Source organism: Phalangium opilio, unplaced genomic scaffold (assembly GCF_054372755.1).
Source record: "Phalangium opilio isolate 3A_F unplaced genomic scaffold, DU_Popi_V2 ptg000043l_1, whole genome shotgun sequence".
Lineage (NCBI taxonomy): Eukaryota > Metazoa > Arthropoda > Arachnida > Opiliones > Phalangiidae > Phalangium > Phalangium opilio.
Genome location: NW_028324167.1, coordinates 2,822,098 through 2,894,186, shown reverse-complemented (window position 1 = coordinate 2,894,186; position 72,089 = coordinate 2,822,098). Strand labels below are relative to the sequence as shown.

Genomic DNA, 72,089 nt, shown 5'->3' with positions numbered 1-72,089 from the left:
CAAATTAGTAAAAGTTTGATACGCTCTGAGAGCGGGGGTGATTAGTTGGTCTCATGAACGAAACATTGCAAAATATTATTAATGTTTGGAAAGATATTTAAGAGTTCTTGCAGTAAAGCAGTAGTCAGCTCATAACATTCTTGAGTAAAGAAAAAGGTGCATCGCCGCCTCAGCTCACAGAATGACCATCTTTAACTGATTTCTATGAAGCATCTGATTCCAAGATATACTTGTAACAGTGCTTTACACCATTTAGTACACAATTTGCAATTTGCACAGAATAAATGAGTTCAGAAATTGAACACAATGTCTGAACACCTTCATGCAACACTCCCCTATACATGTTCAAAAATGAGAACATGTTCAAGTTAAATATTTTTTTTTCAAATGTATTCAAATAGTTTTATGGTCCAGTTTTTAACGTTTTTATTTAAGTGTTTAGCCTCTGAACATGTTAATTATACAGAAAAAAATGTGTTCGAAAATTGAACACATTCACGAAACGTTCTCCTATACACGTTCAAAAATGAGCACATGTTCACTTTCTAATGTGTTCAAGACGTTTTACGGTCCGGTTTTGAAAGTGTTTTTAAGTGTTTAGCATATGAACATGTTGAATACCTCTATCATTCCACAGTTCAAGAGAGACATGTACGGGAAATTCTTGTTGCTATGATTTCACTTAGATGCAAGAGATATTGGTAATAAAAGAACTATTACGTAGAGAAATACGAAACTCGCCCACAAAAAGGATTTCACCTTTAATCCTATGAAGGGCCAAGACTTAAAAATTCTCCCCAAACTTCGTGGTTACGTGCCCCCCTTTCTTATTAGCAACAGCAAAGGTGGCAGACGAATTTGAGGGTTTATTATTAAAATGTCGCAAACACAAGTGAAACCTATTGCATAAATGCTTTGTCAGTCGTCAGTGCGAGGGTGGGAAATAAGAATTTTTTAAAACTGGACATTAGGCCAGCGACTCCCTTGGCCTGGAATAAATAAACTGGTCCATGACCATTGCACAGGGTGCGTCTTTTGCTAAACTGAAAGAGTGAATAATTAAAACAGTTGAGTTAATGTCTGGACTCTGGTAACACTTAAATTTTCTTAGTAGTCTCGTGGACCACTGACTGTCCCCCCTCTAATTTAATATTTAAACTGGACCAGGCAATTTTTAAACTGGTAATTTGCCCTGTGCCACCGTTTTATATCCCACGCATCTAATCCCGTTTACTAATTAGGATCTCCTCCGACGTAATGCTCTTTTCTTTATTCCAATTCACTTTTATAAAACGTTTCCACCATAAATAAAGTTCAAGTTACGGAAAATGCTAGAAAAACTCAAGAGGGAAACCATATACGATACATTTTTAAGAACGACATCTCGTTTCTTCACAAATTGGGACGAATTTTAAGCCTTTCAAGCCCGATATATCGTCGACTCGACAATTAAGTCGCATACTAGAAAATTACATCAAATATGGCACTAAAGTGGCAGTCTTCAGCAAAAAAGACTCACTCTACAACAGATTGCTTTAGAGTGATAACATTTTAAAACCTTGCCTATTAGACTTTAAAATTAATTACGGAAATTCTGATTGACTTGAAATTATTTGAATAACTATAGAAATTTTAATTATTACAAATTTTTTTAAATGCCCACCCCTTTACTTAATAGTGCCAAGCACTACCCGGTGTTAATCTTTGTAGGGCATTTGATTTGCACAATAAACACTACAATTATTATTCATATCTATATAAATCAAAGTCCTGACTGACTGATTGATTGACTGACTGATAATCAACGCCTAGCCCAAAACGCTCGCCATAGAACGCTGAAAATATAGCACACTTGATTCGATTTATAAACAATTATAGAACGAAGGATTTTCACGTAGAGACACGTATTTAAAATCTATTAAGTTAGGTTCAAAACCTTTAACTAACTTGTTAATGGCAATTAAAAACCATTCCCAAACCGTTTCAGCACCGCTGTCAGCCTCCATTTTCTGGTAACTTTGCTCGAGGTTTTTTTTCTCTATTCGGAATACGTCAATCGCGTGTATGACCTATCCCCACGGGATCCAATAGGAAAGCGCAGAGCAATGACGGACATGAAAGGTATGGGGCTTATTTGTCCACTAACACCGGCGTAAGAGTAGAAGCGTACAATCTAGTGACTAAGGCAATCTTATAGTAAATTAATTCTTGATATTACACACACGTGAATCATTCGTAAATTTAAGGATACTTTAGCAAAGAAAAATCATATTTATAATTTAAAACCGTTTTATCTTTATAAATGAAGTTACCAAAAAAATTTAAAACTAAACTGTAAAAAGATTTCTGAATATTTATTATAATACATTTCTTTTAATTCTAATATTTCGGGTATTTGTTTTCAACTACAACATTTACCATAACATAAAATCCGTGAGACTACGTAAAAGAATTATCAAATATCTTAAAAATATATTAATAGGATCTTGTAAATTTTTTTTTCATACGACATGTAGCCTAAAATTGGTTTTTTAAAGAATACGTAAAGTAGTTATTTTCGTTGATTAGTTTAATGTAAATAAGAAGGTTCTTTTATACAGGGTGTTTCTGGAAAGTCTGGCACAAATTAACAGGCATGTTCCTTGGGTCAAAAGGAGTCCGAAAGGTCCTATGACGTTTTGGGGTAAAGCGCTCCGTTGCGACGTTATGGGCTCTCAAAAGTAGGCCGAAAAACAAGGAGATTTTGCAGAATTATAGCACTAGTATTGTGGTTTTGACCCAATTGTTTTCGATTATTGAGCATAAGGCAATGATCGAAATAAGTTCAAACCTGTTGGAAGACCGTGAACGTGTTAAACGGCCAAAAGCGTTAATCCCTTTGTGTTTATTAATGATTGTAATTAAAGGTATGGAAAGTAGCTCAGATATCGGTTACTTGTTTGTTCAGATGTACTGGTAACTGGCCAGTCTTTTATTCTTTTTTCAATTAGACACATTACTTTTACAATAATTCGAATGAACTCCTTAAATTTTACAATAAATCGAATCGATTCCATTAATTTTACAATAATTTGAATCGAACCCATTACATTTACAATAATTCGAATCGAACCCAATTACATTGTTCTATAAAATTGTTCAAAATGGGCACCATCAACGTTTAAGCAAACTTGCGCGCGTCGTTTGAAAGATTCACGAACACGTTCGAAGATTCCTGGCGTGTTACGGATGTTATCACATCCATCAATTATCCTTTGTCGTAAGTCTTCGACATCGCGAACTTCACTTCGGTATACCAAGTCCTTGAGATGGCCCCAAAGAAAAAATCGCATGGGTTGAGATCGGGAGATCTTGCTGTCCACGCAACAGTTCCGCCTCGACCTATCCACCTCCGGGGAAACGCGACATCAAGATATGCTCTAACTTGAAGACTACCAATGCGCAATCTTGCATGAACCACATTATTTGTCGCAGTCGTAACGGTACGTCTTCTAAAAGCTCCGGTAAATTGTCACGCAGAAAGGTCAAGTACGCCTCCCCATTTAGCCTCGGTTGCAAAATGTTAGGCCCAATTAAATGATCTCCTACAATTCCGCACCAGACGTTCAAACTAAACTGAACTTGATGTTTCATGACAGAGGTCGCGTGCGGGTTTTGTTGCTTCCACTCGTGATAGTTATGCAAATTAAGTATCCCGTCACGCGAGAAATTCGCCTCGTTGGAAACTAGCAAAGTACGCGGAAAGTCTAAGTCATTTACCCGTGCCACAAACCATTGGCAGAAATCGACCCGTCTCGGATAATCAGCTTGCAAGTGGTATGGGTGGAACTGATGTCCTTGAAGGATTTTCCAGACGATTACATGGTTAACGCACAATTGTCGCCCTACGTTCCTGGTACTGGTTTTTGGTCATCTTCGAAAATTGTCAAAACGGTGTCCTCTACATCCTCGGGAACAATCGCCGCACGAGGTTCAGGTCCCGACGGTTGAAGTATCCCGGTTTCTCTCAAGCGTCTGTCGACTGCCGTAAATGTTTGTCGATTGGGAACTTGTCGTTGAGGAAAGTGCTCCTGGTACAAGCGACGAGCTTCCACCGCATTTCCCCGAGCCAGTCCAAGATGGATATCTGAGTACTTTGCATTCGTGAAGTAGACCATGATTAGTTCCAGATAAGCTTCCAAATATGCACGTGCGCCATGAAGCACGTTAAGGTAGACACATTTAAGCCGTCTGTAAAAAACCTACAACTTCTGACGTTGAAAACTACCCTAATGTTTAGACCAACACAGCATAATTGGTTTTTAATGGAGGTGGATAGGTCGAGGCGGAACTGTTGAGTGGCCAGCAAGATCTCCCGATCTCAACCCATGCGACTTTTTTCTTTGGGGCCATCTCAAGGACTTGGTATACCGAAGTGAAGTTCGCGATGACGAAGACTTACGACAAAGGATAATTGATGGATGTGATAGCATCCGTAACACGCCAGGAATCTTCGAACGTGTTCGTGAATCTTTCAAACGACGCGCGCAAGTTTGCTTAAACGTTGATGGTGCCCATTTTGAACAATTTTTGTAGAACAATGTAATTGGGTTTCATTCGAATTATTGTAAAAGTAATGGGGTTCGATTCGAATTATTGTAAATGTAACGGGTTCGATTCAAATTATTGTAAAATTAATGGAATCGATTCGATTTATTGTAAAATTAATGGAGTCAATTCGATTTATTGTAAAATTTAAGGGGTTCATTCGAATTATTGTAAAATTTAAGGGGTTCATTCGAATTATTGTAAAAGTAATGTGTCTAATTGAAAAAAAAAGAATAAAAGACTGGTCAGTTACCAGTACATCTGAACAAACAAGTAACCGATATCTGAGCTACATTCCTTACCTTTAATTACAATCATTAATAAAAACCAAGGGATTAACGCTTTTGGCCGTTTAACACGTTCACGGTCTTCCAACAGGTTTGAACTTATTTCGATCATTGCCTTACGCTCAATAATCGAAAACAATTGGGTCAAAACCACAATACTAGTGCTATAATTCTGCAAAATCTCCTTGTTTTTCGGCCTACTTTTGAGAGCCCATAACGTCGCAACGAAGCGCTTTACCCCAAAACGTCATAGGACCTTTCGGACTCCTTTTGACCCAAGGAACATGCCTGTTAATTTGTGCCAGACTTTCCAGAAACACCCTGTATACATTTATCGGGAGACCTTTTATGAATATTAAATTTCGTTTTTTTTGAAGTAACGATTTTACTGAAATGTAGAAAAAGGAATTTTTTGGTGAAAGATCTGAATATCTTTTAATTTAAAAAAAGCTTTTTTAAATTTAAAATGTGGGTCTTGATCACTTTGTTTTCAACTACAACAGAACTCCTAAAATAAGATTCTAAAAGAATTTTACTCCATCTAGTTACTGAAACTGAGATCTTGGTCATAAATAATGTTTCCTAGCATTGTCTAGTGAAATATTTGTAACCAAAAATACTATTCTTCTCTACGACCTACGTGTCCATAAATCTCAAGAATCTACGAGTTGAGGTAATTTTATGTTTCGCTCCATAATGCTAAACTGGGACAAATTCCTGCTCTTTTAGACCAAACGCCTGTAGATATGTTTAACACGCACGACATCAATGTATTGCAGATGAAGCAAAATCAAGGGGCGGCCCAAAGAACAAATATATAGCTCTATAGGCTGGCTAGTATAGTCTTTGTCCCCTCCCCCTCCCATGAATAGTAGATAATAAAACTTAGAGTTATAATACCAACACCGTTCTCAGAAGTGATATTAACACGTAGGCAATATAATTATTAAAATTTCTATCATGGACATACTAAATATTGTGTACACTATAACCATTGAATTTAATTATTTACAAGTTTAGGAATGAGGAAAATCCTTTTATTTCTATATTAAACAATTCTAGGAGAGCGGTAGCTCTCTTAGATAAGACTTCATACTGCTCTTAATGTATAAAGAGGGTTTTTTGTTTGGATGTAGTTTTTTTTGTATTGTATTAATTGTTTCGAAAAACTTCCACAGAACTACAATTTGGGTCCCCAATATGTGGTTAAAATTTCAAAAAGATCCACTCATTAGTTTATTGTATAAAAAATAAACTTGCTAAGGGTGGTTTCATTTGCATAAAATAATCAGCCCTTTTGGTGAAAAAGTTAAATTTTCCCGTAGAAATAACATGGAGTTTTTCTCCAATTTAGCCATTTTGTGGCCACCCTTTTGAAATGAAATATTCGTTTGTTACGTTTGAAAACGGCTTTATATTAAAATTTTAACCTTTTTCTAGAAACAAATTTATGGTTTTTGAGAAAAATTATGATTAAGTGCTAAATTTCATGTTTTTACCTCTCCGAGTGACGTATGTCACGGAGAGGTTCTAATTTCGACGTGTCTGTCTGTGTGTCTGTCTGTTGTTACACCCACGTGACCGCGTTCGCAGTTTGCAAATCGGAGCAAACGTGTTCTCAATTTCCGGAACGCATTTCCCGGAAATTGTACTCCACTCCATTGCCAGTCTAACACCACCAGCCTCTGGTCTTTGTCCATCACACATGGACACCAGTCTGTAAACACTGCCTTCTAATCACCACCATCTTCTGGTCTTTGTTTTTGTCCATCACACATGGACACCAGTCTGTACACCTGGCTTTTTACACCACCATCTTCTGGTCTTTGTTTTTGTCCATCCCACATGGACACCAGTCTGTACACCTGGCTTCAAACACCACCATCTCCTGGTCTTTGTTTTTGTCCATCCAACATGGACACCAGTCTGTACGCCTGGCTTCTATCACCACCATCTTCTGGTCTTTGATTTTGTCCATCCCACATGGACACCAGTCTGTACCGCCTGGCTTCTAACACCACCATCTTCTGGTCTTTGATGTTGTCCATCCCACATGGACACCAGTCTGTACGCCTGGCTTCTAACACCACCATCTTCTGGTCTTTGATTTTGTCCATCCCACATGGACACCAGTCTGTACACCTGGCTTCTAACCAGTGGTGGGAATTTGGCGATTTCTTCCCGCGACCAACCTTTCCCTTCTTTGACACAGAGGGCGAAACCGGCAAATCTCGCTTCACCTTCTCAGAAGCTGTTTGAAAAATTCTCTCCTCACCCTTCCCCGTCCAAGAGTAGGGGTGTTGAAGAGAAGAGGGGGTGAGTAACTCAGAGAGGCTGAAGGTTTAGGGTTCGAAGTGGTATTCTCCCTTCTCGACTGTAGGTTTCCCTCCTTAGAAGAAAATTTTATCTTCTTTGTAAAAGAAGGCGCTTGCCTCGGAAGGAGAGTTTACCTTCTTTAGAAGGAAACCTACTAAGGTTGGACGAAAGGTTCTTAGAGAGGGGACAGAGCCTTCTTTTTCGAGAAGATCTCCTCTCTCGGAACCCAATCTTCCTTCTTTTGAAGGGAAGGCCAATGTTAAAGAAGGTAGAGGAAAGAAGAATATTTGCGAATTCACATTTTAGATATAAAAGATTTATTAATCTCAGAAATTTAACATTAATTTTTAAGGCCAAATAAATTAATTGAACTAAAGTAAAAATTAAAAATATATAAATATATTACAATTATAAACAATATTAAATAACACATTTCACTCTAAAAAATTTGTTTCATGGGCTGCACGATGGTGGCACTGATAAGGCGACCATGAGATATAGGATAGAGTCATTCAATCAAGAAATATTTAAGTGTAAATGCTCCAACAGAGCTGTTGTACTACGAAATGTCTCTTGACGTCACACCCTCATATCTCTTACCTCAGTTTTTGACTTTTGTAAGAAAAAATACTATTTTCCACCGGATGGGGGATATCAATTAAGTAAGAGATAGAGGGTTATAACCATGGATAAAGAATGCGCGTGAGGAAATTGTTTTCACTCTACAGGATAGGCAAATCCCTAACTCGGACGACAGCTTATTCTGAATATACTCTGTTACAACATCGATTGTCAGCACGACCAAATCTCTATGTAACGTAGGTTTATACGTGCTGTCAAGACACCAAAAAATTCAGGATCTTCAGGATTTAAAATATCCGCGAGTTTTTTAGTTAGAGTGCACGGACCTCTATGCCTAATTTTCAAATACTTATGAAATTACTTACAGCCTACTACACGTATTTGAAACTAGAGGTCGGTGCACTTGAGCAAAAAAACGCGCGGATATTTTAAATCCTGAAGTTTTTGATCTCTTGATAGCACGCACAAAGCTAAATTGCATTAATTGCAGCGTGCTGACAACCGATGTTGTAACAGAGTATATTCAGAATAAGCTGTCGTCCGTAATAGGGAGTTGCCTATGTAGAGTGAAAACAATTTCCTCACGCGCATTCTTTATCCATAGTTATAACGTTGTCATATATGGGAAAGAAACCACTCTATTGGAAGTCGTCAGCTCAGGCCACAGCCGCCACACAATTTAGATTCTAGAATCTAGACTACCAATATTGACGTCAAGTCCCCATAACTAAGCCAATCCCCTCTCGGTACCATTGATTCATTACTACCATAAGTTCATAAAAGCGCTTTCATAAGTATGAAAATTCCTATCTTTAATTGATTTGCTTCTGCTTAAACTAAAATTACCTCAACTCGTAAGTGGTAACTGCCACAGAATAAAAATAAGGAACTCCGTACTTCTACTTTCTTATAGACTTATTACTAGCCTTTATAACTACTACTAGTAATTCTATTAGAAAATTTCTTTCTTGTCATGTTGAATGTTTTCATAATAACAAAGGAGATCGTAAGAAAATAGACACATAGTAAGCGAGAAAAACAAATTTCAAAAATTAAAAATTATTATTTGTATTTATGTTTAACAAATTTCCCTACTCTGATATTTTCCTGATTTTCTACACTGCCGTTTATAGAGTAGTGTCAGTATGGAAACGTCATAGCTCAGTGTAATCCCCCTACTGGGCGTGTACAGTATCCCCTCTTACAAGAGAGCGCCTAGAGGGAGAGATACACCGTCTACACCTCGTTTCTTTCGCTGCTTTGATTTGATCGTCACAGATTAATACGTTGATGCTTAATATTAAAATTTGTAATTTTATGCTTAATACTTAAATCCGCAATTTTATGCTTAATATTGAAATTGTTCGTAATTTTATGTTTAATATTTAAATTGTCCGAAATTTTATACTTAATATTGAAATTGTCCGAAATTTTATGCTTCATATTAAAATCCATAGTTTTGTGCTTAATGTTAAAATCTTTAACATAATTCACATATAGGCCTAGGTTAAATATTTCATTAGGGCAGAAAGTTAGTATTGAAATGAATAGAAACGGCATAATTGTAATTACTACATACTAGTGATTTAATAAATTGAGAATGTTCAGTGATCATCGTCGATTCAATCAAATTCATATCTTCAAATACATAAATTTTTCTTTGGTGGAATAAAATCATCTACCGATAGTTTCTCGTATTTGATTTCATAATAGAGCTGTACTACCTTACCTATCAGAACTTCTTTCCCATTGAAAGAAGCCTTAAAACCTTCCGCGGGCTGTTTACATCACGGAAGAAAAAAAATTCACTTCTTGGGCAATGCCTATTCCCTCCCTCCCCCAAAACTTCCCTTCTTTGCCACTGTCCCTTCCCAAAAAAAGAAGGTAAACATCCTTCACCAGCCAGTTGCCTTCTTTAATTCTGAAGAGATATTTCTTCCCAAAAAAGAAGGCTCACCTCCCTTCTCGAGGGAGTAGCTTCCGAATCTTAGAAGGGAGGCTCGCGATAGCTAAAGCTCCATTCCATGAATTTTTCGGTCTGGGGAAGGATGGTAGGGTAGTAGGAAGGAAGTTGTGCCTTCTTTTACCGAATCCTCTTTTCAAAGAAGGCGCCCCTCAGCTTCTATAGTGTTGCCCTCTCTTCTCCGAAAAAAAAGGGTTAGAAGGCGCGATAGCGCCCTTCTAAGGAAGATTCTTCTGAAAATTCCCACCACTGCCTACATAATGAAAAGCAAGTCAGTCATTGTTTGGCCTTGCTGAAATATGTAAAATTTATCTTATTTCTTAAACGTATCATGGCAACGCCTAAACATTGGTTGTAAACACTATTTTCTTTCACACACGGAACCATTTACTATGCTTCTCTAAGGCTAATCCTATCAGCGTTAAAACAGTCCGGCAGCTTAATGATTGAAATATATTACGTTTTTACGTTGCTGTCGAGAAGACAAATAATACCAAAAAAAACAAACGATCTATAGCGATAAATAGTTACTAACTACTTTTCGTAAAAGTGATTTTGCCGAAACAAAAAAAAAATATCAAGGTTGGGGTGCGGCGGTTTTACTTTTAAGTGAAAAGTCACACGGTATCAGCCCCGCATCTCTAAAGACAAAAAATTAGATTCAATGACAACATGACATTTCTTTTAGAACCTGTACGTAAAACCCATGACTCTAACATCTCCAATATCTACTCAAAATCAGAAATTTTAATACTCATAACATGTGCTTTCATGCACCTGTCAAACTAAGAAGCTTACAAAGGCAAATTTCGTTTCCTTATTTTAAATTTTATACATGCATTATGAAAAAGAGACAATTATTCTTACTTGGGCTTTCCATTTCATTTTCTTCGGTGTTATTATTCAAAACATATCCTACAATAATTCATAGAAATTAATTTATTAGTATAGGTCGTTTACCCACATGAAGGATTCTAACCATTTACACGTGAAGATGTAGTTTGCATTCCATTTTGGTCTTTGATTTTCGCTCATCCATGATTGCCTGCCTTTTCTCCAAACTCTCTGTAAAATTTTTAATGTTATTGGACTTCAAATTATTAAGCTAGAAAAATCACTGACACTGTGGGGTCACTAATCTTTATAATATTTTTATATACCTTACTCTTTGCATTTTTCTCTACTTAGTTTGAAACTACTTCGTTGTCTTCCTCTCCTTCTGGCTTATATATGGTATAATCTTCTAATCCAAGGAAGTGGAGCTCATTTAAAGAATCGGTAGACAGAGTTAGAACTAGACTTGTGGTAGGAATGGAAGACGCTCTAGGGGATCGCACAGTCGACCCGTGACTAATAGCTTCTATTTTAAGATAGAGACACCTCTCTGTGTGCTCCGGACTGCGAAGGGTGGAAACTAAGGTATTCCCGTGTTCTGTTGACAACGTCGGAGATATTCGCGCCAAGTCAATATGTCCACGCATTGAGCCCTAAGGTAGAGCCCTCGGCGAACAAGGCCCGCGTAATGAACTAAGTACTAGGCCTTATGATCCTAAGACAATGCCATCAGCACACCTGAGAGAAGTCGCCGAATCAAGACTACGGAGTCTACAATGAGATAAGTCGGAACTTATTAAGACTTAACACTACTCGAGTAACGACAGACCCAAGTGATCGCTGAGATCTTCGTGTGTGGTGTTGTTAATTTAAATTAGACATCAATAATTACTTTTTATAGGAAGTGTAATAAGTCTTATAAAAGCTATTTACAAGCTCTACTGTATATAGTTATGAAATAAGAATGTGCAGCATGAGGCACTTTGTAATTAAATAAACTTAAGTAATAAGCATGGGTGCACCATTTAGTAATTAAGCCATTTTCAATTAAGACCATTCGCTAATTAATTGATAAATTAAGTAATTGAGAATTATTATCACTGACATATAAGTTAAACCATTTCTTGATTATTTGATTATAAAATATGTTGAGATTCGAAATCCTTCGCATAAGTATAAGTAATTAGGTTAATCTTTTGCCAACGATAGGTACTGAGCTGAACGCACCCACTAAACGACACTAGGTACGTTGGAAATTTTTACCGCCACCAACTCCATTTGGAAAATATATATGTAATCGTCAACGCCAACCCAAAAGCCATCTGAATGCAATCAAAACACAGTCCTAGCTGACTTCCGAAGTAGATATAAAAATATTTCTACTCCCTCCTGACTCCGTTTAATTTCAGGGACAATATTCCCAAAGCCACTCCATCCGAAATAATTTTTTTCATCCAACCCCAACTCCTTACAAAAATGATGGGGGAGTCAATTGGAATTCTTGTAAGTTCCGAGAGAAGTGTGTTATTATTTATGAAATAGGGAATAAATTTTTTTGCCAACCATACTTGGATTTAAATTGAAAATAAAAAAGATGTTTTGACTTGAAAACAAAGAGGTCAACTTTTAATTTCATGGAAATCTAAAAAAATGCTACTGTATTTTTATTTCAACCACCTTTTCACTATTAAACAGTGGTGCTTTATTCTCTAGGGGTTTAATGCGCACTTAACAGTTACGGAGTCTTATCCCTTCTCTAATATCCCGGCTTCGGAACGGACGCTGACACGCTGTGAAAAACAGAGTTGGGCACTCCTCCTTAGATAGATTTTTTTTCCTATCAAACTATCATAGATGGCGAAACTATCAATTCTTCTGGCTATATTTTAGAGTGGAACTCCTTCTTAGATAGATTTTTTTCCTCTCAAACCATCATAGATGGCGGAACTATCAACTCTTCTGACTATATTTTAGACTGACATTGCTGGTTAGATAGATATTTTTCCTCTCAAACTATCATAGATAGCGAAACTATCAACTCTTCTGACTATATTTTAGACTGACACTGCTGGTTAGATAGATATTTTTCCTCTCAAACTATCATATTTGGCGAAACTATCAATTCTTCTAGCTATATTTTAGACCGGCATTATTTGTTAGATAGATTTTTTTCCTCTCAACAAAACATAGATGGTGAAACTATCAAATCTTCCTTCAATATGTTAGATTGGCTCTCATTGTTAGATAGATTTTTTGCCTATCAAATCAAATTGAAATCTTTAGGAACGACTAATTTAATCGATTATTTAATTTCCGGACTTTAAATTTGATTTTTTTCGATCAAACTCATTTGGGCTCTACCTAATTTTACTCTGTTTAATCGATTCCTGATATTTCCTGATTTTGTAGAATTTCTAACATTTTCATATATTCATATAATTTCCATAATCTCATTTCTCAAGTTTGACTTTTAACTGTCTATAGTTCAAAAGCTACTATCCAAACTTTTTCAAATTATTCGCCCTTGATTTAATCTAAACCATCTACTATAAACGGTTAACTAATAATAATTAAAGGCAAAAATTGCAATTAAAACTGTGGGTAATAAAAATCAGAAAATCTACACTTTAATTTATCTACTTCTACGTTTGGATGATTTCGTGGAATCGTTCTCCCTCCTCGAGTAGTCGTTCACATCAGTGACAGCACGGAGCTTCTATATACAAGAAGCTCCGTCTTCACCGTTTGAACTGTTGAACCATCGTTTATTTTATTTTTATTTATTTGTTTGAGAGGGTTATAACGACCACCAAGTACAGAATCTTCTTATAGAATAAACCTACACTTGCTAACGTTCAAATATATTAAAAACTTCGATATCATTCAAAAAACGACTTATCTTTCCAGAAATTTTCATAACTATCAAAATTGCCTATCAAAGATTAGCTCATAATTCTTTTAAAATGAAATCAGAAAACAGATGTCGCCAAATAAAATCACTCAAAAAATCAATATATTTCTCAAGGAATAATGCCTATCATTTTTTATGATTTATAAAAGATGGGGTTAGTAGCTAGATCACGTTGAGAATCGATATTTTTCTCTAGAAGATTTCAACGAATCAATGAATCATATCAACTTCGAGTGCACTTTCTAAGCTATCAAACTCAATCGATCATTATAATTCAAATTTTTCTCGAAAATAACTATCAAAATTGATACTTTGATAGGGGCAGATTTAGTTTTCTATCGTATCAAGTGGTAAAACTATCAAATGATATGATAGTGCCCATCTATGGTGAAAAATCACCTTTCTCGGCGTTACCCAAGGTTCGTAAAGAAAGCGCTATATAAGGTTGCCTCGAAACCGCCGTTTTCTTTCGTTTTTTCTCGTTATTTGATTGGTCTCTCCCTGACTCTCTCTGTGACGTAGTACGTGGAGATTCTGCAGACGACCATAGCTCAAATATACAGCGTAGAGCCGTAAAGGCTATAAGTTATGGACAAGGCTTAGATAAAATCAATTAATTTTGATTAGTTCCTATTTTTTAACTTGTTTTAATGACCTAAATAAAATATTTAACATGCCGTACGGTGGAGCAAAGTGTGCCATAACTGGATGTGATAATAAATTTTCCGTAACTTCTACAAATTTGGACAAGAATCATATCAGTTACTTTACATTACCAAAGGACTCAAAAATCCGAAGCATATGGATTTCTAAATGTTACAATCCTAAAATTAATACTACTTATGCATGAATTTGCTCGGAACATTTCAAATACGAAGATTTTGTAAGAGATTTTAAAGCTGAACTGATGGGAACGAAGCCTAAAAGACGGTTAAATTCAAGCGCAGTTCCTAATATGAAGTTACCATACCAACAGTCTGTGTGTGTGAAAAGTTCAGAAGCAAGAGAATCTAGAGCCAGATGTAGAGAAAGAAGAAAACTTATTGATGAGATAGTAAATTCAGAACTGTTAGAATCTACCAAGATTTCTTTTAAATCAAGTATATTATCTAATGAAACTTCCAACGTATTTACTATTGATACGTCCAATGTTGCTATTGATACGTCCAATGTTACTATTGATACGTCCAATGTTGCTATTGATACGTCCAATGTTACTATTTCCTCTGGCTCAAGTGTGTCATGTAACAACATTATCAACGTTAGTATTACTACCGAATCGTCAGGTACTAACAACACGACCAATAGCGTATTATTCAATGTTAATACTGAAATTATCAAAACCTGTGATAATTTACACGATTCTAGTCTACAAAATAATTGAAGTGAGAAAGTATTAAAACTTTACAATGAAGATATGAATGTTTGTAAAGAAAAATCAAGTTGCTTGAAAATGGTTCCTATTAATGAAGGTCAATGTTTAAAAAGTTCTCGGTGTTACTGCATTTGTGATGGCATAGAAGAATTAAGAAAAAGTAACATTTTCTGGAAAAACTTTGAACGTTCAGGGGCCGTATTCTGCAGAAAAGGTATGCTCCTCCCCCAGACTTAAGCTTGCGGATTGGTCGGTCAGGATCGAACTTTGGGCTGTTGGTTTGATATCATGCTGATGACGCCATTTTGACATAGGGCTGTTGATTCGTAAAAATAAATAGGGCAGGCTGCGCAGGCGCTCCTCAACATAGTCAAAATAAACACGAAATTCAAAATTATGAATTTGATGACCGTCGAAACGTTTAGGTTCTTGAATCGGTTACATTACCGACTTTAAAGTTACTTTGATGGTGCTGAACGCACTATGAAGCAGACGACAGCCAGCACGATTGTTCATTTCTAATTCTACAATGGCCGGTCGTGTTTATGTAGCTGCTGCTGCCCATTTTGATGAACAAGATAATGGTGATATATATCGAAGAAATAGAGGCGATCCCTATCTTTTGCCAGATGCGGAGTATTTAAGTCAATACAGACTCAGTAAAGACAAAGTTCGGAAATTATGTGACAAATTAAGACCCCATTTCGGAAATAAACCGAATCAGGAATATGTTTTGACGGTGGAGCACCAAGTACATGTGGCTCTTCTTTTTTATGGTTCTGGTAGTTTTCAGCATGCGCTCGCCAGTAACTACGAGCACGGCATGAGCCAGCCATCAGTGAGCCGAGCCATAAAAAATGTTACTGAGGCAATCATTGTTCACATGAAGGAGCTGGTTAACTTTCCTACTGGTGAGGCTGAAGTGGCTGCGGTAAAGGTTGGTATTATGTGATACGATAAACCTCCCTAGCACGGTTCTGGCGGGCAAGTGGAGTTTCAACTTCACTTTTGTAATAAAATCAGAAGTATAGCCGTTTAAAGTATTCTTCGATCATAGCTTCTCCCCCAGCATAAAGCTCTGAATATATCGGGTACATATCTCCTTCAGGGTGACCACTGAAAATTGTAAATTCCTTTAAAGGAAATATAGGAAATTTATCCTGGAAATATAGGAAAATATAGGAGGAAATTGGCGTAAAATATGGGAAAATATAGGAGGAAATTTGCGCAAAATATAGGAAGAAATTACTGAAAAATATAAGATAAATGGGGTGCATTTCTTTTACAAAAATGATATTTATATATTAAAAAGTAGGAACCATATTTTTATTGCAAACAGAACTATCACCTCACATATATGAGCGATAAATTTTCACATACTGTTACTATCACAACTATTTCTTTTTGGGTTTTTTAGGAGCTGGTTCAACACCTTTAGGGCTGGTTAAATTGAGGAGCATATGGTGTTTTTTGTTTTCAATTTTGAGTAGCTGCCTATTAATAGAGTCTAGTTTCGATTGAGCGCTAAAAGTTTCCTCATGACCACTTTTCAAAAGCATTTGAGCAACTGTTATAGCTCTCATATCTATTGCGAGAAAAGCGGGCCAAAATTCTAAGCAGGCGATTAAAAAATGCAAGCGTCAACTTCCTTAAGGTTTTACACGAGAAGAGTAGACAATGGCCGCGTTCAGTAACCGGCATCAAAAACATCGATGATGACATTGATGTCCTACACCACCATCGATTTCATCTTCCCAAACATCGATGCTTTTCCTGATGAGCGTTACTGAACGCAGCCATTATTTCCCTCAGAATTCAGAGGCAGTTTTGAAGCGTCGCATAGCGTCTGTGGACAGTGGCTCAAAAAAAAATTATTTATGAAGTTATTCTCTAGTTCCCCAGCAGTTACGGAAGGATCAGGCACTCCGCGATATTTCAAACACGGTAAAACGCCGATAGTCTCGTCGTATGCATTAGAATTTTCCAATTATAGGAGAATATAGGAATTATCATAAAATTATAGGAGAAAATAGGAAGGACTTAAAAATATAGGCAAAAATAGGAAATATAGGAAGAGTGGTCACCCTGCTCCTTTATTAGACATATGATTGAAAACTACGTTGATATTCATGTTAAACAACCGCGAAATGGTCAGAGGCAATCAAAATGTATTTTTCGGAAATGTGATTTGGTTTAGTTTTGGTGAGATTTGCTTACGCAGTTTCAGGCATTTTAAATGGGGTTTTGGTGTTACATTCATCATGCCAAGTTAAGTTTGCAAGAAAGTTTTTATGGAACAAAACTTTTAACTTCAATTCAGAGTTCCATTTTTCTTGAACATGGAGACAATATTGAAAATTAAGTATCTCCTATGGTTTTTACAGGCATCATTTAGAGCCAGGTGCTCTTTCCCAGATGTTTTAGGTGCAATTGATTGCACTCATGTGCTAATCAAAGCACCAGTTATTGAACCAAATGCCCACATGGATAGGAAAGGAAATTACTCCCTTAATGTCCAATTGGTAAATGGTGTCCTCCTTGAATGATAATGTGCATACTGACAGTCCTATTTCTGTACCAGATTTGCGATAATGAAATGCGTATCACTGATGTTGTGGCAAAACATGCTGGTGGGACGCATGACTCATTTATATGGCGTTTCAGCGACATATTTGGGCGTTTTAAGGCTGGAACAATGCCACAAGGGTAGCTTTTGGGCGATAGTGGTTACCCGTTACAGCCATTCCTAATGACACCCATTCTCCACCCTGAAACACCAAATGAACAACGCTATAATCAGCGTCGTATGTCAGGTAATTGCATTTTGAACTTTTGATTGATAAATAACATAGACCATTCTGACCAATTACGCAAGTGAAAGCTATTGACTGACATTAACTATTTAAGTGATAGTTGTCACTTGTGATATTTTCAAAAATATTTTAAACTATTGGTCACGTTGATACCTAACATAATCAAAGCTAGTGTTGCTGTATTAACTTAGTCAATTAATTGTTATTAACATTTAGGTCGGAATGTTATTGAACGCGTCAATGGCATTTTGAAGATGCGTTTCCGATGCCTAGACATGTCACGAGGTGCCCTTTGTTATAACCCTAGAAAGGTCACTGACATAATTTATGCTTGCTGCATTTTACACAACTTCTGTTTGGATGAGCCAATGCCTAGGGAGCAAGGTAAATTATAGTTATATATGTTGAATGTTAAATTTATTCATGTGCATGGATATATGTACATCATTATGATTAGGATGATGGGGGAAGTATGCGTAATCTGAGAGAAACCGGCACGGTTAATGTGTCACAGCTCAGGTTGGATGGGTCGCCAAAAATGGGGAAGAAAGAGTAGGATTCAATGGTAATTGCTTCATCTGTAGCCCTTAGTGTTGAGTCTGGCGATTCCTCCCCCTTTTTGGCGTCCTATCCGACCTGAGCTTTGATACATTAAGCGTGCCGTTTTTCTCTCAGATTACGCATCCTGTAATCTAACTGTTAACCCCATGGTCAGTAAAGGGTGTGTACTAATCTAAATTAGTTACAACAGCTTTCTTGACTCCATTTGATTAGAACCAGTTTTAATATAAGGTTTTTGTTTTTAGCTGCACCAGTTGCATTAAATCCGCAACCAACCAATGACACCGATGACGAACTTGAAGCAGAACACGCCCATGACCACAATGAGCTGCTTCAAGCTGGACGAACGATTCGGCAAACATTGATAGCGCTGTAAACGCTGACGTTGGGTGGAAGCACAGCGTTGCAGTTATCACTTTCGCCTCACACCAAGTGGGACATTTTGATCATGAACTGTGGAACCGGTCTACTGCTGCGTAGATTTTCCAAGTTCTCTCCCCATACACTTGTTAAAGGAGTTCTCCTTCGTGGTCTCACCCCGTTTCGCCTTTCCATCAAAACGTGCTGCGGTTAACAGTAATAGTTAGTATAGGACGCTGTCAGTTAGCTGTGTCGGTAGATAAAGCTTGTACTACGCAACGAAATGTGTCTACAATAAGTTCAATAACCCTTAAAAATTTGACCTTGACATTTGACGACGCTTTAAACCGAAATATTTTGTGTCGGTCACACATACCCATTCTTCGTGGAAGGTTGAATAGTGTGCTCAGTTGAAAGCTACACTAAACGTTTTGATCTCACAACTAATCATATACGGGGTCATTAGTTGAGAACTTTGGAGTCTCATTATTTCCGTATCGCGCGTCACTAATTAGATAATGAGACGTGGCTCACAGTGCAGTAGAACCATTCTTGGTTGAAGATAATGATTTAGAGAACATTCAAAGAACTCGTTTGCGTCAACTGTTCAACAGCCATAATAATGGTTCATTGTAGACGGACGTGCCGATCTGGCGAGACCACTTTTTATGCATCACAAACACATCTCGGCTAAATTTGTTAATGATCATGATGTACTACACTGGAAACCACACTTTGGCCTTTCCCAAATATTATCTATATCTATATAAATCAAAGTCCTGACTGACTGACTGATAATCAACGCGCAGCCCAAACCGCTTGCCCTAGAAGGCTGAAACTTTGCTGGAACGTTACTCGTAAGTAGTAGGCGCGTACTAAGAAAGATTTTTCCAATCCGCCGCCATCTTAAAAAATGGCACCCATAAATGTAAAAGCTCTTCTCTATGCAACAAAGTCCGCGCGTTTCAACCGATTTCACAAATATTTAGTACTATGGCAACCTATAGACGGGCTGAATGGTTTTTCGGGTTCGATTTGTTGCCATCTTTTTAAATGGCGGCCAAAAACTTAAAAACCCATCTTTATGGAATAATGTCCGCATGAAAAGTAATAAAAAATGTCCCGACGGGCTAACGGGCAATGCTTAGTGCCTTCGCTCCTAGGGTGCTACAAAAATATTAGTCGAATCAGTTAAATCTACCCATTCTTTGTATCATTTTGATGGAAGTTCTTATTACACGCGAGTGACGCCGTGGATAACAGCTAGTATATATATGTATATATAGAACGTTCAGCTTTGACAAGACAACTTACTAGAACTCTCTCTACACAATGACTGAGAAACCTACAACGCTTGCAACAAACTCAAGCAACCCTACCGTCTTAGTAGTGATGACAGTGGCAAGCCAATAAACCTCATCAACGGGAACTATTGTACAGTGATGGTCTGTCTATTCTCATTTGACACTTTACACTACGAGCCCTCAGTGTTCTATGTTGAATCACTAAATGAACCCAACACCACTTACCTCAGAGACGACTTAACTTCTAGCAATGTCCATATCACGTTCAAAGGTAGCCTCTACAGCATTGAAGCCATCGCCATACCAACTCTCACTGTACAGGTTTGCCAAAGAAATTGTCTGTTTCCCTACAGCGATTATGGCTAATCACAGCAGACGTTACAGCTAATTGTGGTAATACACTCAATTACTACCCTTCGTGAGGACATAGTTGAAGAACGCGTCAACACAATGCCTCTGTCTTCAATAACGTAAGCACATTATTAGTAGGTCTGTTTCAATTATGAAATTAAAGAAATAATGATGATCATATTTTTTAGAATATCACATTACAATGGATGATTCATCTCACAGAAATGGTAAACTTATCACTCGCAGCAGCTTAGTTTCCATCCCGGTTTGAGCCGAGTAAACAATACATCTTACCAAAAGTATATAGATCTATAAAAACAAAAAGTACAGTTCATGAGCAATTCCCTGCCTTTGGCTGTAGACGGCATGTAAACTGAGAAGCTAACGGTCCTCCTCTCAACCCCAACACGAACTAACCAATCGGAGAAGCGGTTTTTGACGTCATAGGTTTATCGATTTTTTTCTGAAAATAGTACATCACGCTGACGCCCCAAACGTTAATTCTTTGTACTAGTCTAGTAGCGTCTGCTATCTTTTCTGCTAGAATATAACAGTGAAAAATGGAAAACGACGTATCTGTCGACTTAATTTTAAAAGACTTTGAAAATAATGATTTTTTTACAACGGACCCGTCGGAAAAGAGGAAAAAACAGATTATGTTTATGAAGGATTCTGGCTCTTTAAAGGGAACTGTAGAAAATATGAATATACCAGTGATGGGCGCTCTCATCTCCTACTCATAATTTTGAGTCATTTCTGAGTAAAGGAGAGGGCTTTTTTGAGCTTGTGATATGAGCAGGAGAGAGAGGTACTAAAATTTGAAATTGGAGGTGAGCAGGAGAGGAGAGGTACTAAAATTTGAAATTGGAGGTGAGTTTGAGATGAGAGGTGGTTTTTCAACCTCCACGAGTAACTTTTGTGGTGAGATATTTTATTTTCAAAACTCGGAGAGATAATATAGTGTTGAGAGCAATTGTTTTGGATCATGAGCAGAGTAGTTGGATGTGAGATATGATTTTTCGGTAGTCCATGAGTGGAGTGATAGGTGAGAATCTGTTTTTGGGCATTGTTTTTCTTGAAGTGAGTGTATGATATAAGTTTTTGGTTTTCCATGGAATGAGTGGTTGATATGAAATAGGTTTTTTAATGTGCTATGAAATGAGTGGTTGATGAGAATTTCTTATACTCGATGAAAGGAGTGGTTGACGAGATGTCGTTATACTTGATGATAGAAGTGATTGGTGAGATACTGGATGAAAGTAGTGGTTGATGGGAGACATATTTTGAGCAGTAGGTAAAAAATACTACAACTGAAAAAAAGAAAAGAGAAACTTTGCACCGCCTGAAATTTAATTGAGTTACTTTCAAAGGCGAAACCCTACTATCTCAACCATAATAAAGGTTTATTTAATTATGTTGTGGCTGTCAGTTTTTTTTTCAGCTAAACGGAAATTACGGGATAACGTATTTTGAGTTTGTACTTTTGATAAATTTTGAGATTATCTTTGAAGCGACTTATGTTATTTATAGGTGTTCAAAGAATTTAAAACACGCGTTAATAAGATAAGCTTTAGTATTCTAAGACAGCGGTAGAATATCGACTACTGGTAATGAAGCTAGATTACCGATGGACGCGCAACGCCCTAATACGTTTTCTTTCCATTGATTCTAAACAATTTTAAATAATATTAAGACTGAATTAGAAGATATTAATAAAAACTGCCTTTGTAGACAAAAAAGGGAAAGTGTAAAAGATAAGTAAAGAAAATTAATTGCCTGAAGTACAGATATTCAAATTTTCCTTTTAGAAGAAATGACTATAAATTATCAATTATCTGAAAAAATTCTTATCCTAGTTTTTTCACCTAAATTTCACTTGCCCAAAAAGTTTAAACACAGTATTTTTCTAGTAGTTCTAGAAAATAAGTCACTTTCAAGAATTTTGTAAGGGATACAATGTTCTCCTTTATACTTTGCTTATAGAAGATTCAAATACTCAGATATCTGAAAAAATGTAGCTTGATCAGATTAAAGTTTTATATTATAAAATTGGAAATATTGATATGGTATATATATCAGTTTAAATTTTTATATTTTAAAATTGGAAATATTACTAAGCGGAAAATAACATAGGCATTTTCATTGTGATTTCACTATTAGTGTCGAAAAAATCTGTAGATTGATCGTGATATCTTGAGAGCTACACCTAAATTTTTAAAACTTCGAAAACTTTACAATTAACGAAAACGTTTTTCTGTCCATTTCATTCTCCTTATAGGGCCGAATTCTCAACCTTATTGTAAATGTTTGAGAGAAAATAAAATGCAAACGTGTTCTTTTTTAAAATTATGCGTATCTTTCATGTTAAATTATATTTACTGAAGTAAATTTGGCGAAAAAAATTAAGATAAGAATTTTATCAAATAATTGATGTTTTATAATCATGTTTTCAAAATGGAAAATTTGAATATCTCTTACTTCAGGCAATTAATTTTCTACACTTATATTTTACACTTTTCCCGTTTTTGTAAACAATGACATTTTTATTAATAATGTTTGACTTCACCTCTTTTAATTTTGCCTTTCATTATTTTTTATCTGATTAGCTTTGATTAAAGTCTAATAGATGCTCACTGAGAAAAAGTACTTTGCGCCTTATTTTATAGCATTGGTGCATAAACGAACAGCAAATGCTCATACATGAAAACAAAAAGTACACTTCATTGAAGCTTGCTCGAGCCATGTAATATAATAAAAAACCCTTTTACAATGAGATAAGTGCTAATTTAAAAATGAGATGAGCGCTAAAAATAAAATGATGTGAGATTGAAGAAATAGTTTTGAGTTCAAAACTAAGACTTCATGAGTGTTTAAATGAGATGAGTGAAAAATACCAGATGATGTTGCAGGTGCATAAAATGAGATGATATACAAAACCCGGGATAAACTCAACGAGAGATATGTCTACTAGAAAACAAACTGAAAGGAGAGGAGGAGAGGAGAGCCAAACAAAGGCTCTGATTTGAGGGCTGCCATGAAATGAAAGAAAATGTATATTACTAAAAGGAGAGGACTCAAAAATGAGTTTTCAATAACTCTGACGAACAGAAGTGCGCTTGATATTTGGTTCCATTTTATAAAATAAAAGATGTGAGCCATAGAGGAGAGGTTTCTACAGAAAAGCGCCATTTTGATCACGTGAGATGAGATGGATTTGTATTTGAATTTGATAAAATAAGGAGAGGAGAGGTTTAAAATATTTCATCATCTTATGAGATGGGAGAGGAGAGCTGCGCTTTGGTCAATATTTGAAAAAAGGTGTGAGTGGGAGAGGGAGAAAAAATATCAAAAATGCCCATCACTGGAATATACAATATAATTTACTCTATTCAAAACATGAAGGAGATCGCGGAGGTTATTCGGCTTTTTTATATTCATGGTGCAAGTGGGTTCACAATTTAGTCTTTTCTGAAACTGGAACAGATCCAGTAATCTTATGTGATGACGAATGTGAAAGTGAATTACTAAAAGTTATTCAGTGGGTGGGTTGGCGGTTCATTGATCTTAAGGCCAGTGACAAACAAATCAATGATGTTCTACCACAAAAGCGGTCTTATGACCAAACATTTATAGAATACGAGGAAGACATAATCGCTGCAAAAACATCTAAATTGAGACATTTAAAAACCGACAGGCTTTATACAATAAATAGGCTGGTTGGTGGAGTTATGGGAGAGATCTGGTCTGTTAACAAAGAAGGGATGCAAATTCTTAAAAAAATTAAAAAGGGCAAAAAACCTTTAAGTGCAAAGCAAAGGGATAAGGCACACTTGTTGTATAGAATTGCTTTATCAATAAGAAATACTGAACAACTAGTCCCAGAAATTCCATCAGTTATAAGAATGATCAACAGAGGCGGATTATTTATTGCGCATCCAACATTGATACCGTTTGTATCTCGCTTATGCAAAATGGTTGTGGACCTATATAGATATTGGTCAACTACTCCAACCCCCGGGAAAACAATTAGTAAGTAATTTTAGTCCTTTTGGTAAGCTTTTATATCCCTGATTTTGAAACCTTTACTATTGCAGAGGAGACCACAAAAATTATAAGAGAGGATGAATCTTTGAAAGCACAATTTCACGCAATAGTGTCGGAAATTCCTGAAGTTCAGGAACATGGATTTACAACTAGTCAGTTGGAAGACTTCAGAATAATATTTCAAAGGAAATTGGTCCACGCCAAGTTGGCTGACCTCATAAGAGGTGCAACACGTCGGAGAAACGAAAGGAGGGGTAATCGAGGTGTAGGAGGGCAAAATTTACGGTTTATGCTGTATGGGACTAAGAAAAAACTGTGATTAACAAAAAGGTTGTGATTAACAAAAAAAAATGTGATTAGCAAAAAAAAGGTGATTAACAAAAAAAATGAGATAAACAAACAAAATGTGATAAACAAACAAAATGTGATAGACAAACAAAATATGATAGACAAACAAAATGTGATAGACAAACAAAATGTGATAAACAAAAAAAAATTGATAAACAAAATAAGTCTCAAAAACAAAAAGTCCTTATGAAGATGAAAACTGCCATAAACAAAACATCTTGGATCCTGATCTTCCAAATCAAGACACTGACTGCAGCAACACTCAAATAATAAGTCCAACTAGGCCAATCAAGTCAAGTTCTTTCAGAGCACCTAGAAAATTAAGAGACATTGAAGATAACTTACTCTCGGAGAACACTCAAATTAACAGCATAAACAATGATTCAACTACGCCAAACAAATTAATAGAAGCTGAAAAAACGTCAAAAAATAGATTAATAGCAGGGGAAAGCGAGTACAGCAACAAAGGCATAGTAAGCCCAACGCCATCAACTTCTGGGTTTACTATCGAAGGACATGTAGGGGAAATAACGAGATCAAGATCAGGGAGACATATTAAAAAGAAACAATTAAAAGACTTTTGTTACCATTAAAATTTTATGGTACTATTTTAAAATGTGTAATTGTCACCAAGCGTATATAGATCAAGTATAGTTGTTGACGTTTTGATGGTTGTTATATAGTTTGGTTATATAAGTTCCTGTTCTTATAATTTTATTGAATGTTATGACACCTTAGTTCCTATTATAATTTTAACTGAATGTTAAAAGTTAAAATACCTAAATAGATTGTTAAATACAAAATAAGAACATATCTTATTTTGACTCTTACAATGCAATTTGAAAATATGTCAAATAGAAAATATTGCTGATAATAAGTCGAGAACAATGAAATGTTTTTCAAAACTTTTCTAAAACCTTTATTACTTTTATAAAGTTGTATAGTTTTCTGAAAATGCAACTACATTGGGAATGAAAGGAGATACGAAAATTCAATTCCTATTTTTCACAAATATCCAAGCCAACTTTGCGGTAAGATGCCTCTGCATTTTGAGAGGTTTTTGTGCACCCCTTAATCAATAAGGCTCGTCGCGCGTTGCTATAGTTTAAACTTGTTAATTTACCGGCTGTTACATATTTCATTTGGCTGAATAGAGTTTCTACCGCAGAGCCGTTTAACCGAAGAGGATAAATGTATTTTGAAGGATGGCGCGTCGTGAAATCTTGCAAGTAGTCAATGAAACCATAAATAGATATTCGAAGAAGCTCAAATGTTTGCCATGCAAGAAACTTGGGGTTATTTGTCATTTTCTTACTATCAGTCATTCGTTCAATCGCCCAATTTTCAAAATACTTTAGTCCATTTAACATGGATCTTATGGGTGGCGACTCTAGGCTATAAACTCGTTCCTTAGAGAGCAGGCCTTCTTCAAATATGTCATGACACGCTTTTAAAAAGTCATAGCAAGCCATCACATTTTCCGTGTTATTTGGGACGTCTTCAAACGTTGGATTGGCATAATTGTAAAGTTCTCCCATCACTTCCATTTGTTGCAAGATTCTAGCTGGGGTAACATTTAGTTTCGTCCAGGAATCACGGTCAATATGGGATTGCAGAAGACGCTTGACCTGAACCAATTCGCCACTGTCCCTTCTGTCATCTTCTCGCTTTTTCATTTCAGCAATTTGTTTCCACCCAAATCTTACACCTTGTTTTGTGAAATCTCTAGTTCCTTCATCTTGGGAATGATTTAAGGCATTTATCATATTCTTTAGTTGGTGGCTTGGGCACACCATCCAATAAATCCATCTCTCCTGGACACACCAATTTCTTATTTTTGTGCTGAACCGGAAATTTAATGATCCATCTTCATTCGCAGAAGGTTCGAGGGCTTTGCTGATACCTAAACTTTGTCTTAGGGAAGAAATGTTGCTGCTCCCTCCATCGCAAACGAAAACTCCTACCTCCAACCCTACAGAATGGAATGCGAAAACAGTCTTCAACAGTGTGCTAGTTATAGCTGCATGAGTGACTGGCTTCGAAAACATGAAATAGGGGCCTATAATGTCAAAAGATGTAGTGGTGCAGCGCCAAAGATATTGAAGAGCATATTCAGCTTCCAAAACTTCCGAGAGGTTTCTGACTTTGTATAAATCTTCTAAAGACGCATATTCATTGGGATCCATTGCAGCCCCCATGAATTCACCATTCGTTGAATTCCACATTAATTTTCCAATGATTTTGACCTCATCAAAAATCAATGCGCCTTCCTTGACAGGATTATAATATTCGGGGTGATCTCCAACGAACTCATCAAACCTTTTGGATTCCTTCTTGAGGTGAACAAGATCGATTCCTGGCTTACTTTCAATCTGTCTCACTTTGGCCTTTAAGGTGTGAGTACTTGGTAATTGCAAAACGTCAAATGATGCAAGAGCCTCGTACGCTGCAGGTGAACGAGAATAGACACTGAGCGCAATTCTATAAGTAAGTGGACTCCATCTGTTCCCTTGCGATCCTTTTCTACATTTTTCCTGATCATTCAAAAAGTCATTTTTTGTTGAGGGTTGACTGTTTAGCTCCCATGCTTTTCTTAATGCCAATCCAATAGTCTTGTTTTTTTTCATGGCTTCACTAAATATTTGATCCAAATCGTTACGTCCTTTCATGTTAATTTCAGCAACGATTTTTTTCATTTCCCCATCGTGTTCTTGGTTTAGTTCCAAGGAGGTCGCTATAAGTTTGCTTTCTAGATCCGTTACTTTTCGAACTAGTGATGATCGTTTGCGTTTACTTTGCAACAACCTTTTTCGCTTGGACTTGGGAGTCAAAATGGTAATCCTGCATCGTGAATCAACAGACTGCCTCTTTAGTTTGGATCTCGGGGTGACTTGTTCTTTTTTCTTTTTGCAATCCGTCATGTACCTGAAAGTAATGTGTTATGTTATTCCCAAGTCAAATTCAAGCTCCACAGCTTGGTGGATTGTAAGCTTTTACCAGTTAAGGCTACGACAATTTGTACATTGGTACAGCCTTTCCCGAATTTTTTCTTTAGCAGCATTGGGTGGAGGTACAAACCATACAAAACAATCAGTAGCTTGATAACGCTCAAATGGATAAACATGTTTTTGAAGCTTTTTGGTACATTCCATCCCCATTGCTTCATCCTATTGGAGAGATCCATTGTTTTTTAAGTATTAAGTCACATTTAACAATGACAACATTAGAGTTCATCATACCTTCCTTATTCCAGTACAAAAAACGTATTTTTTATCCAGTGACGCCATGGCATTGGTGACTATTTCCACATTTAGGGTTTGAGTTTCAAAATTGTAGTACTTAATTTGTTCTACACCTTTGAAAAGTGTCAATATTGAGAAGGTTCCATCACAAGAAAACAACAAGCGTTGCGGAGCATCATAATAATTTGCTACAGCCAGTAGCCCATTCTCCTGGTAAATCTCAAGGTATTCCACAAGTCCATTATGGTCTTTTAAAATTCTAATAGAAGCTCCTGCTAAGCATATAATATGTCCAATTATTCATCAATTATTATTATTGCGAGGTAAACAAAAGGATTTACATACCTTGACTTAAACTCTCTGCAAATGTTTTTAAAGCTAATATGGCTGGAGAAATAAGTTCTAATTCATTGAACGTCGTATCAAACGCAGTGGCTTCTGTTGAAATTGATAGAGCTCGTCTTCGTTTGAGTCCAAAACTGTCATCGGCTGTGCAAGTCTCTTTATCCAAATATAACTTTCGTTTACGACTATTTTCAACTAGGTATAAACTATTAAAGCAATTTATTTCTTCCCATTTCTGAGATGGTACGTTAAATCCAAAAATCTCCGTTTGAGTTTCAACATTTCTTATGTTTAAACCAAAGTCTGTCTGGATTTCAGCGCTAACTTTCACTAAGCCTTTGCTCTTTAACTCACTGGCGCTGGTTTCATACGTTTGTACACCAACATCTTCTTTAAATACTACATAAAAGTTACACTGAGTTTGCTGGTTTTTGGAAGTTATTGCATCCAATTGCGCTTGGCTTTTCTTCCGTGGCATTATTTGCTTTATTAATTGTCTTATTATGTCAAAAGATTGTAGAAACCGTTACCGGACTCACTGTAAAAAAAAATGCAAGAGCCAAGAACCCGATATTATGACCCATAGCCCATTCGATCCGCGCTCCCGGTCCCGGACGCTGCGCTGCTCGCGCTATAGCGCTATAGCGCGAGCAGCGCAGCGTCGTGATGCGCGTAATCGAGTGGGCTATGTATGACCACAGACGCGATGCTTAACTAGATGACCAAGTTTTCTTGGCTCTACTTTGTGAGAGCCTTTTTACGCATGTACCTGTGCTACGGTCGTGAATGTAATCATACGCGGAGGGGGGTCGGCACTATTTTGAAATGAAGCGGGGATTCTCATATTACACGGCGCGAGGAAGAACCTATGAACTGTACTTTTTGTTTTTATAGATCTATATACTTTTGATCTTACCCATTTGAAGTTTGAGACTATATGTTGAGGCGAATGTAACCGAAAGGCGTCTTATGCGTCTCTTTAACTAATATGACGTCATCATCCAAATAAAACACAATGCGAATCGTCACGTCAAATTCTCAGGCATTGGTCCAGCCTATCACTCTGTCCATACGTCTATGGTTCCACTCTCCTGACTAGGGTTCAGTTAAAGCCCTTGATGGCGCCAAAAATGTGTCATTACAACCAGAGATGCTTCCCATATCGCTCAAGCTTTCGCTGTAGAGCCTGGTAACGCTGAAAAGGAAATGTATTAATTAATGGACATGGACATTTAACATTTACGACCAAATATAATAGATGTCTGTTAAATAAGTGTAGCTCTTTGCTGATGACGTTAAGCGTATCTTCGATGAACCTATGTGATTGGACGATGGTCGAAGTGATGTAAACTGAACCTGTGAAGAAAGTGAGTGCTTATTATTCTCGCTCCATATATTTAGGACCAGGCTGAATTTGCAATGGCGAAATGATGTCGCAAGAAACGTGACAAGCATGAACCTTACACAGACTATAAAGGTGCGAGGCACACCATGAAATCAAGAACATGCAATAGAAAATAATGAGAGTAATCGTTTTTAAATATAGCATAAGCCAGACTAAGCATGTAAAACATTAAATTAAATGAAATTACAATAAAAGCGCATGCCAGACTAAGCATGTAAAACATTAAATTAAAGTAAATTACAATAAAAGCGAATGCCAGACTAAGCATGTAAAACATTAAATTAAATGAAATTACAATAAAAGCGCATGCCAGACTAAGCATGTAAAACATTAAATTAAATGAAATTACAATAAAAGCACATGCCAGACTAAGCATGTGAAACATTAAATTAAAGTAAATTACAATAAAAGCGAATGCCAGACTAAGCATGTAAAACATTAAATTAAATGAAATTACAATAAAAGCGCATGCCAGACTAAGCATGTAAAACATTAAATTAAATGAAATTACAATAAAAGCGCATGCCAGACTAAGCATGTAAAACATTAAATTAAAGTAAATTACAATAAAAGCGAATGCCAGACTAAGCATGTAAATCATTAAATTAAAGTAAATTACAATAAAAGCGCATGCCAGACCAAGCATGTAAAACATTAAATTAAATGAAATTACAATAAAAGCGCATGTAAACATTAACTTAAATGAAAATACAATAAAAGCGCATGCCACACTAAGCATGTAAAACAGTAAATTAAATTAAATTTCAATAACAGCGCATGCCAGAAAACATTACATTTAATTAAATTACAATAAAAGCGCATGCCAGACTAAGCATGTAAAACATTAAACTAAGATAAAAGCGCACGCCAAATTTTGCGTGTTATAAATAATAAATGAAATGAAACAAATGATGATTGAGAAAAGCGCATGCCAAATTAAGCGCGAAATAAATAATACAAAATAAATATACAATGAAAATAAGCAATACAGTAATGAAAATATACAATGAAAATAAGCAATACAGTAATGAAAATATACAATGAAAATAAGCAATACAGTAATGAAAATATACAATGAAAATAAGCAATACAGTAATGAAAATATACAATGAAAATAAGCAATACAGTAATGAAAATATACAATGAAAATGTGCAATTTAAAGGTACAATGAAAATAAGAAACAAAATAGAAAAAGGTGCGTCTTAAATTAAGCGCGAAATAAATTATAGAAAACAATTTGCATATCAAGTTTTGCATGCAATAAATAAATAAAAAAAAGAACAAAACAAAAAGAGGACTTCACGGAAGCATGCGTGCAACTAAGGTTTTCAATGCTTCAGCCTGGACCATTGCAGCCTCAGCCTGAAGCTTAGCAGCCTCGGCTTGAATTTTAGCTGCCTCAGCCTTCAACCTTTCAGTTTCATTTTTCTGCTTCTCATTTTCGGCTTTTCTTTCCATCTTAAGTTTCTTGTATTCCAGCCTGGCCCCTTCTTGTTCCAACCTCACCCGTTCATTTTCTGCCAGAACTCCCATTACGGAGTGAAGGTGTTCGTCACGCGCATTAGCTTCTTTGGCAGATATAAGAAGCTCTTCTTTGAAGGTTAAAGGTCTCTTCCGACTGTTCCTGTTAGGCAATTCAGCTGTAAAAGAACTGTGTTCAGTTATGATACCAAATACTAAGCAGCGGACGAACACACTGTAAGTGTACGATGTACGTCATTTATCCGCTGTTGTGTTAATGAAACAATTTCATTTGCAGAGCAATGTCTTTTACAAGTAAATTGTCGCAAGATTACAACGAATGTTGCGACAAAAGTTAGTGTCATCTTGTGAGGTTCAATGTTTAAGAACAAAACAAGGTCAAATAACTGTGTCGAGGATTATGTTCGATACCACAGCAGACGGTACCAAACATATGAGGAATTAACTATTAACAGGTAACGTTATGATAAACGCCTAGCCACGGGAGTAAATTACCCAATTCATAGAACACTGATAGACATCCGTATTGTATAGTATACGACTTACAATTGGTATCAGACAGTGGCGGTTGGCCATCACTGGTGGTTGCGCTAACAGTTGTTGAGCAACTTGCCTCGGGATCTTGGATAATAAGGAATTAATTAATATTATTCACCATCTGTGTAGTATGTCATCTTACCAAAGCTGGTAAAAAAGTTTGACACATCTTGCGAAAGAGAGTCGGATTGATCTTGAAAGGTAATAACAATATTAATTTGAGCGCTTGTTAAAAGAAATTAAATTCGCAAGAAGAATGAGCGAGAGGAAATTTGTTTTCACGCTAAACAGCAGCTTAATCCGTACATACTCTGTTCCAGCTTAGTTTGTCACCACGCACATACCTAGGTCTCTATGTGACGTAGCTTTGTGCGTGCTGACAAGGGACGAAGAAATACTGATTTTCAGCATCTGAAATCTCGAGATTTTAGATCCTGAAAATCAGTATTTCTTTCGTCTCTTGAAACAAATTTCCATGATATTAATATAGACGGAAAGCTTTCAGACATACTGGAATCATTCACGCTTCCAAATCCCTCGGCGCAACTGACATCCAAGACGTCGTTGCGACTATTTAACGGAAAAACAAAGAACTTGGTCATATTTTTATGTATTGAATCGTGTTAGTAACGTATTATGTGTAGGAGTTAAACATTGACGTGGTAATTGAAACATGAGAGGGAGCCAAATGGCAGCCAAATATTGAAACGTGTTATAGGACATGTAGGAAAGAATTTGTATATACAAACACTATACAATAAGTAGCTGGTTTGAGCCTTTTTGAAATGTCTAATACATTGTTCGAAACAAAAATGTCATTTGGTCATGAATTATCTCAACAATTGCCATAACAATGTTACATTTAGACCTTTTGAGATTACTTAAAACCGGTTTTAATGTGTCTAGTTGATAATGTAGTATTGTATTGTATAATAAGGATCAAAGCTTTTGCCTATGAAGGGATATCCACACGAAGCCTATGGCCTTAATGTTCGTAAAGCGTCAATTGAAAATAAGCAACATATTGCATTCAACTGGACATTTGGCAAGTACAGGTAAACTACCCGGTCGCAGAGTTGCATTTCTACAGGGAAATCTTTGAAAGCATATGACTATTACGTTTATATGACAAGAAACTACTAGTAAAGTGTATTACAATGGGAGACGAAGTCACAAATATTGGCATTTTCAGGACTGTTTATGAAACTATCAGTGAATGTAGGTAAGGTAAGTATTTCACAACTGGGCCATTTGCTACAGTATGTGTAGGTTACTTACACGACTTCGCAAGGTACAGGTTCTGAGGAAGAGCCGCAAGACGTTTTGCTGTAAATGTAAAAATAACTCTGTTTGTAGTTACTAGACCAACAAGTAACATTCTACAAATGTCCTGGAACCCTCCGAAGAAGGGTTAGGTCACAAACAACAATGCATAATTCCTCAAAGTGCTTGCTTTTACGTCTGAGAGCCAGTTGGCCTTGTAGTAAACAGGTAAAACAAATTATATGATTTCAGGCCGAATTTTGATGTAAATCTATCTTTTAGAGCGGACACTTAACATTAAAGATGCAATAGCTATTACTGCCAAGAAGGAGTACACTAATATTGTGAAGCCAATGTTCATGGACAGAGCAATTCTTGCAGTTTAGGCTCTAGTCATTTAGGTAAAATGCACCGGAATGTCGGGCTTGAAATACTTATGTCGCAAGCATTACACTTTAGGGCCTTGATTTACAAATAGATACAATTACGCCATAGGTACCATTAACAACAATATCTAATAGGGAAATTGTACGAATAACCGCGGAAAAGACCACTTCACACTGATTACTTATCATGCTCTTGAAATAGGGAAATTAATTGGAATAGTTTGTTAAACAGAGATAAAAATACGTACATAACAAGTTAGGTGACACCTGTCATTGGATGGGACTGTTTGTACAAACAATAACAATAGGATGTGGACAATTCTGAAAGAGGTTTTTCGAAATGTAAATGATCTCATTTATGGGTTAGTGAAACCATTTTAACTCACGATCATTTCCAACCTTATCAAGTTCAAGAAGTATCTTAATGTACACTTGTACCAAATATGGACCGGCGCAATGTGTTTACTATCCTTACCATATATTGTTGGATTACAGAAAGTCACTTACGTTTCAGGAAATTGTGGCGCTGATGAAGGTCCTGGAAGAGATGCACTAAAGGGCACATTGGAAAGTTCGTACCCTCCGGCTATCCCAAAAATGGAGGCCCTTGGAATCAATGCGGCTAAACGAGACTCAATCGGTGTCAGTTCGCTAGCACAATTAATTCCTCCACCAGTCTTTTTTGTTTCCATGGCTCTTGTAGCCACTTTATTTTTAAGTGCACTCTTTAGAGCCGCCCACTTCTTTCTAACTTCCTCACCAGTGCGCTCTTGCCCACTGATGTGGTTCAAACGATCAGCAATCGTTTGCCACATTTTTCGCCTCTCCTCCTGAGATTTCCCGTACTGATTATTCAGCAGGGAGAGCACTGCCTCAAGTTGGGAGACAAGACATTCCATTTCATCATCAGAATAAGTCCCCTTCCTAAGTTTTGGTGCCATTTCTTAAGCTATATGGCTTACTAATTAGAAACGAATGTTAGCAAAACTAGAATTTATCAAAATGTATCTGCCAAATTGGAGTAAAATGTATCAACATTGATAAATGAACAGTCACATTTATTTTTCTATTTCACAATTTCATTTATTTTTGTATTTTACAAATTACTCATTAAACGTAAATGCAATCATGACAAGGGAAGACAAAACGATTAAAACAAATGGTTGTTGAAAATTAAAAGTCACATTTTAAATATTATCGTAAAATCATCATTATTACATTACCTTTTCTTCGCAGTTCGGCTGTACGTTACACGTGCAGTAGAGTTGAAAGAAATGAAAGTTTGTGAATTAGTTAAGTCTGTTTAACGGTTTAGGCGCTAGATGGCACGATACACCGAACAGTAAGGTCAAAGGTCTCTTGCACTGACCTTTGAGAGTTAAATGCACTTTCAAGTTGTGTTAACTGGCTTTGCACCGAAATATAGTTACGATTACGTAAAGAACTGAACTGAGCCAGAATGTTCAGGCCCTGCCCATACGGACATCCAATCAACAGCCCTATTTTAAAATGGCGTCATCAGCATGATATCCAACCAACAGCCCTAAGTTCGATCCTGACCGACCAATCCGCAAGCTTAAGTCTGGGGGAGGAGCATACCTTTTCTGCAGAATACGGCAGAGAGAAAAGAACGTTAGCCAAGCACTTAAACAGTGCTAACCAATGGCTTTTGAAAAAAGAGCGAAAGAATAAGCTTCAATACTATGAAATTGCTCGTCAAAACGCTAATATTCGCAGTTTGAATAAAGAAGTAAAGCGTTTACAGAAAAAAGTTAAAGACAGTGAAAAGTATGACGGTAAATACATGAAGTGTTTAGAGAAACTATTTACACAAAGTGAAATAAAAACAAGTTGGGAAACCACAATAAACCTCTCCGAGCCGAGACGAATTTACTTTTCAAACACAGGTCCGCAAGCCAATGAGACAAACCGGAAATACATAGTTCTAATCGGCGAGATATTGCCATGATCATTTGGTTTAAAGCGTTTAATAATTTCCTTCGTATTCTCAATTCTAATGAGGACCTAATATCTATCACTTAAATGTGTATTTAACTTTCGGCTCACTCTGAACCGTTAAGACCTACTATAAGAGGAGGACATGAAACAAGGTCAATTATGGTTAAGATCTAGGTTATCTTATCTCATAGATCCAGTCGTTTCAACACGTATGGAGAGATGAAGTATTAACATCCTTATTATTTAGTGAAGCTAAAAGTTACGTTTACACTATATATAAATGTAGTAAAGATGAATTAAAAAGTAAACTCCAAATTTTAAATGTTTATATCAAAAGATGTTATTGTAATATCGAGATGAAACAGAGCTTTATAGCTACACAACTACAAAAACAATCGTAATGCCGAAAAATATTTAAGTATTTCCATTTAATATTCTGCAAAAAGAAAATGTTATCGTTTTGTAAGAGATCTTTTTATCCTACTCGCTTTATATTAACTTTGATATGCGTGTAGTGTTTCGATTCAGATGCATTCTTCATTACTCGTTCTATATTAACTCTCACTTGTGTCAGTACATAGAAATAAGTTTATCTTAAATAATTAATAAAATATAAATGATATTAATTATTTTAATCGCCAGTAAATAACTTTAAAATTAGTTAAATCGTTTAAAATAAAGTTGTTCCTATTATCTTTCGAAACTTTGCTAATATTGACGTTTAAAGTGAAGGGTACCCCTCTTGCCCGCTTTTTTCAAATTTTGGGATATACATACGATTCGTTTCCATTATAATAATAGATAAAAACGCATTCGCGTGAACCGATGGTGGAAGCCCTGCCATTGGGAGGCTAGACGTTTCTCGTAACCCTAGCTGATCGCCGCGTATATATTGAAACGAAACGATGACGGAGGAAAAGAAGCCAGAATGTACTGACTGGCGTCCATGTGGAATGGACAAAAGACCTGAAGATGGTGGTGCATAGAAGCTTGTGTCAATGTAGAATTGACGAAGAACAGAAGAAGGTGGTGCACAGAAGCTGGTGTCAATGTGGAATTGACGAAGAACAGAAGATGGTGGTGCATAGAAGCTGGTGTCAAGGTGAAATTGACGAAGAACAGAAGATGGTGGTGCTTGGAAGCTAGCAATTACAGACTAGTGTCCATGTGGAGTGGACGAAAACCAAAGCTGGTGGTGTTGGAACTCAAGTAGCATAGCCAGAGGAGACAAACACAATTTTCCAAATTTCCGTGAACTGTCAATGCAGTCCGGAAATTGGGAACACGTGTGCTCCGATTTGTAAACTGCGAACGCGGTCACGTGGGGTCTGAAAGACACACACACAGACAGACACGGCCGGTGTAATACCTCTCCGTGACATACGTCACTCGGAGAGGTAAAAACTGTTGGGGAAGAAGAAAGTCAACTGGGACCGTGAAGTCATAGCGAACGCTTTCACACTCCGTTATCTAAGTAAACGAGCGTATGTCTATTTGAGAGACCAAAAAAATTTTCCACTACCTGGTATATCAACTCTACAACGCTACGCTTCCCAAATAGATCTAAGAAAAGGGTTGATTGCTGATGTTATTTCATTGATAAATTCAATTGGTCAAACTCTCTCCAATACAGAGAAACTTTGTACTATCTCTTGACGAAGTTAACGTCAAATCGTTTTATGAGTATGACGTCAAAAATGACCAGATAATTGGCTAACACAAATATCTGCAAGTCATAATGACTAGGGGTTTATTTGGAAAATGGAAACAACCCATATATTTAGAGTTTGACCAGAAAATGACAAAGGATATTTTATCAAGCGCCATTACGGAGATGCAAAAAGCTGGATTTACGGTTGTGGCTTGCGTCAATGATATGGGAGGAGGGAATATGGGACTTTGGCGTGAACTTGGTATAAATATAAATAGAACCTGGTTTGACAACCCAGCCCTTCCGAATGAGAAAATATACTGTTTCGCATGCATTGAAACTAGTCAGAAATTGGTTTTTTGACACTGGATTTGATTTCGAAGGAGTTACTGTTAAGAAAGATTTTGTTGTGACTGTATTTAAGCAAGACAGAGCTGAATTGAAGATGTGCAACAAGCTTTTCAAACTTCACCTTGAGTGTGTCAAAACACTGCGGCAAAACGTTCGCCTAGCTGCGGAACTGTTGTCAGGAACTGTAGCTACGGCTGTTAAGAGACTGCCTTCGTTACCAGATGAAGGTGAAGAAGAATCGCGAACAAAAACAGTTGAGTTCCTTGAAACTGTCAACAGTTGGTTCGATGTCATGAATAGTTACAGCCAAAATAATGGTACCAAAAGTGGGTATGGTCTGAATTTCAAAGAGCAGACAACAGCTTAAGAAAATGTGAACCACCTGATACAAGCGATAAGATGTTTCAACAAAAAAGGTGTGCCGTTAAATAGTTTGCAGCTTTTTCAAAAAGGAATTATTATATCCAATAAATCACTTCAATCTATCTGAAGTATAAGTATGGAATTAATTATATTTTGACACACCGTCTAAATCAGGACTGTTTGGAAAATTTCTTTTTCCAACTGCGAACACGTGGTGGGCTTGATGATCACCCGACACCATTAAACGCTCTAGCCCGAATTAAAATGATTATTCTGGGTAAAAACCTCGGAATCTCACAAAGAAATTCCAACACGCAATCACAGACCAATGATGAGTATTTGGTTACAAAAGTATTTGAACCAACAGATGTAGAAGAAATTGATGATGTTGATGAAATTGACTTTCTTTCCAGTGCTGGCTTAGATTCAACTGCAATCTGTGATAGTAATATTCTAACGTCATTCAATTCAACGCCAATCATACGACCTAAAGTAAATAATATTACCAATTGCATTCAGAATGTAGCGCTTTCACCATCCAAAACAAGTACACCAAAAACGAGTACCTTTGAGCCTTCACTACAAACAACACCAAGAAGAAATAACGAAAATCAGAATCGGGAAACGAATAAGCCCCTCTATGATTTTAATGAACAAGAAGAAGGGCGTAAAGAATATTTAGCGGGTTGGGTTGCGAAGAAATACGTAGATAAATAACCAAACTTAAATTTAAAATCAGTTTGCTCTGTCCTAGAGCACGACTATGCAGTTAACTTCCTTCGTGGGTCACACAACTCTCGTATGGTGGAATAATTGTACCAGCAAGTCAATTTTTGAAAGATGTTAAACAATTTGAAACCATTTTTCTCAACCATCATTACAAAAACAATGATCTTAAACAAACAATGTCAAATGAGGTTGGAGTTGTTCGAAATGTTGTGGATAAGGTGTGTCAACGATTTACGACATACCCAAGAGATATAATTGTTACATTTGTGAAAATGCGTACTTTTATCCATATGAAGTTTTTAAACCAGCTAATTCTGGAACCAAACCAAAATATAAAAGCAGCTAAACCCTTATATTTGTTTGCTAAAAAATGAGCATGTTGTGATTATTTAAAATGTACTTCATTTAAAAAAATTATACATATATATATTGTTTCCAATATACCCGATTTTAAAATTTGAAATGTACCTTTTTTAAATTTTCAAATGTACCTGATTTTTAAAATAAATCCACAAAACACTTTAAATAAGAAAAATAAGGTTGTCTTCCTTAAAAAATACTTTTAAATAAGCTAATAAATAAATTATAATTCAAAGAATATTAATACCAAAAACAGCGAAGTCAATATTCCCGCTTTTACGTTTAAAAAATTCTCCACGTATGACGTCACATCTATAGAACGCGGACCATAAGCAGACGAACTTTCGTCGAGAGACAGAAAATTGAAAATTCCTAGCTCCGATCGAGACCCCCTTGGGCGTTACCGACCTAAATTCAACTAAAGTTCCGAGAGAAGTGCGGACTTCTCTGTGAAGCCTTAATGCGCTCTCGAAACGCAAGTACATCTTTCTTAGTTAAAATACAGAGGCCTTAGTAGAAGAAAAACGTTGATAGAAGTCTTCATTAATTCCAAATTATGTGTAAAGATACCAGCTGCTCTACGAAAAATTTAGTAAATTAAATGTTTTTAAATGTTTCAACAACGTTGGTTGTTAGGAGCAGTATGTGAGCCATGCTAGATGCAATTTCTCCCTTTCAATTTGTTTGAATAAATTGCAATTTGGAATCTGTTTCATGGCAAGAACTTGTTTTTAAGATTATTCAATAATAATGGGGGTAATCAGTCATAACTGGCGTAATTCGCCGATTATCTAGTTGAAACTGATTTTATAGTGTATATCAGACCTCGAGGACATCCGGAGAAAAAATTCTTAAAATTTCACTGTTCAGAATTTCCCATCACTTACTATGAACGCGTTCTGCCATGATTGAAAATCTAGTTGAAAGGGATTTCCACAACTTAGAGAGCTCGCGATGGAAGTATAGCCATGAAATTTTAAACTCTTATTGTATTGGGGTGGACGTATTTGAAAAGAAGTTGGGAAAGCCAAAATATTACCTCTCCGAGTGGAGATGACTATCACTACCCCTTAAACAACCTAAATATATGCATCTCTTGCTTTTTTAATTCTTTGCAAGTGCTGGAATTCAATTTTAAAATAGTCAATTGTTCAGGCCTTTTCAATATCTCTCAATTGCTGTGGAAACTCTACTCTCTCGCTATACCTCAACCGTATTCTTAGTCTACCAGCATGATTTGTAACATTTGTCCATATCAAAGCTGAATCATATCTCGCCACACAAAAAGAAAATGTCCCCAAAACATGGAAGCCACAACCCAATCACACATAAGCTAGGCTCCCACTTAACCAAAATAATTATTAAACAGTTAAATACTCACAAAGATTGGCAAAATCAATCTCCTTCAGTAATACGTAGCGCTTAAATCAAGCAAAATTAACGTTTAACTTCTGCCTTTGAAATTCTATCATCAAAGAGTGATTCAACTGTTTAAAAAAAGGTTTTTTTCGCAAATAGGGCGCTATCATATCAACCGCAATTCCGTCATATTTAAAAAATATACATTGCCAACACTTTTTTAGACACAATGGTGGAAGTTTTAGCCTCATTTAAAACATGTAAAACATTATCTCATCTACAAATAGCTTACACATGTCTTTTTTACCAATACCTAGCCGTTTGGATTTTTCTAAAGCAATCTTAGCAACAAAATATTTTTTGATACAAAATAAATGTTCTATATTCTTCATTTTTGAAAATATATTTTTAAGCGTATATAATGATTACTCTCTACACCTACACTAATCTTACACAAGTTGGGAAAACCAAAATATTACCTCTCCGAGTCAAGACGACTACTTCAAACTTATTTACCCAGATATGGAAATGTTTCTTAAGTTAAAATTTATGAAATATTAAAGCAGTATACAAAGCATAGCAAATTTACTGTAAATCAGACGACATTTTACATCCAATAATGATATACTTGTACACATTAAAATCATCCCATGGGGGAAAAACGGGAAATGAAGAGATAAAACTTTGGAGGGATATTAACTTTACGTGTTTGTAAAGGCCCAATTTTCTACTCCTCAACTGTATGCCCTCTATGTTCAAAGCCATATTCACAACAGGGTTGGCATGTAAACACTATCCTCTCGTTTCACCTCAACGATTTTCTTAGTTTAACAACATGACTGTTAACGTTACATAACACCAAAGCTTATTTGTGGCTACACACACTGAAAGTAAATGCGTACCATAAAAAGCATGAAAACACGAAGCTATTATCCGATTACGATCAGACCTTTCACTGGTCTGGGCTGCGTTCAGCAGAGCTCACCAAAAAAGACAGCGGATTTTGGAAATGTTTACCGGTGAGCTCTGTCGTCATAGCTTTTCTCCGGTCATCGGCGTTTTATAAATGACGCTGGCGCAATAAAGCGTGCAAGGTACCAAGGCTTAACAAAAATTGTAGGATAACATATTTATAGAGATAGATAACAACTTTTATAATTAAAATTAGAAAATAACATATCTCTTAAAATTCTCGCGTGATCAACTGGTTTCACGCCAATTAAATAGCTATAGTCCCATAAAGCTATTTGTATTAATTCCTCCATGGTTTTTTCGCCAAGCTGAGAACTACGCGTTTTACGTCACGTTATCCAAAAAGCCGACTATTTTCTTTGAAGACCGCGCTAGCTCAGCGCTAAACACCGTGACGTCAAAATTCAAAAGCAAAATCCCGTTATGTAGGACACTGCTAGCAGCGCTGGGCTCTGCTGAACGCGGCCCAGATTTCCACCATGATTATAAAATCTAAGCCTAATTATTTAAAAGTGTATTTAACTTTCGGCTCACTCTGAACCGTTAATGTCTCTGCATACAGAAACGAAAACCAAACCCAAACGTTTACTTTTTGGTTCACTAGGCCTATTGACAAATAAGAGGTCATTTGACCAACATAGCAGCATTGTGCTTGTATTCACTGTGATTTTAGAAAGGATTATGCTATAAACAGATGTAGTATAGCTTAAGTAATATATAAACATCCATTTTAAATAATAATATTAAAAAAAATCTTTGGAATATCAAAATGAAATAGAGCTTTAAAGCTACAAAAGTACTAAATGCATCATAATTACGAAAAATATTTCCACATATTCACTTTATATTAAGGATAAAGGGAATATTATGGTTTCTTTACACATCAAAACAAAACGAACTTCTAACGCAGCGCACTACTGTAACAACGGACGGACACATACAGACAAAAACATAGACTGCTTTTAACTCTTTCCGTATTAATTTTGAATTGAGAAACAAGATTATCTTAAATATTAAAATAAATATAATTAATATTTAATATTTTCTTCGTTAGTTATTCGCCTTATTGAACGTTACATCGTTTTGAAAAAGAACAATTAAACATTCTTGAGAGACTTGACTAATATTGGCGTTTGAAATGAAGCATACGCCGGTTGCTTCGCCTTCATCAAATAGGTAGTATATAAGGGTGTCGAATCGCAGCTATGGATAAGAACAGCGCAATTGCGTGAACCTTTGGTGGAAGCCCCACCATTGGGAGGCCGGACGTTTCTCGTAACCCTGGCCGATCGCCGCGTATGTCTTAACCTTAAGGAGTAGAAGCCAGGTGTACAGACTGGTGTCCATGTGGGATGGACAAAAACAAAGACCAGAAGATGGTGGTGTTAGAAGCCAGGTGTACAGACTGGTCTCCATGTGGGATGGACAAAAACAAAGACCAGAAGATGGTGGTGTTAGAAGCCAGGTGTACAGACTGGTGTCCATGTGGGATGGACAAAAACAAAGACCAGAAGATGGTGGTGTTAGATGCCAGGTGTACAAACTGGTGTCCATGTGGGATGGACAAAAACAAAGACCGGAAAATGATGGTGATAGAAGCCAGTAAGTGCAGACTGGTGTCTATGTGGAATGGACAAAGACCACAAAATGGTGGTGTTTGAAGCCAAAAAGTACAGATTGGTATTCATGTAGAATAGACAATTGACTAGTCAGATGAAGTAATAGTGGCCAGTTGATTTGTGGATAGATTCAAGTTTTGAAATTTCCGGGAACTGTGAATACGGTTCGGAAATAGCGAACACATTTGCTTCAATTCGGAAACTGCGAACACGGTCCCCTGGGGTGTAAGTCAATAACAACAGACAGACACACACACACACACACAGACACGTCGAAATTAGAACCTCTCCGTGACATACGTCACTCGGAGAGGTAACAAACAAGGAGTATAAATTCTCTAGTGGAAGCGGTGTTTTTATTGAAAATATATATTTTTAAGCGTTTACCATGATTACGCTCTACAGCTACACTAATCTTACACAAACAAGGAGTACTATGAACCCACTACTGGATGCGGTATTTTTATTCAAACGTAAAACAATTTCGCTTAAGTTTATCATCTCTAGGCATCGTTAAAAATGTCTCTATCACTCCTAGGTAACTGTATGCACAGGAGTTTACGACATTGTAACTCAAATTCATCTGATTATGTTTTAACAAGGTTAAATCTAACTGGGAGTCAGATGAAAGGAGTAGAAGCTTATCTGTCTTAGGAAATATGAAATTTTATCTTAACAGTTCGTTAAATCATAAGTTTATAACGAAAAAACGCGGAAGGGGAAAACGAGCAGACAACAGCGATTTTTGGGGGTAGAAGGTTAAGAGCGGCATCTGTCGTCCGTGCCAAAGTTGAACTTCCTCTCGAAACGCAAAGAGAAAGTGGATAAAATAATGCCATCAGCTATTTAACTGCGTCGATATATTTAACGACTTGACCCATGACATGCGCTTAACACTGGCTTTTATGAATCCTATTTAATGTTGGATGCTAGGAAACTTGGTAGACGTAACAGTCTGTACTAGTACCCAAGCATCCTTCAATAAACGCCTGGCAACATTGTGGTACGCATGGTACAACTAAAAAATAGGATGTGTATTTATCTTTCGACTCACTCCAAGCCTTTAAGCCCTCATTACAGAGGATTTGAAACACTATCGTAATTCCTAGTGTCTCGAATCTCTACGTTCCTGTCCATTATGAACAGTGCTGAGAGAATGATACATCAGAAAGAGCCATTCAAATCGAATTGCCGAAAATATTATCAATATTTTCATTTCATATAACAGAGAAAACAAATTATTAAGGTTCTGAGAGGAGCTTCCCATTTTGGTTGTTGTTCTCAAAAATATATCGCAATGCACTGGCCTTGTTGGATAAAGGAGACAATGAAGGAAATATATCACAATGCGTGGGCCCTGATAGATACAGGAGGCAATGTAGGAAATATATCGCAATGCACGGGCCTAAATAGATATAAGAGACAATGTAGGAAATATAACGCAATGCACGGGCCTTGATAGATATAGGAGGCAATGATTTAACGACTTCGGTACTTGGGTTTATCTTTAATATTTAAATAAATATAATTATTTTTAATTATTTTAATCGCCAAAAATAACTTTAAAAATAGTTAAGTCGTTTAAAATAAAGTTGTTCCTATTATCTTTCGAAACTTTGCTAATATTGACGTTTAAAGTGAAGGGTACCCCTCTTGCCCGCTTTTTTCAAATTTTGGGATATATATACGATTCGTTTCCATTATAATAATAGATAAAAACGCATCGCGTGAACCGATGGTGGAAGCCCTGCCATTGGGAGGCTAGACGTTTCTCGTAACCCTAGCCGATCGCCGCGTATATCTTGAAACGAAACGATGACGAAGGAAAAGAAGCCAGAATGGACTGACTGGCGTCCATGTGGAATGGACAAAGACCTGAAGATGGTGGTGCATAGAAGCTGGTGTCAATGTGGAATTGACGAAGAACAGAAGATGGTGGTGCATAGAAGCTGGTGTCAATGTGGAATTGACGAAGAACAGAAGATGGTGGTGCATAGTCCTATGAATAGCGGCGGCTCTTTCCCTACATTCAATTTCTACTCTTAAAAATTCCATCATCTCATCAATTTTCCAAAGCTCTTTATCATCTTTTCCTCGACTAAATTCTCTTAGTAATTCCATGGGTAAGATACGCCCTATTATATGAGCTAAAAGCTCCCCATAATTGCTATAACCTAATCCTTCCAGACTTCTAACTTCTATCCGACACGTGTTATATAATTTTCTTAACCCATCTATATCCGAGGCTTTTTCTACGGGTGTCATGCTAAAAAAGTTGTTTAACCTGGCGCTAACTATCAAAGCATTTCGACCAAAACGTCGTTTCAGGTTTGCCACGGCTTCGTCATAATTGTCGTCAGTTAAAGTTAAGCCTCGAACTTCGGTTGCTGCATCCCCTCTTAAATAAGATTTTAAATACGTTAACTTATCTATCTTGGTGTACTCGTTGTCCAGATGGATAGCGTTCTCGAATACTCCCCAGAATTCTTGCCATTTCGCGTGATCTCCGTCGAACGGCTCTATTTCTAGCTTCGCTAGCCGCACTGTTTTCTGTCCCCTGGTTGAATGAGGGGTTCCGTTACTTCCGGTCGCTGACACGTTGCTTAACTGGCCGGTGTTCTGGCCAGTAAGCCCGCTCGATGTACTTGCCCTTTCCTTTATCCATCTCCGCGCCCTTGACCTCTCGAGAACAAGTTTCTCGTTCCAAACGTCCCTGTCCTCGAGTTCTTTATCGAAATCGGCTTCCTCTGTGATTAGATCCAGCACCTTTTGGTTTATTTGCTCTAATTTTTGTTCTTTGTAGTCGAGTTGCACTATATAGTCCTCTAATGTTTGCGCGCGCACAACCGCCGACGTTAATTCTCCTTTAATCAAGTTACAGTACCTTGTTACTGCACCGCGCAATGCCGCTTGTTGTTTGTAAGTTTTCTTTAATTCGTCCATTTTCAGATTTTATCACATCAAAAGGTACACGTCCCGGGTTACCGGTACCAAAAAATTGTTACCGTTATTCCTTATAGCTTTTGGGAGAGCTTGTTTCAATTGATGGAAAGGTTAGCGGACTGAAACACTAACATTATCCGCGCGAGAATTAAATGCCATTGGTTCGTTGATCGACGTGACTATTTGATTGCGAAATTAATGGACTCCATTTTAAAAACAATAAAAAACTTTAATGATGAATGGTTGAAAAAGCACTTATTTTCAATTAAAATTTTCCCTTTTTCAACTAGTTGTTTTTCGTTTCCGTAAAAAACCCCAAAATGTGCGCCGTCATCTATTTTTAAAGATCTGTTAGCCTCTCCTGCTTACTTGTTTACAAGAATTTACAAAATTACAAAAGGTGAAATACAGTATAAAACGTGAAATACAATACAAAGCGATATAAAATGACAAATCAAAAAATTAATGCAACTAAAATACAATTAAACAAATTCAAACATTAAACTAAATTTAAACCCAATTTTAGAAATTTAACAGCGCCGTCGTACTATTTTGAAAAGCATCTACACACCTTCTTTGTTAGTCTTAACACGCCACTCCCTTTAATGCCATCGCCCCAAAAAAAATGCAGGGAAAAGAAAAAGAGGCTTGAGAGTCATTAGCGAATGCACTTACTTTCTCGGTTAAGTCGCGGATCAACTCCCGCGCTCCCGATCAACGATTATCGGCCCGTATCGATTTTATAGGCTCGTCTATTATCGTCCCACGCGTCTATGCATGTACCAAGAAGAAGACTGTATCTTTTGGGTGTGGTTTTCTACCCCAGCATTTCAATCTTAATCTTGGAGTGGTTTTTAATTATACTAAGTCTTATTAGGAGTGATAAGGAAAAACTGAAGGTGACACAGTGTTAGCTGTTAACAGGGTTCATACAAACCTGGAAAGCAGGGAAAACCTGCAAAAATCAGGGAAATAATAGTTGACAAAAACCTCAGGGAAATTTGCTGCGTCAAACAGGGGCCGAGTAATTAAGCAAAATGTTCATGAACATACCCTCCCTCCATAGGATTAACATTAAACAAAACTTTGGAGGCTCGTAACTCTGGTTCTACTAGAGATACGGGGATGTCCATTGATTATGTAATAGTCATATTTGCCCCCCTCCCCTCCTTCGTTAAAATTTGCGCCATAGGAAACTCCATATACGGGGGAAAAACCTGGAAATCTCAGGAAAGTATATGGAAATCTCAGGGAAATTTGCTTTCCAAGAGTTGTATGAATTCTGGTTAATACTTGGAGATTTGTATGCATGCCCTTAACTGACCTCACCTTGACCCGGGGTACCTCGCTCGTTGGAGACGGGGATTCTCCGTGTAGCTTCTATATTTTTCCGCGTATTACTCGGGGGGGGGGGGCTAATCACTGTCAATTTTATAAAATCATAATTAATTCACTTAAGTTCAAAAGTGAAGACCTTCCTTTTTGGGACAATCCAAATTGAATTACTCTTGTCTTAAATATATTTAAATGACCGTAGCTCATCCCTTTTAATTAAGACAATTTTTTTTTGGAAAAGTTCATCATCTTAAATGAACGTGGAGGAATTTGAAATATTCTGACCCTAAAAAGCGGAATTTATTTTTTTTTGGCTCTTCAGTTATTTTGCTTTGGCCGCATCTGGTCGGCGGGGTACAGGGAGAAGCCCTCAAACAGGAGCCACCACATCATCTCATTAGTTTTGAAGAGGTCCTCCTAGAGAGCCTCCCTTCTCCCTCCCATTGACGCTCGACATAAATTTGAACTCGCGGCAGATTTTTATTTTCAAAATCTTCTCATTTTTCCCCAGTTCTTATATGGTCCCTGTCAACTTTGTAAAGTGAATGTGAAATATTTGAACAAATATATTGGTTTTAGGGATTAAAAGTAGGCGTGGTTAGATCGTTTAGATGGCCATGGCAGTTACTTGGAAAAGTAATTAAAGCGAACGAAAATTAATTGGCTGTTTAAAATGATTAATACGTTCATTTTTGTTTCTTTTTCATTGAAATCCATTTTAATCCGCATAACAACTTTCAATTTTAATACAACGATGCTGAATGACGGATTATTCATCAAGCTATAAGCTATAACTTTCTCAAATATCTTCTGATAGTTTGAATATCTGTTACTTGTGTCAATTCATTATGTTCGTCATATTTCACTACCACTTTAAAAAGATGTCTAGCTCCATCCCAAATGTAATGTTCCAAACATCTGGCGCAGGTTGCTTCGGAATGTGCTTAACCGCTTTCGGATTAGGACACACCAAAATGGTGGCTGGCTTCCACTCGTGGTGTCTCAATCTCAAGCTCTTTTAATCGTTCTAAAATTGGTTCTCGTGTCCTGAACCGTAATTGGCACGCGCCTTATTGTATTTTAAACAACCCCAACCAGCCGCGTATGTTGCACTGTAAAAAATAATGGTTTACTTCTATTCCATTAATGGATATATCACTTTTGTCAGAAAACCAAACCCTATCCGGTTTGGGTTTGAACCCTTATGGGCATATGTAATGGATCGGTACAGCACCAATATCATTCCCATCATGGATGTTATTTAAACCATTATGGGCATATATAATGGATCGGTACAGCACCAATATCATTCCCATCATGGATGATTCTTAACCCGTTATTATTCCCACCATGGATGTTATTTAACCCGTTTTTATTCCCATCATGGATGTTCTTTTAACCGTTTTAACGCCTATCATCGATGATATTTTAACAGTTATTATTCCCATCGTGGATATTTTTTAAACCGTTATTATTCCCATCATGGATGTTTTTTAAACCGTTATTATTCCCATAATCGATGATATTTTATCCGTTATTATTCCCATCATGGGATGTTAAAGCACACCAGATTTTCTAAGAGTGTATAACAGCAACCAGTATAAATCTACCCTAATGGACAAGTTGCATCTTAACCAACAGAGCTTAATGTTTTTAATAAAGGTTTGAGTGCTTTTAGTTTAACAGCAAAGAGCGTCTTTATCAAAATAAGCTCCGGGATTTAAAACTGTTCTAAGAGCTGTTATTTTCACAGCAACCCTATTTTTTTAGTGGACTCTAAGCGGTTTGAAACAGCGTGATGTGTTTTTAATTTTACAGCAAACCACGTTTTAATCCACAGTGCTTAGTGAGTTTAAAACCACATATTTTGCTGTTAGTTTTATAGCAGCAGACATTTTATGTAACTGTGATTTATTGGTAGTAAAACAGCGTATAGTGCTGGTTTTTTCATTGAACCCTACAATATAATCAACGGTTAAGACTGTCTTTGAAACAACCTCTGAAGCGGTTATTTTAAAAGCTACGAACGCCCCTGAATACACGAACAATTAATACTTAAAACTGTTAGTTCCACTGTTTAGAAAAACAGTATTGTTGACGGTATTAAAAACAGGGAGGATGTACAATTAAATTAACATGATCTTGATGGCATACGCTATTGCCATTACCATAGTGTTTATTTTACAGCATTTTTATTCTGTGTGTAGATACGGAACAATAACGTCAGAAGAATTGAGAATCTCAACATTCAGAAGGTTATTCACCAACACTTGGAGGCGGCTGTATGTTTCCTCGAGCATTACAGGTGGAATTCCCGAATTGATGAAGTCCGAGAGGGTGTCGATGCGATTGTAGCTTTCCGTCGTGAACTCCGTCCGCAAATAACAACCCAGGAAAAACAGAATGGAAGTCACTCCGATCAACCACGACGAAGCCAGCAGACGACAAGTGATGTGGGGCAAAATGGAGGGAATCGCTGTAAGGAACAAAATTATCCAGTTCGCTTTACCATAAGTGATGAAAGCGCTAGACATCTTTCGTTACGGGAACATAGTCTTTGGTAATTGAATCCCTCATACGAAACATGTACCCTCAAGAGTTAATTGTTATTAAATGTTAACGAGCGCGTAACCGCTTACGTTCGAGACAGAAGAGCGACGCGTTCTCCCAAACACTTTCCAGGGTTTCTTGGGCTATTTTCTTGACCACTTTCTTGATGGGCATCGATTTGTATTTGTTGGTTACGATGGAGTAAGCGATGGGCAAAATGGACAGAACGACCAAAGTGGACGCGATTAAAATCACCACCTAATCAAACCGAGAATGGAATTCAATGAATTGGGCGGTGAGCCGAATGTTAATTGAGCGAAATTTACTGGAGTGCCCATGTTTAAGAAGGACAAGGAAGTGGACGTGACTCTCTTCTGGGCCCCCGAAATGATAATCGTGTCGGTCGTTCCGTAGGGAGAAGACGGAGTGAAATATTCCAGTCGGCCATCGAAAAATGAACTTGGAGTGTTTAACGTGAAGATATGAAATTTCTAAAACCATCGTAAAAATTAACTATTTATGCTTCGTAATTTATTAATAAATCAAAGCGTTTTAATCACTCACTTTCAAAATCCTGTGTGTAGGTTTAAGAGTATATAAATCAAAAGGGGGAGTACCGTAAAACTGATCGATCCTGAAAATTAATCGACAAGATGAATTAAAATATGACCTTAACATAATCTTATGAATGTTCATAAAGATATTGGTTTCTGAGTGTTCGGTACGATTACAATTCTTCCCCTATTTTTAAGTTTTTCCCGTATTTGTCTAAATCACTACTAATCGGTTTCACCCGCAACTTTCCGCGTATCAATTTTGTCAAACTAGTGAGGATTAATTTATCGCGTTAAGGCGATTCTTTCTCGCTCGCCCCAATTAATAGTCGTCTAATATATTTTCAAATATGGAATTTACTTTATGGTCAGGGATCGTTTTAAATAATCCGCCATCATTTTTAACTGGTTCCGTTTGCTCGTAGTACTCCACCAAAGCTGACAAGAAATGAAAGTGCAATTGTCATCAAGAAAATCAATCTCAATTCCGAGAGATTGTTCAAGTCTCGCTTCGATAACGCGAACGAATGATTATAAACTCACAGGAAGTGTGCCGTATTTAATTTCAGTCTCATTGGCGAACCTATTGATCAATATATCAGGGATAAGTATTTCAAAATGCAAATTAAATACCTGTATTTAAAATATCGATTATTTCCGAGAAATTCCATTTCGTTCAGCGCCATTTTGGGCTCCATTTAAATCATAACGTGTAAAATCCGAAAGGCGACGACATGAAGTGAAACTATCTTATTAACTTCAAATCTCTCAAATTATTCAAGCCATAATCATTTTATTAAATTTTAAGACAATTTGCTACGCTCCTTCGAGTACCGTTTTACGTTTAAGTATTTCAAGTCTAGTACTGAACAGAGTTTAGCCAATCAATCTAAAATATCATTTTCACAGCTATTTTTGCCAAACAAAACACACCTGCTTATGTTTTTGTTGCCAGGGTAACTGAAATGAAAATAATTAATTTATACGATTTTTATTAAAAATAAAGACCAGACTAGAAAAATTGCATTTTGGAAATGTTTAGTTTAGAAGAGAACAGGTTCTATTTCAAAAAAGTTATCTATTATTCTCGTAATAGTTTCTGACAAAATGTTAAGTTTGGCTTTATCATAAGAAAATAATACGTGACTCAATATAAGTATGAAACTCTCCATTTAAGCCATATAAACAGCAGTTTCTTCCGTTGAAATTTGTGAAAAGTTTCCATTGCCACCTTTTAAGATTTTTTGACGTTAAAAAAAACCAAATATTTGTTGAGAAAAATTCATATTTTAATTAAATCGTTAAAGGTCTTGAACTTATTACTATTATGATAATTATAAGTGATTAAGTGCTTGACAATATTATCATAATAAATTAATAGATGACGCGAAAAACTAGCTTAGAATTTTTTGATTTGGACGATCAAGGCCAGAGCCAATACACGGGTAGGAGGTAAGGAGTTTGGTGGCGGTTTCGCCCCCCCCGCCTGTTACTCGTAGTTCGAAAACGTCCCGGATGGGGCGTAAAAGCGTAAGTGCGTCAAATCTGTAAACAAATGCTGTAGTATGAAAATGTAGTACGTTTCATACTTATAGGAAGCTATATAATATTTTCCTATGGCTTAATTATTCAATTCGAGACTTGAAGGAGCCAAAACATCGTCGCACGCGTGTTTGTATTAAACGTTTTATCCGAGGGGGTAGACACTTTGGATCTCCGTTTACACCTGAGTTCAAAAGAGTTCGGCTTTGACAGTGCATTGAGTTCAAGACATATTGTACACCTGAGTTCTCAAGTGTCTACCCCCTCGGTTTTATCAGATCTCCTATTCGAAATCCGAATAGAGTATTCGTTTAAACGAATATTACTCGTTTTTTAAAATATTCGTTTCGAAACGATTAATCGTTCTCTAAATATATGTAGCAGACGAAAAATATTGTAGAATAGAATTGTAAAATTTTGACTTGACCACCTTGTAGTTCCCTCATTTACAAGTGATTGTGGATGTGGTAGATGCACTTATGGGTTGACTTAATTATAGCATATTAGATTTTAACATAAATAATTCACCGAAAAACTTTTCAATGTGTTACTGAATAATTGGACAAGAAGGTTTAATAAAAAATATGATTGGCAACTGCAAAAATATCTCGCGTCAAATTAACTTTTTATTTTACCCACAATAAGATTACAGACGGAATTTGAAATTTAACATGAATTTAAAACATAAATAATTTTAAGGACGATAAGAATTGTGGTTTGAATAATTATTATTGGTCAGGGCTTTATCGAATGCCTTCAAGCCGTTATGACAATTTAATCTTTGAAAATACAAAATTTGTAACTACCTTTACTCGTGCGAAAGTGTTTAATCGTAATTAAGTATCTATTTATATTTTTTTAAATCGTTAATAACATTTTAGATTTAAAAAAAAAATATATTTTATCGCTTATTTACAAGAAATTCAATTTTGATTTTCGCATTTTTTATCAATTTTCAAACGAAAACTACAACTTTACTTTTTAGCCATATCGTAGTATACGATAGGCTCTTAGTTTGACCCGAGCCGTAGTAGTAGTAGTAGTACTAGTAGTAGTCGTGGCCGGAGTTTTCGCTTTCGTTATCGTCAGATTTTAGCTTAAAAGGAACTTTATATTACCACAACCCACCCATAGGGGTTACTGGGCTCGGTTAGAGATTTAATTTTAATTAAAATTTTTTTGAGATCGCAGCCGGGATTCGAACCCGGGTCCCTCACGCAGAAGACGGACACTGTACCATTGAGCTATAGAGACTTGATAGAAACCCCGAGTTTTTTATTATTTATTTTTATCTCTAAAATGTCGGGGTGATGTGGGGTGGGGTACCTCTTAATCTGTGGGGACGGATACTTTTGAATTTTTATCTGTGGGGTCGGATACTTATGAATTTGTATTTTTGGGGTTTTTATATTTATTTCCTTTTTATTTATGTGCTAATTAAATAGATAACGATTTTCCCCGTTTCCTGTTTCATGTGTTTCGTTCTCGTTCGGTAGCTTTCGCCATCTATGTTATGTTTGACTGGAACGTTTTACGGTTAATTCAAATGTTGGTTTAGATAGAGCAAACATAGTGTTAAAAGAGCGTTATGCGTTTGATCATTTTAGCATTGCTAAAGGTAATTCGAGGGGATAGTCACTAAAATGGGTAATCACTATAACTAAACTTTCTCTTTCAAAAGTTTCTGGGCATAAGTCCTTGTTAGAAATTTATAAGATGCGATAAGTGTGCATCGGCATAAGTCTATGTTGTAAACTCATCAAGGGGATTATCACTAAAAACTATCTGTTCTTCGATTCGCCGGAATATTAGAAATTCAGCATAAGTAAATTTATACGGTTATAATTTAATCACTGTTTAGAGTAGGGAATCGAGGGGCTATTCACTCTGATTTTATGCACGGTAATACATTTAAGCATTGAAAAAGATAGCGCTATTCACTCATTAGGGTAAGGTATAGAGGGGTTATCCACTCATTAGGGTAGGGTGTAGAGGGGCTATTCACTCGTACGATATGGCTACTATTACGAGCCCTTGGGCCGTCTTGTTCAACACTAGTATATAACGAAAACCATAAATCAACATTTCCAAGTTTAATTAATTTTATTTAAATTCACACTCGAGTGAGAAAATATTTAATCGTATTCGTGTCATAAGTGCATAATAACCCTCAATAAGTTCAAGAGTAGATCGCAACACGCAGTGATTTCGTTGGTGAACTATACATTTCAAAGTAAATTCAAACTTTGTGTTAGATCTGGTCTCTGGTGTGGTGACGTATTACATTTTACGAGTTCATGTTAAATAATAGAAGATAATTTCGGTGATGGCGACGCCTACTGTTCCCGACAACAACATGAGAAGAAAGTAGAAAGGAACGCAGACGCTCTTCAGGTCCAAATCAGTCACGCTCTCCGGCGGTTTCTCCCACTTCAGCTGTTCAATCGTGTAATCGAGCTCAAAGTCCAGGAATTTGAAAACTTTCGTTTCGAATAAGGGTGCCATGCTGCGATAGAACATTTGTCAAAACCCCTTCATAATTTTACGATACGATTGTTACCGACCTCAGTTGGAGGGACTCGTGCAGTTGGGGGCTGCTTCTCACCCAAGAGGTGTTGAATATGGTGTGTAGGTAGTCGAACTCGACTTCTTCTTCCGAAAAATAAAGTCCCGCTTTCATCGCGTATAACATTTTCCTAGCTTTTTTGTTTCTCATAATGGTTTCGAAGACAGAATTAAAAAATGCAACATCTATGATTGCAGCTTTCTGCCCGGAAACAATGGGAATGAAAGCTTCTCTTATGCTATCTTTTAAATTGCCGTAAAATTTATCCTGATCTAGTTCGCCTAGCCATTCCTTAACAGAGGGGTCCTGGGCTGCCTGTAGATACTCAGCAATGACGTCAGAAGAATTGAGAAATTTAACATACAGATGGATATTCACCAAAAATCGGAGGCGTTTGTATGTGTCCACTGTCATTCCTGTTGGAATTCCAGATTTGACCAAGTCCGTGAGAGTGTCGATGTAATTGTAACTTTCTATCGTGAACTCGGTCCGCAAGAAGCAACCCAAGTAGAACAGAATGAAAGTCACTCCGATCAGCCACGACGAAGCGAGCAGACGACAAGTGATGTGGGGCAAAACGGAGGGAATCGCTGTGGGGGAACAAAATTATCCAGTCTTTATGTCTGATTAAAGCGCCAGCAATCTTTTGCTTTGAAGACATAATCTTTGGCAATTGAATCCTTCATGCGAAACTGGCTCTCGCGCGGGTAAATTGTTATCAACTGTTTGGGGTGCGCTTAATCGCTTACATTCGGCGCAGAAGAGCGAGGCGTTCTCCCAGACATTTTCCAGGATTTCTCGGGACATTTTCTTGACAACTTTCTTGGTGGGCACTGACTTGTATTTGTTAGTTACGACGGAATGAAGGACGAGCAAAAGTGACAGAATGACCAAAGTGAACCCAATTAGTATCACCACCTAATTGAACCGAGAATGGAAATTAATGAATTGGGCGGTGAGCGGAATGTTTATTGAGCGAAATTTACTGGAGTGTCCATGTTTAAGAAGGACAATGAAGTGGACGTGACTCTCTTCGGGGCACCCGAAAGGATAGTCGTTTCGCTCGTTCCATAGGGAGAAGACGGAGTGAAATATTTGATTCCTTTATCGAAAAAGGAGCGGGGCGTGTCCATCGTCAAGATATGGTTGTCCTAAAACCATCGTAAGGATTTAATATTTATAATAGGCCGTGTCTATTTTGGCCTGTTTTTGGGGCGGAAATAGTCCATGGGCTATTTGGGCCTGTTTTTCGGGCGTAATTAGCCGGCCCCTAAGCGGCCTACTATTTTGGCCCGAAAACAGGCTTAAATAGTGTAGGAGGACGACGGAGCTATTTAGGCCTGTTTTTCAGGCTAGGCCTAAATAGCTCCCTGGTACTCACAGGCTATTTAAGCCTGTTTTTCGGGCGACGAAATTACCAGTCCAAAACAGACACGGCCGCGCGGACCTTCCTATTTACGCCTGTTTTTCCGGCTTCAAAATTATCAGGCCAAAATAGTAAATGAACTAACGGCTAGCTATTTTCGCCTGTTTTTTGTGATTCAAATTCCGTCAGGCCAAAATAGACACGGCCGCGCCCGGCCGGGGGGGGGGGCGGGGGACGCCGGCCTAGATTTTTCCATCAAGATGCATTCACACGATAATATTTAGTTCGTAGTTTTTATTAAATCCGTGTTTTTGAAAGAGAAAGATTGAGTATCAAGGTGCGTTCACACGGCATTATTTGCTACATAGTTTTAATTTTTAATAAAACTGAGTGTGTATAGTTGATCAAGTTAAGATTATTTCAACGGGGCATAAATATTTGAATCTACAAATGATCTATATAAATTTGTTTGTTTGTATACTTTTTCTGTAAGAACTTACTCATACGCAGATTCCGAGTGGAAAATTGATTCCCTCCCTGGTGGGAAAAAGCTACGAAAAGACATAAGTTATAAATAAAATTCTAATACCACAATAAAACTTTAATGAACTAAAATATATTTGTTAAGATGAGCATAATATCAGTTTTCTTCGGAAAGTAGTAAAAAGGTAAAAAAAGCCAAATTGACATTAACTGTGGGTTATTTTACAAGGTATGAACATATGTCTACATAATAGACTTGTGGTATGAGCGATAGAGGATATTATTGTTTCATTCAGATTTTTGTGAATTAGATATCAATTGTGACGGGTTCACATCTAAATTCACAAAACCATTTGGATCCCTTTTTGGGTCGTCTTTTGGAGGTTTTGACACACGTTTCGTGAAACCACTCCGAGCACTTATCACACTGTATCATGCGAGCTCCTGTATACTCTTTCCTGCAAACGCAGTACACGAGTTTGTGTGAACTTTCGTATAACACCTTTGAAGAGATGGGATCGTGTAAACGAACACTAAACGGAGTTAAATAATTTTTTTCCATACAACTGTGCAAATGCTTTCTCATCGCGTCATCGGCCTTATGGTATTCTATGGTTCCTGGCTCTATATTTAAACAGGCGTTCAAAGCATTTGCAATGGCATGAGCGCCGCACTCTACTTCGACCTGTTCGGTCACCTTAACAAATTTCAAGTTCAATTTTTCCACGTTCGTATTATTGAACTGTCCACTCAAAAGCGATACCAACTGTGGTAACCTTTGAATTCTGTGCGCCAAAGATTGATAAGTGAGGGAATCGTATATTGAAATGTTAGCTTCATCTTCCCCGTAAAATCCGGCTGCGCAAAACAAATGGCTTCTGACATTGTAGATTTGAACAAAAAAACCTTCATTCTCTACATTGTTTTGAATAAAAGGTATGTCTTGCTTCCCGATGTCTGTACTAATTCTAAACAAAGAGTTCAGTCCTGCTGTTACATTTTTGAACTGTGCCTTTAAAATAAGTTGAGCGGCGTCTATTACTTCGCAAAAGATATAGGCTCTCGTAATGACACTTAGTTCATGCTCCTTGGTTAAAACTCGAGGTTTTGTTAGCCAAATATCTCCTTCTTCTATTCTTTCAGTACTTTCCGGGTACACTTCTTCTCCCACCTTAACAGGCGTTAAAGAATGTCGGCTACTTTTCGCCCTAATAGGGCTTGACTCAGTACCACATAAATTCTGTTTCTTCAATGGGCGTTTTCTGCGGAGTCCGATAACCGTTTGGAAAATACCCTTGGGCCTTCCTACAACGCTTAGTTTTAAAGGTTCCCTAATCTCTGGCAAAGAGCTGAGTTTTGCGATTTTGATTGATTTTTCAATCGGTTCCGTTTCGTCAAAATCATCTTTCAAGTTCCTTCGCGTTTCACTGTTCTGTTCTTGAGTTTTACTCTTTCGCTTTAATTTATTTCGGTATTTTTTCAGACTTTCATTGCCCTTTTCCACATTCTTTTCATCTTTTGCATCTTCTCCATTATCAGTTTCATTTATCAGACCGTCCTTATCACTACCATCATCTTTCTTATCACTATCATCATCTTTCTTATCACTATCATCATAATCTCTCTTATCACTATCATCATAATCTCTCTTATCACTATCATCATCATCTCTCTTATCACTATCATCATCTCCCTTATCACTATCATCATCTCCCTTATCACTATCATCATCTCCCTTATCACTATCATCATCTTTCTTATCACTATCATCATCTTTCTTATCAATATCATCATTTCCCTTGTCTTCGTCCACATCTTCGATGACCTCATCGAGATCATATTCTTTATGATCAATGAAGAGTTTGAAATCTTTTCTTTCAGACCAAATTTCAGTCATCTTCGTGATAATCCTCATTCGTCTTTGAAAGGTTTCTTGACCGCAGGAAGACAAAATGTTGCCTAGAGTCTGAAGAATGCGCATGGCTTCACTGTATTTTTCTTGGGATGTTTTGCTTTTGTTTGGTTTCGATGGATATTGACATTTAAAAATGGAACGTTTTTGGGCAACACTTGTGAATTTCAGACCATCAACCCATCTTGTTTTGGAAATCCTATTCGACAAAATTTCCTCCGAGAAAATAGCCTTTCCCAGTTGAATACGGGCGATAAAAATGTGAAAGCAGGGTATTTCTTGAGTGAGGAAGGTCGAACAAGTGCAAGTAATACCGTTGGATATAACTTGGGGTTGGTTGTCAATTTTGATGACAATGGAATCGCTATTATCGACTGAAGTACATTTACTTCTGCTGGATTCCGCTTTAATGAGGTTTTCGATCACTTTTCCCGAATATACCGGGACAACTTTATCGAAAATTTCACGAGCTGCATCTTGGAAGTTAGAGTTTTCAAAGGTGTAGCGATGGAATTCCTTCTTCGTTTTGGCTTGGAACTTTTCGTGGCCATTGATGATATCTACGTAGGTGCAAAGAACCTTTATATCGCGATAAAAGTCATCCAGGGCAGCGTTGCGCCTGCAGATGCCTTTGATTTTTTGGTTGTAGGATTCCAACCGATTATTTGTGGCTTCGCCTAAGTTGAAATGTTGCCTCCGGTAGGCTTGTACCCACATTTCTTTTATAGAAACCCAGTTTTCTTGCATATATTTTGCAAATTCTGGGAAACTCTCTAACACTTCGTCACCTAGCATAGCTTCAACGTTGGTTTTGAAATCTTCTTCTTTATACGAATACGCCAATTTTTGAGCGTGAGCTTTCGCTGCCATGCTCGCGGCTTTTGTCATCCTCAGAGAGGTAATTTTTGATTTAATGGCTTTAAGCACGTGAAAAAGGCATATTTCTACATGCGCTTTAGGAAAAAGTTCTCGCAAAACAGAGATTTCAGCCAAATCCTTATCTACCATGATTGACCTGGTGCTTTTCCAATTCGGATTATGGTTCTGAAATTCCTCAAAGAGCTTTCGCACAAACTCTTTTTTCCCATTTTTGGTTAGACATAGTGCAACTATTTCGCTTTGTAAATTTCCATCGACAGCCATTATTATATATAACGGCATTCCGCATCGATTTAAACAAAAGGTAGCGTCACACAAAAAGTGCTCTGGATGCTTTTCAAAAATTTGCCTCATCCGACTGGTCTGCCAAAATACAAACTCTAAACGGTTCGTCGAAGGTTCGACGGATGCAACGACTATCTATGAAAAAGAAGTAAGAGTAATTTAACTTGACGTATGGTCATGTGCCTAAATTGGAACACTTTCAACTTAAAACAGTCATAACTTAAATGAATGACAGACCCGTAAATTTTTATTGCCCCAAGCGGTCATTAGTACTTCAGTAAAGTTAAATTATTAACAATACTTTAGGGTACATTTTATAATTAAAACCTTGGTAGTAGGAGGATAGCTGCCCTTTCTCAAGAAAGCATGAAACTTGATGCTTGGTGTAATGTTTGTTTGAAGTATACAGGGTGTTTCTGATAAGCATGTCATAAATGAAAGGGTGTGTTCTCGGAGTGGAAAGATCATGGGGTCTACAAGATGTAGTTTCGGGGGTACTCTTGTGCTATGACACTTTGATGAGGGGTCACACATATGGCACTTATGTGTACGGGATTTAGAAATTTGAAAGATATTTTGGGATCTTAAAGCCATTTTTGGAAGGATTTTAAGATTTCAGAGTAAATTTCTCATATAGAATATATTTCTATAGATTTTGGCTAGTGTTCTACCCCTCGCACTTTGCACTACCTTTAGATTAGGCACACTTCTACCGTTAAAAAGACACTTCTACTTAATAACTTTCTAAGATTGGAGGCTATTGAAATTGTGTAAACAAGATAAGCAGGCTGGTATGTCTTACTCTACATGTGTGAAAATATCCTCGTTTTAGGGGCCAATGTTGAGGGGGGCAAAACATAGATAGTCGTTTTAAAGAGTGCCTTCACCACGATGGTAGGATTTAACGTTGCATTTTTACGCCTAACGTCAATTCAATTCAATTTTTTTCTTACTAATAAGGTTGTTAAATTAGGTACATAGGAGTTGTCACCAAGTGACTTCCGAGCCAAAGATCTGCGCTATTGCAATGTTTGTAGGCGTCAAGCTTTTCCATATTAAACCCTTTGAACCATATCAATTTCTTGAAGCGACAGGTAGTTATTTACACCTGTGCAATATTTGGGGCTGTCCGCAAATACCGTACATCTTTATGGGCCTAAACAGGAACCCCTTGAAATAAGCGAATTTACAAAAGCTTACCATTTCTGGGTCGTCTTTTTGATCTTTCTGCAACTCGTTGATGAGTTTTTGCGCAGAGTCTGCACCTATGTCGGCCTTCATTAACTGCTTCGCTTTGAAGTTTTGAAGGGATTTAGGAATTTCGTATCGGCCTGTTCTATGTCGCAGTTCTTCGAGAATCAACTTATTGTCACCCCGGACTTTTACAAAATCACGCACTTTTTCTTTATCTTCCGAATTCGCTTGTCGCAGTGCACGATTCGCTGGGTACTTTTCGTAAAGTTCGGGTCCAATTTCATGATTATGATTTAAATCAATTGAAGAAACATATAGAAATTGAAATTTCGCGTTAGCCGAATAAGTTATGTGAGCTGGGCAAGAATTCCTAAAAGTTGACGATTTTCTCTGCCCCTTGGCTTTTGATAAGTACTGGCCGTAGTGAACGCACACCATTTTCACTTTCGCATACTTAAGTTTTTCGGACAACAGAGTAAAACTGCCTTTCGCTCTGCTTGATGCAGTTTTATTGTGACTTTGCACAGTGGTAGCGTGTTCATATTTGCTTAGAATTGGCGAAAAGGTCTTTCTACAAAAGTCAAAGTGGTTTTTTTCGCAAGATTCCCAGTCTTCGAATTGTTGCTTCAATTTGATATCCATAGTTTCACAGTAAATATATCTGTTTACATTATTACAAATTCATTAGCAAAGTACGGAGAAAGGGTAATTTATGTGTGAACTATTTAAAATGTCTATGAAAATGTATGTTTAAATTTGATGGTTATGAATATTTAGATATGATCCACCCAGTGTACAGGGTGTAGAACCAAAGAACTGGGACTTTATGGACGATTTTGAGCTGAAAATATTTTAGTACATTTTGTCGTCCGGGCCACCATTTTCAAGTTTGCATTTCAGTGCTGACCCCTTAATTAAAATTTAGTTTTACTTTAGTACTTAAATTTTGAAAATGGTGACCCGGATGACAAAATATCATGGAACATTTTCAGTTCTTCGCTTCTACCACCATTTATAAACATCTTGTATTGATTAAAACGTAAGTACTTACATTTATTTGGAGATCCAGTTAGCCAAGCAATTCCTATCTGTCTTATTCATTTCACTTTAGAACCGACGATTTCTTTGGAAGAACTTAAGTTTAGGACTTGGGTCAGTTGACGCGACGCAGACTTAAGCGCAAGCCACACCGAGGTTGGTTGAGAAAAACTATATAGGAACTATACTCTACCGGCCCTTCTAGAGAATAACCCATTCTCTCTGTATTTTATTATACATGGCAGCTCTTGTCAGAATAGCAGTTACTTTTCAAGCCGTTAAATTGTGCCCATGCCATGAACCACTTTTTCAAAACTTTCTCATGCCTGTTCTTAGAACTGATTTTATCTTGGCTCTTATCAGCTATATAGTCCCTTCTCTCTCTGCGTGGACCGCATAGGCATCGCGACAGAGAGGAACCTTTCTTATAAATGTAAATGCTGGTAACCCTTTAAGCTGGTACCCAAAAATGGGCGCCAGGAAACCTGGACGTCAGAATGTCCCCATAAATAACATTCTGACAATTGTTGGGAGATAATTGCTCCGGCGTGTGTGTGTTCGGACCTGTAGGGTCGAGACACCAAAATTTCAAGAAAAGCAGTTCAGAGTTGAAACGGGAGTTGAATAGTAGCACCGGGGAGAAGAGGATCTTTCTGGCCCTTTCTTACATAAACGCTCGCGAGATGCGAAATTGTAAAAAGTTGTAAGTACGGTCACTCCCGCGGTGACAACGCACTCTCAGGAGAAAATCTTCCGTTCGCGAGATGGACGCTATACGCCTTGAGTTCGAACGATTCGTTAACAAGGGTACCAGCAACCCCATTTATAATTAACTTTTATAGTTAATAAATAGTACCATGAGGTGCACCATGGGGCTTACGTATGTAAATGTATAAGTTAATGACGAGTAGCCATTTGTTACGTATTTAAATATCTTCTAAACAGTTCTACACATGTCGATTTCATTAAGCTACACCCAATTACAAAGATTCTCCCCCTGCAATCCTAATTATTTCCCCTAGACTTTATTGATTTTAATGGACCACTACCCCACGGTAGTTTTACCAGAAGGGGATAATATATATATATTTTATATATCTGATTTTACCTATAAGTTCCATAAGACAGTATGGAAAAACGTTTAAATTAATCAAGGTTTTTTTCAATTATTCAAAAAATATTCGATTTTTCGATTAATCGATTAATCGAATCGGGTTTCGAATAGTGATTTTCTATTCGAATCGTATTCGAACCGAACTCAAAAGGTTAATAGTTAAAATAATTATATGCCCTTCCCTGGAGGCGTAAGACGACCAAAGGTCTAGACAAACCCCTCCATACCTATAGGATGGGATCGTCTGGCCGGTACCCGAAACAATTTTACGCAAAAAGGCCACTAGCCCACTATCTGACATTAATCCCATAGGCTTTCAAAATGAAAATACCAGGATAAATGTAATACATCATAGAAAATTATCAATTAGAATAGGCTTATAACTGCAGCGTGATAGTCCCGCTGGGTGTGAAAGGGTAATTTTGACTAGCTCTTCAGAAAGGACTCTTCGTCATTTCACAGGTTAGTAGTATAGGGCTACATTTTATGGTAGTTCCCACGCTCCAGTTCCCATGACCCAGTTCCCTTGACCCAGTTCCCATGACCCAGTTCCCATGACCTAGTTCCCACGCACCTACTTTATACCTCTACCGTGGTACGAAATGTAGCCCTATACTACTCAGGTTAACCGAATGGTCTGTCTAAAGTATAGGCTCTCATTCGGCCTACCTTATAGAGTAGTTTTAGAAGAGAGGGGAGTGGAGAGTGTAGGCGCGCTTTTGTAAGTAGGAATACTATACGCGCCTCTTAGGGGGATGATATTGAGCTTAGAAATTTCATGGGTGTGACGTTGCTATACTTAGCACTGACACTAATCTATAACTGGGAGGTAAAACGCGAAAAAACATAATCTTCTATGGTTCCTTATTCATGTTGAAAACGGACCTTTATACTGTTTATGTCGAGAGGAAAGTCACCGAACTATCGGTGTACATGACTGTACTGAAAGAATTACAAGTAATCTTTAGAAGCCCTGCCCTTGACAGCGCTAACATGATCACGCGTAATCAGTGTTCAAGGAATGAGAGAGTGATTACCCCTTCGGTTAAACCCAATAGGTAAGGGAAAAATTAAGGAAATTAAAAATCGGGTTAAAAAATTATTATAAAATTATTTATATAAATAAAATTTATTTTTAGATTGTTTGTTGAACATTCAATTACGCTTAAAACTTTATCGACGGGACAGGTTGACGCAGAAAAATAAGTTCGTTGAGCTTCACACTCCGAAATATTCACAAATAATTATTATAATACTAAGGTTTTCCTAATTCTGAATAAAACAATATATCTTTCCAAAGAAAACTGATCTTATGCTCATCTTAACAAATATATTTTAGTTCATTAAAGTTTCATTGTGGTATTAGAATTTTATTTATAACTTATGTCTTTTCGTAGCTTTTTCCCACCAGGGAGGGAATCAATTTTCCACTCGGAATCTGCGTATGAGTAAGTTCTTACAGAAAAAGTATACAAACAAACAAATTTATATAGATCATTTGTAGATTCAAATATTTATGCCCCGTTGAAATAATCTTAACTTGATCAACTATACACACTCAGTTTTATTAAAAATTAAAACTATGTAGCAAATAATGCCGTGTGAACGCACCTTGATACTCAATCTTTCTCTTTCAAAAACACGGATTTAATAAAAACTACGAACTAAATATTATCGTGTGAATGCATCTTGATGGAAAAATCTAGGCCGGCGTCCCCCGCCCCCCCCCCGGCCGGGCGCGGCCGTGTCTATTTTGGCCTGACGGAATTTGCATCACAAAAAACAGGCGAAAATAGCTGGCCGTTAGTTCATTTACTATTTTGGCCTGATAATTTTGACGCCAGAAAAACAGGCGTAAATAGTAAGATCCGCGCGGCCGTGTCTATTTTGGCCTGAGGGAATTTTAAGCTCAAAAAACAGGCGAAAATAGCTGGCCGTTAGTTCATTTACTATTTTGGCCTGATAATTTTGACGCCGGAAAAACAGGCGTAAATAGTAAGATCCGCGCGGCCGTGTCTATTTTGGCCTGGGGGAATATTAAGCTCAAAAAACAGGCGAAAATAGCTGGCCGTTAGTTCATTTACTATTTTGGCCTGATAATTTTGACGCCGGAAAAACAGGCGTAAATAGTAAGATCCGCGCGGCCGTGTCTATTTTGGCCTGGGGGAATATTAAGCTCAAAAAACAGGCGAAAATAGCTGGCCGTTAGTTCATTTACTATTTTGGCCTGATAATTTTGACGCCGGAAAAACAGGCGTAAATAGTAAGATCCGCGCGGCCGTGTCTATTTTGGCCTGAGGGAATTTTAAGCTCAAAAAACAGGCGAAAATAGCTGGCCGTTAGTTCATTTACTATTTTGGCCTGATAATTTTGACGCCGGAAAAACAGGCGTAAATAGTAAGATCCGCGCGGCCGTGTCTATTTTGGCCTGAGGGAATTTTAAGCTCAAAAAACAGGCGAAAATAGCTGGCCGTTAGTTCATTTACTATTTTGGCCTGATAATTTTGACGCCGGAAAAACAGGCGTAAATAGTAAGATCCGCGCGGCCGTGTCTATTTTGGCCTGAGGGAATTTTAAGCTCAAAAAACAGGCGAAAATAGCTGGCCGTTAGTTCATTTACTATTTTGGCCTGATAATTTTGACGCCGGAAAAACAGGCGTAAATAGTAAGATCCGCGCGGCCGTGTCTATTTTGGCCTGGGGGAATATTAAGCTCAAAAAACAGGCGAAAATAGCTGGCCGTTAGTTCATTTACTATTTTGGCCTGATAATTTTGACGCCGGAAAAACAGGCGTAAATAGTAAGATCCGCGCGGCCGTGTCTATTTTGGCCTGAGGGAATTTTAAGCTCAAAAAACAGGCGAAAATAGCTGGCCGTTAGTTCATTTACTATTTTGGCCTGATAATTTTGACGCCGGAAAAACAGGCGTAAATAGTAAGATCCGCGCGGCCGTGTCTATTTTGGCCTGAGGGAATTTTAAGCTCAAAAAACAGGCGAAAATAGCTGGCCGTTAGTTCATTTACTATTTTGGCCTGATAATTTTGACGCCGGAAAAACAGGCGTAAATAGTAAGATCCGCGCGGCCGTGTCTATTTTGGCCTGGGGGAATATTAAGCTCAAAAAACAGGCGAAAATAGCTGGCCGTTAGTTCATTTACTATTTTGGCCTGATAATTTTGACGCCGGAAAAACAGGCGTAAATAGTAAGATCCGCGCGGCCGTGTCTATTTTGGCCTGGGGGAATATTAAGCTCAAAAAACAGGCGAAAATAGCTGGCCGTTAGTTCATTTACTATTTTGGCCTGATAATTTTGACGCCGGAAAAACAGGCGTAAATAGGAAGGTCCGCGCGGCCGTGTCTGTTTTGGACTGGTAATTTCGTCGCCCGAAAAACAGGCTTAAATAGCCTGTGAGTACCAGGGAGCTATTTAGGCCTAGCCTGAAAAACAGGCCTAAATAGCTCCGTCGTCCTCCTACACTATTTAAGCCTGTTTTCGGGCCAAAATAGTAGGCCGCTTAGGGGCCGGCTAATTACGCCCGAAAAACAGGCCCAAATAGCCCATGGACTATTTCCGCCCCAAAAACAGGCCAAAATAGACACTACGTTTATTTTATAATAAGTTATTCGATATTTAATCATAACGTTTTAATATTAGGCCTAAAATTACTTACAGAATTGGCAACTTTTTCCCACTTGACCCTGTATAATTGAATCGGCAAAATGAATAATATAATGACCTTAACATAACCTCACGAGTGTTCATAAACTGAATTATATTCGTTTCTGAGAGATAGTTGAGATTACAATTAAAGAATTCTTCATATATTTTTGTCTATAATCGCAACTTCGTGTTTTTCAGTTTTCTCAGAACTATTATGTCAAAGTCAAAGGAGCGCCTTAAGGCGATTCTTTCTCGCTCGCCCCTAATTAAGAGTCGTTTAATTAAGTACAAAGTATGGATTTTACTTTATGTTCAGGGATCGTTTTAAATAATCCGCCATCATGTCGAACTGGATTGCTTTGCTTTTCACGTTCCATTCTTTCTGATAAGAAATGAAAGTGCAATTGTCATCGAGAAAATCAATCTTAATTCCGCGAGATTTTTCAAGCCTCGCTTTAATAACGCGAACGAGTGATTATAAACTCACTCTAAGTGTCGCGTAGTTAATTTCAGTCTCGTTGGCGAACCTATTGATCAATTTATCAAGGATATATAATATTTACCATTTTGAAAATGCAAATTCTATACCTGTATTTGAAATATCGATGATTTCCCCGAAATTCCATTTTGTTCAGCGCCATTTTGGAGCCCAGGTAAATTCTAGCATCTACAATCCGAAATCTTCAAAGACTGTAAATTGTTCCTGATAGATTTTCGATTGTTAATTATTAATGAGATTGTTAATAGTGCTTAGGGAGAATAATTTAACATAATGATAAGAATATTTTGTATTCGGCGTTGAATGGTATTTTGGAATCTGGGTATTTCCCGCTATACCCCACATGGTTCTTGAGCTTTTGGAGCTAAAAGCGTAAGTGCGTAATTGAAAGAAATCTCGAAGCTTGATTCAATTTAGATGTTAATTGGAGTTGTATTAATCCTTTGCGTGGCGTCTTAAACCCAGAGAAGGTGGTCAATATTCCTGGTATTTTAATAAATCCAAGATTAAAAGAGTTACTCTTGCAGGGCTCCCAGAGTACCTATAATACCTGTAAAAACCTATAATTCCGAGATGGTCCTGTAAAAACCTATGATTCGTAAATTTATCCTATAATACCTCTATTTTGGATATGTTGGTTAAAAAACACTACGAAAGTTCAAAAACAATCCAAAATTTTTGATTATTTTTCTGAGGAGGTGACGTTTTAAACGCCGTTTCAGCGAGATCACGTTTGACCAAACACAAAAATGGCGGAGCTCGCTTCGCTCGCTCCGCAATGTTTTAGTTATTTGGAATAGAGAGCTTTCAGTTGGAGGAGGAGCTTAGTCTCGTTACATAATTTACGCTGCCATATTGGTGGGTTTAAAGTGGGAATGAAGCTGAGGCCAACCAATATGGCTACTAGAACAGCGGTACGACTTGGGAAAGCTCACTATAATGACAATTGGGCGTAAACATGTCAGGGAAAATCGTAATAAAAGTCGGACAAAATCTGAAAAAGTCAGGGAATTTGAATCTTAAAATTTCGTGGTAACCCTGAACTAGTCCAAATTCTAAAGTACCTGACATTAAAAAAAAATGTAAGGTAGTTAACTATAAAAATTTCATGGTAAATAATTTAGTTGCTACACTATTAACTACTCGTGCAAAGTTGATTAATCAACTATTGATCATATTTTTATTAATATGTTTGAAAGTTCTAGTCTACTCTCGAATATATAATATACTTCCTGTAAAACTCCAATATTTCGTAATTTTAAACGTATAAAATTTACATAATATACGTTTGAACCCATAAATTGATCATTTTTGGACCTATAAATATCCTATAATTTTGGGGTTTCAGAACTATAATTCCTATTATTTTTCGTGCACTAAGCGCTGGGGAGCCCAGCTCTTGGAAAGCTTAGGCGTAGAAGGGAACGGGTTTTCCCCCTTCGAAGACTGAATTCTGCTATAAACAGGCTCGTGTTTAGAGACCATTACCTTTGGTCGGTTTTTCAACAAACTCGAGGAAAGTGTTCTCGTAATTTACAGTTCGTGACAAAATAATAAGTTTTGTCTTTAATTATTACGCGGTTTTGATCGAGGGAGGGTGAAAAGTAAAATCAATGGATTTATTTTATCGATTCTTCTACTATAATTATAAAACCATTCTGCATAATGAAACATACGGGAAATTATACCTCCGAATGATTTTAAAATTCAAATTACGTTGAGATTTCTTTGATTATTAATTAAAATTAGCAAATCAAACTAATCACGTAACGCCCTGCTTTCTTGTTAAGATTATGATTAAACGGTTCTTCTTTTAGTCTAAAATCACTACCCAATTGACGCTTTTTTAAAATCAGGCATAAATAAAATTTCCGATTTGAAAATGCAAATTATATACCTGTATTTCAAATATCGATTATTTCCCCGAAATTCCATTTTGTTCAGCGCCATTTTGGGGTCCACTTAAATCATGACGTATTAAATCTGAAAGTCGAAGACACAAAGTTCGACAATCCAACAATTTAATATAATTTTAAGACAATTTAGTAATCTCCTTTGAGTACCGATGTGGCTTGTAAGATATGCCTAGTCTCGTAAATGACAGACTTTGCGTAACGAAACTGAAGTATAATTTTAACTGCTAGGTTTATTTTGTTTGCTAATGTTTCAGTTGCCACGGTAACTGAAATGAGAATGTTGAATAATAAATTTATATAAAACAATTTCAATTTTTTATATAAAGTCCAGAATGGAAACAGTCTCGCGTTACATACCGTTTAAATACCATTACTCTGCCTAACGAGGTCTTTTTAACACGAGGCAATTGTTCTCGCAATACAGTTCGGGGAAAATGAAGTTTTGGGTTTAATTATATCCTGTTTTAAAGGGAGGGCGAAAAGGAAAATGAATCGATTTTTATCGATTCTTCTACTAATTATAAGGTAAATTTGCGCAGTGAAATGTCGAGGAAGTACCAGCTCCGAATGATTTTAAAATTCAAATTAGTTTCAAAACTCATGGACTATGCCTATTTGAAATTAGCACCTCCGTTTACCCGTTAACAAAATTCACATGGCACTCTCCATGTCGAATGATATTTGAAGCGTTATTTTATAAAATTTGCGCGCGTTGTGATAATCATGGCGCTAGTTAAATTTTGTATGCATTAAGAAGGCAGGGAATTACGTTACGCGATTGGTCGAAGGTGCTAATTTATTATGGGGTGCACTGGCATTGCTATTAGCCCTTTCGCCTCGCAGCAAGAGGATCCCATGTTCGATCCCGCAACGGGTGAAAATATGCGAACAAATCCTTCCGCGTAGAGTTTGAAAGTTCTCTCCCCGCTTGTTAAAAGGAGTTTTCCCCCGCGGTCTAACCCGGTTTCTCCTTTCCTTCAAAACTTGCAGAGGTTAACGGTAATAGTTAGTATATAGCGCTGTCCCTTATCTGTTGCATAGGTGCTTGCCACCACCCCTCTATGCAAAGTAAAGGGACCCACCTGTAAACAAGCCACAGGCTTAGTGTAGAAATCCCTTCATAGACAAAGCCTAGATTATTATTATTATTACTATTATCTATAATGAAGTCTCAGACTAATTTGAATTTTAAAATCATTCGGAGATATTTCCTAAGCAGATTGGTCTTATAATTAGTAGAAGAATCATTTTAAAAACACTTTATTTTACCTTTCACACTACCTTTAAAGTGTTTCATCAAGGGGGGGTTATTAACCCTGGTTTCATACAAAACTTTGAGAAGAAAACTCGATATCACCAAGGTTTTAGAAATGTCAACGATCACGAAATACGATTTGAACTGACGACTGTGCCATACATTGTTAATAGACAAAAAGGTTTAAATAATAAATAATTATTGGCGGCTGCAGAAATATCTCACGTCAAATTAACATTTGATTTTGCCCAAGAAGAAAATTACCGACAGATTTGGAAATTTAACAGTAATGGTGTAAGCGACCATTTTGAAGCATCTCGCGAAATATAACACTTCGTGTTGAGGGATCGTTTAAGCGTTCGACTCGGTTAATCATGAACGACTACTAGCCAAAATATACCGCATGGGATTTAGGGGACCAAGTTATGATTGGCTCCAGACATACCTTACAGAGAGGAAAAACCAAACTAGTTTAAATGGTAATCTCTCATCGGAAAGAATAACATATAAAGGAGTCCCACAGGGGTCAGTGCTTTCCCCTCTACTATTTAACCTCTACGTAAATGACCTCGTAATGGTGACTGAACCAGACTCTCTAACATTATACGCGGACGATACTTTCCACTTAAACGGTGATTCAAATCTTAATCAACTTATACAAAAAACTAACGCAGTGCTAAATAATATCGATCGCTGGTTAACGGACAACTTTTTAGAACTAAACTTGGAAAAAACAGTCTTTATGATCTTTACAAGCTTAAATAAACCCCGACTATATCAAAACAAAGTCATGATCGGAAATAAATTATTGAAAGAGGTACAAACGTACAAATACTTGGGGTTATTGTTTGACCCGCATTTGAAGTGGAACGACCATGTAGATCATATAGCGAAAAAAGTAGCATATGGTGTCTACACTTTAAGTCAGAACAGAAATATCTTTAACAAACAAGTTGGGAAAACCAAAATATTACCTCTCCGTGTCAAGAAGATTATATAAACTTAAAGTATCCAATGAAAACGTTATTATGTTTCTGAGTTGGGGTTTCCCATTTTTGTTGTTGTTTTGAAAAATATATCGCAATGCACGGGCCTTGATAGATATAGGAGGCAATGAATGAAATATATCACAATGCACGGGCCTTGATAGATATAAGAGGCAATGAAGGAAATATATCGCATGCACGGGCCTTGGTAGATATAGGAGGCAATGATAATCTCTCTCTTTGCACCAGAGGTTTATCTTTAATATTTAAATAAATATAATTATTTTTAATTATTTTAATCTTCAATAATTAACATTAATAATAGTTAAATCGTTTAAAATAAAGTTATACCTATTATCTTCTCAAACTTTGCTAATATTGACGTTTAAAGTTAAGGGTACCCCTCTTGCCCGCTTTTTTCAAATTTGGGGTATATATACGATTCGTTTCCATTATAATAGTAAGGAAAAAGCGCAATTGCGAAAACCTTTGGTGGCGATCCCACCTTAGGGAGGCTAGACGTTTCTCGTAACCCTAGCTGATCGCCGCGTATATCCTAAAACCAAACGATGATAATGGAGTAGAAGCCAATGATACAGATTGGTGTCTATGTGGAATAGACGGAAGACCAGTGGATGGTGGTGTTAGAAGCCAGTGTAAGTGCAGACTGGTGTCAATGTGGGATTGACAAAGAGCAGAAGATGGTGGTGATTAGAAGCCAGTAAGAACAGACTGGTGTCCGTGTGGGATGGACAAAGACCAGAAGATGGTGGTGTGAGAACTCAAGTAGAGGAGCCATTTCCGTGACTGTGAAAGCAGTTCGGAAATGGCGAACACGTTTGCTCCGATACGCAAACTGCGAACGCGGTCACGTGGGTGTAACAACGGACAGACAGACAGACACACAGACAGACACACACACAGACAGACACACACACAGACACGGCCGTTACAGAACCTCTCCTGGACTACGTCACACGGAGAGGTAAAAAACCAGAACTCAATTATACTATTCGTTTATCTACCCCAATCTCACGTACTGCCTCGCGATATGGGGAAACACTTCCAAACACACCCATACGGGCACACGATTGACACTTGGGGACCGGTAAGGAGTGATTGACATCTGAGGACTGAATTAACTATAGTTCATTAAAAAGAGGATTTCATAATTAGTTGAGCGCCGTAAAGCATATTATTAAACACTCGCTGTGGAAAAAGAACCCAAGACATTTATATGTAGGGACCTGAAAACACACGATATTTTCACCGCATAAATGGGGACCTTTATTCCAGATTACTTTCAAAATTCAGATATAGATGTCGCTAGGTGAAAGTCCCCACTTGTCAATG

General features: G+C 37.1%; 2 protein-coding genes across 4 annotated transcripts; both read left to right on the top strand.

Moving 5' to 3' along the window:
• The first annotated feature begins 23,831 nt into the window (after positions 1 to 23,831).
• Positions 23,832 to 24,659, top strand: LOC149677364 (uncharacterized). Its single transcript, XM_089837449.1, has 2 exons — positions 23,832 to 24,273; positions 24,339 to 24,659. The coding sequence occupies exons 1-2, from the start codon at positions 23,973 to 23,975 to the stop codon at positions 24,605 to 24,607; spliced, it is 570 nt and encodes a 189-aa protein (XP_089693575.1). The 5' UTR covers positions 23,832 to 23,972; the 3' UTR covers positions 24,608 to 24,659.
• An 8,588-nt stretch (positions 24,660 to 33,247) lies between these two features.
• LOC149677363 (uncharacterized) lies at positions 33,248 to 34,364 on the top strand. 3 transcript variants are annotated; one of them, XM_089837448.1, is made up of 3 exons: positions 33,248 to 33,312; positions 33,558 to 33,659; positions 33,812 to 34,364. In XM_089837448.1, exons 2-3 carry the CDS (start codon positions 33,644 to 33,646, stop codon positions 34,129 to 34,131), a joined length of 336 nt encoding a protein of 111 aa, XP_089693574.1. In that variant the 5' UTR covers positions 33,248 to 33,312; positions 33,558 to 33,643; the 3' UTR covers positions 34,132 to 34,364. The 3 variants fall into 3 exon arrangements, with proteins under 3 accessions (XP_089693574.1, XP_089693572.1, XP_089693573.1); XM_089837446.1 differs by having other exon boundaries at positions 33,558 to 34,364; XM_089837447.1 differs by lacking the exon at positions 33,248 to 33,312 and having other exon boundaries at positions 33,501 to 33,659.
• Positions 34,365 to 72,089: the final 37,725 nt, after the last annotated feature.

Coding starts and splice junctions, on each gene's coding strand:
- LOC149677364 (XM_089837449.1), top strand. CDS start 23,973: ATGGGAGAGATCTGGTCTGTTAACAAAGAAGGGATGCAAATTCTTAAA. Junction 24,274..24,338: donor AACCCCCGGGAAAACAATTA/GTAAGTAATTTT, acceptor TTACTATTGCAG/AGGAGACCACAAAAATTATA.
- LOC149677363 (XM_089837446.1), top strand. CDS start 33,754: ATGTGTTTACTATCCTTACCATATATTGTTGGATTACAGAAAGTCACT.